The 72,089-nt window shown below is 42.7% G+C and overlaps 1 protein-coding gene and 1 long non-coding RNA gene across 2 annotated transcripts; both read left to right on the top strand.

Annotated features, from left to right (window-relative positions):
- The first annotated feature begins 18,999 nt into the window (after positions 1–18,999).
- LOC114109735 (uncharacterized) lies at positions 19,000–52,198 on the top strand. Its single transcript, XR_003586318.3, has 2 exons — positions 19,000–19,091; positions 19,275–52,198. It is a non-coding gene; the product is annotated as an uncharacterized LOC114109735 (long non-coding RNA).
- Positions 52,199–60,908: 8,710 nt separating this feature from the next.
- On the top strand, positions 60,909–65,947 carry SOX4 (SRY-box transcription factor 4). The gene has a single exon (XM_027959226.3). It carries the CDS (start codon positions 61,692–61,694, stop codon positions 63,147–63,149), a length of 1,458 nt encoding a protein of 485 aa, XP_027815027.1. The 5' UTR covers positions 60,909–61,691; the 3' UTR covers positions 63,150–65,947.
- Positions 65,948–72,089: the final 6,142 nt, after the last annotated feature.

Raw genomic sequence — 72,089 nt, 5'->3', positions numbered from 1 at the left:
TATTAATGCAGATAGATGGAATCTAGAAAAAATGGTATAGATAAACCTATTTTCAAAGCAGAAATACAGATACGGACATCAAGAACAAATACACCAAGCAGGGAGAGGTGGTGGGATGGACTGGGGGCTGGGATTGACGTATATATACTACTGTGTATGAAGTAGATGCCTGTGAAGGCCTACTGTATAGGACAGAGGAAAAAAAGAAGGTACAATCTGTTAATAGGACATATATTAAGTTAACCTTAGAAATGCATTCCAGTATATATTAGCTGCAGAAAAATACTGTTTGATTCCATTTATACAAGGTACCTAGAACAGTCAAATTCAGAGAGTCAGAAAATACATAGGCTGATGCCCCTCAGGGGCCAGGGGTTGGGAAGGGTAAATAACGATTAGTGTTTAATGGGGACCGAGTTTCAGTTTAGGAAGCTGAAAAATTCAGGAGACGAATGATGGTGAGAGTTGCATAACGATGGGAATGTACTTAGTGCCACTGAACTGTACAGTTAAACATGGTTAAAAGAGCATGTTTTATATTATGTGACTTTTACCACAATTAAAAACATTTGAAAAGTAAAGGAAGAGACACTCAATCCCTCTGTCATATGAAGACACAAAAGCCAGCTGTATGAGAGCCAGGAAGCACCCCCCCCGACCCCGCCCACAACACACCAGAACTGGACCATTCTAGCACACTGACCTCAAATGTTCAGCCTCAAACATTGTAAAAGAATAAAGTTCTGTTGTGTAAACCACTCAGCCCAAGGTATTTTCTTATGACAGCCTGAGCAGATGAATACACATGGTTTCCATTACTCTTAATACACTTACTCGATCAATCAACTTCATGCTGGGCTACCCCTTCCAGCATGGGAACACCTTCCTCACTGGGCTTGGCCTCTGACTTCCCATCCTGGGCCACCCTGTATCTCTTCCTCCCCTCACCATGAACCTCTACTTCCCTGTGCTTCATCTAATCGTTGTGGGGCTGAATCATTTAGAAAGAGCAGGAAATGGATTTTGTTTAGCTCCCTAAAAATATCACTTGATTATTTGTAGAGATGTGTTTTTAATCAAGCAAAAGTCTGAAAAGTTCATTAAATTTGAAGCTAGAAGAAAACATAAAGGTAATCTAACTCAACCATCTTATTTCATTTAGTAACTAATATCTGGGAATAATTTTTCTTATTCTGACTAATGAGAAATTGAGTCATAAATTAAAAAAAAGCTTTTGCATTGATGGAGCTGTAATTATAAAACTGCTTCTGGAGTCAGAACCACTTCTTTAAAGAATCTCCTTTTTATTTCTAGAAGCTCCATTGTTACTTGGAATAATGCTCTATCACATTTTCAAAGTAATCCACGGCTATTAATGCCATTTCTTCATCTCAACCAAAGTATTTATCCTGTACCTCTTTTGCATTTCCAGTGGACAGACTCAGAGAAGCAGGTGAACAATTGAGACTTCTCAGGAAACTCTAAGAAACACAGTGACCACACGCAAGTGTTTTCCCAGGGAACCGGGGAGGGCTTGGTCTATAGGAGAGACTACAGACAAGGATGTGCCTTTAAAGATGGAGCAGATTTAGGGATGAGGGCAGAGAGAGAAGTAAACCAAGAGTAAACAGAGAAAAGAAGAAAAGGAACTAATGCCTTCATGGGCCTGTTTTGACTGAGGAAGGGAGGAACTTACAAAAGTGCAGTGGGAGAACAGGATCTGCCTTGAGAAGTTGAATAGATTTGACTCTTGGGTCACATGAAATCTTTCAGATAATGCATTTCAGATAGAATTGAGGTCAACTGCAAATAAAAGAAAACCCAATAATAATGCCCTAAAGGAATAGGGGTGGATTTTTCTTATTAGAAATGTGGAGCTTAGTGGTTGCTGGCAGTGGTTCAACTGCTAAAAACTGAAGGACCAGTATCTGTGTGATTCTCTTGGCCTTTCCCTCATGGGTTCAAAATGGCTACTGTTGCTCCAGGCATCACATCTGCATTTAAGACCGGAAGAAAGAAAGATGTTGCAAGACAAATTTGTCATGTTTTATCAGGACAACAAAAGCTTATCCAGAGCCTTGCTCTATTGCCACCCCCAGCAAATATTCATCTGCCGAACATTAGCTTGAATTTTTGCATCATTCAGTTCAATTCAGTCTCTCAGTCGTGTCCGATTCTTTGCAACCCCATGGACTGTAGCACAGTAGGTTTCTTTGTCCATCACCAACTCCCTGAGTTTATTCAAACTCATGTCCATTGAGTCGGTGATGCCATCCAACCATCTCATCATCTGTTGTCCCCTTCTCCTCCAGCCCTCAATCTTTCCAAGCATCAGGGTCTTTGCAAATGAGAGAATTCTTCGCATCAGGTGGCCAAAGTATTGGAGTATCAGCTTCAGCATCAGTCTTTCCAATGAATATTCAGGACTGATTTCCTTTAGGATGGACTGGTTGGATCTCCTCGCTGTCCAAGGGACTCTCAAGAGTCTTCTCCAACACCACAGTTCAAAAGCATCAATGCTTCGGCTCTCAGCTTTCTTCACAGTCCAACTCTCACATCCAAACATGACTACTGGAAAAACCATAACTTCGACTAGATGGACCTTTGTTGGTAAAGTAATGTCTCTGCTTTTCAATATACTGTCTAGGTTGGTCATAACTTTTCTTCCAAGGAGTAAGGAAGCGTCTTTTAACTTCATGGCTGCAGTCACCATCTGCAGTGATTTTGGAGCCCCAAAAAATAAAGTCTGACACTGCTTCCCCATCTATTTGCCATGAAGTGAGGGGACCAGATGCCATGATCTTCGTTTTCTGAATGTTGAGTTTTAAGCCACCTTTTACACTCTCCTCTTTTACTTTCATCAAGAGGCTCTTTAGTTCTCTGCTTTCTGCCATAAGGTTGGTATCATCTGCATATCTGAGGTTATTGATATTTCTCCCAGCAGTCTTGATTCCAGCTTGTGCTTCATCCAGTCCAGCATTTCTCATGATGTACTCTGCATATAAGTTAAATAAGCAGGGTGACAATATACAGCCTTGACATCCTCCTTTCCTGATTTGGAACCAGTCTGTTGTTCCATGTCCTGTTCTAACTGTTGCTTCTTGACCTGCATACAGATTTCTCAGGAGGCAGATGAGTGGTCTGGTGTTCCCATCTCTTGAAGAATTGTCCACAGTTTGTTGTGATCCACACAGTTTGCATCATTATTTCTCTCTATAAAGAAGCTGAGAAAGGGACTGGCTAACTTTCCCAGATTTTAGTGAAGACAGGAAGGAAAATGTGCTAGGAATGGGTGTTGGGTCTATCAATCTATTTGTCTTTCACAAGAAGCCTAATTAGTTATCTTTCCATTTATTATTTAGATAACAAAAGCAGTTTCACTTGAATGTATTAATATGAGAAGTTTTTAACCGTTTAGTCACGTTACTAAGGCAGACAGCAGTGTCTCTATCCTTCACCTCTTAAAGTTGAGAAATATTCGTTATTATATGACTTAGATTTAGACATTCTGTTGCCTGTGACCTGGAGACTGGATCAAGTGATTCATTTGGTCTATGATATTTGATTAACTATATCATAGTTTGAAACACCAAAAAAAAAAAAAAGAAAGAAATATAAGAACACCCTTTTCCCCTCCATCTACTTCACTGGAAAACTTCCAACAGCACTTTGCTTTTAGAAGTTCTAATGTTAATGCCATTCCTCTTATTCAAAACTAGTTTTAGGTATGTCAAGAAAACTGGATAAATGAGGTGTAAGTAAAAATCAGGAAATCAAGATATGTTAAGTTTACTGAAACACATTCGGATAAAGCCAAAAATTGGTCTGAGATCCTATTAAGGAGATGTGAAGCCCCTACTTAAACATGGTGTGGGCATTTTATAGGAGAGTCACAAAACTTCCCTAGACATAGTATTATACAAGAGTATGTGTTATGCTTACTTTTTAAGTAAACACATCTGTAAATCACTTGGCAAACGTGTCGAGAGTCCATGGTTTATTTCTGCTTCAACACTGCACTGCGGTCTTGGCTATACCAAGTTCCGTAATGGCAACAACTAACCTTTTTCCCAGACAATCCTCATACCCTGGGGCAGAGAAAACAATGCCCCATTGTGAACTTGCACAAGATTTGCAAATGTGGTGCAATTTTGGCGTACCAGTGGCCTGAAGTTCACAAACCCAGTGAAGATTTCAACTAGCCTATACTTGTCAGTCAGAAAGCACAAGAAAGACTGGGGTAAAGACCCTTTTCTTAACTGTGTTTCAAGACGATCTAAAAGACACTTCTGCGCACTTCCCTGGTGGTCCAGTGGTTAAGTCTTCACCTTCCAATGCAGGGGGTGCAGGTTCGATCTCTGGTCAGGGAGCTAAGATCCTATGTGCCTCAAGGTCAAAAAACCAGAACATAAACAACAGAAACAATACTGTTATAAGTTGAATGAAGACTTAAAAAACAGTCCACATTAAAAAAAAAAAATCTTTAAAAAAGATAAAGAGAAAAGACACGTTCTTTCCTGCCAGCCTCTCAAATGACCAGAATAAGATTTGCAATTGATTTCACAATAACCAAACAAATCACCTCTTTCATATACATTTCTTTTTATTCCATTGCTGGACTAGTTTAGGCTTCTCTTGTAGCTCAGCTACCAGGTAAAGAATCCACCTGCAATGCAGGAGACCCCAGTTCAATTCCTGGGTGGGGAAGATCCCCCAGAGAAAGGATAGGCTACCCACTCCAGTATTCTTGGGCTTCCCTGGTGGCTCAGACGGTAAAGAATCCTCCTGTAATGCAGGAGACTTGGGTTCGATCCCTGGGTTGGTAAGATCCCCTGGAGGAGGGCATGGCAGCCCCCACCAGGATTCTTGCCTGGAGAATCCCCATGGACAGAGCAGCCTGGTGGGCGACAGTCCATGGGGTTGCAGAGTCGGACACGACTGAGTACCTAATCACAGCATAGCACAGACTAGTTTAAGGAAACTTACTCACTGCTAGTGCTTCTGTGGAGCTCTGCTAGCTGAAAGCCCTGGTTGTTTACACCAGGTTCCATGCCAGGTGCACCAAACATATCTCAAATTCATTTCTTCCATGCAACAGATTTTTATTCAGCATCTACTAATGAGCTGGTGTTCTAAGTAAGTGTTGGAGGCACATGATATTGGGAACCCTCACACCTTTACAAAGTAGTTGTTATTATCTACATTGTAAAAATTAAGAAACAAAGGCCCAGAGAGAGTAATTAACTTCTCAAGGTCACACAGCCAGTCATGGCAAAGTTGCCTTGGAAGACAGGTCCATTTCACTCCCTATTGCATGCTTTCCACCCAGTATCTTGCTGCCTTCCTGCCAGCAACTGGCCTTATTGTAAAGGCCCATCATGGGAAATGCATGGACTCTCTTTCGAGACGACAGTTCCTGAAACTTTACAGTTACTCTGCCAGAAAAGTAGAGGTTCATGTATGAAAATGGGAAGAGGGTCTCTACCTTTGAATTTGGTCGGCAAGTTTTCACTGAGTCCTTTCCTTCCCAGACGGCTCACCTTCAAGATCTGGTTTCAGAAGCCTTGAAGCTATAAGGAGCGCTAATCCATGTTTCCACAAATTGACCTGACAGGCTAGTCTTAGGTTGGGCATCCCATAGCTCTGGGTCAGAATATCCTCCGAGGGGTGAGGAGAGAGCCTAAATCTGCAGCCTGGAGCCGAGCCTCTGATCTGCTTGCTCACCGTCCGCCTGACTTTAAGTTGTTTAAATTCTCTGTGCTCCAAGGTCAGGGTCATAAGAAACAAATGAGATACCACAGATGAGAGTGGTTGGCAAATTGGAAAATAATATAGAAATAATGGCCATTATCCAAACTCACAAAGCAGAAGGGACTGAAAATTGAAGGCAGCATGGAGGAACACATCGGCTTAACTCTGCAACACTCCTAATAAAGCATCATTTAATTATAAGCCTCCAAGGAGGGATAATAAAATTAAACGTTGTCTGTCACAGCTCCCTTGTTACTGGTATCTGGGGCATGAAATTCTGAAGAGCATTCGTTCTTCTTGAGCATAAATGCAACTGTGGTCAAGAGGGGATCCCGCCTGCCTCGCCGATCTAAAAACCAAGAAAGATAACCAGTGGGTATCAATCAGAGCTTCTGAATGGAAAGTTCAGAGTACAGCAGAGGAAAGCAGGCAGCTGATTTCCATTTGGTTGATGGAGCCAAATCATCTCCACATGCCCATGGGCAAGAATCCCAGAGGCAGGTTTTCAAGTGTCCCGAGGCCTCAAGAGACAGGCATGAAGGAAAGAAAATCAAAATAATTTCTGTTGGCCTAAAGCCCCCCGGGAAAGGGATAGTAAGAATTCTGATCCACTTCTCAAACCCAGAGGTGGGTGCACAACCCTGGGACTCACCTTCCCACCTAAGAACCTGCACAAAACCTGCGTTCCTTTCCTTCATCAGCCACTCCAGTTTTCCAGCTAGCTCGCCTGTCCCCGGGTGTTACATTGCCCTTTCCCACTTTCTTTTAACCCTACTTGGAGAGATCAGCCCTTACTCAGAAACACACACAGTGTCTTACAGAGACTGCTGTGGAAACATGGAGCTGCGTAATGCAAAACAGAGAAAATGCAGCCCAGAGGGGAGAGGAAGGAGAGGAACTGGGCTTCAGTTACTGCATGCTACAACATCTTGGGTAAGAGCTCCAACTCCCCTGAGCCTTAGTCTCCACGTCTGGAAGAGTGGGAATTACCCCTGCTTGTTTGGTCCCCAGAAATCAAATGAGATATTTGCGGCAATGCTTGAAAGCACTGTGAATATTAATGGGCCCGTCCCTCCTTCAGTGACGTTATGACAAATGCAGTCGTTCAGCAAATGATTATTGAGGACTTCCCTGGTGGCTCAGACGGTAAAGCGTCTGTCTACAGCGCGGGAGACCTGGGTTTGATCCCTGGGTCGGGAAGTTCCCTGGAGAAGGAAAAGGCAACCCACTCCAGTACTCTTGCCTAGAAAATCCCATGGACAGAGGAGCCTGGTGTCCATGGGGCCGCAAAGAGTCAGACACGACGGAGCGATCATATCAATGATGGACCACACTGGGCTGGGCCCTGTAGATATGACAGAAAATTGGGCATGTTCCCTGATCTTGGGGAGGTTACCTGGGCATGGAGCACAGCAGCATAGACAAGCAATTAAAATACACTTGGCTACATCTCATCAACGCACTCCAGTATTCTTGCCTGGGAAATCTCATGGACAGAGGAGCCTGGAGAGCTACAGTCCAGGGGGTCGCAAAGAGTCGGGCATGACTGAGCATGCACGTCTCATAAATGTACATCAGGGGATGCCCAGCTCAGGTCAAAGGGCTTTGCAGGAAGAAGGATAACACAGAAGCTAAATCTTGAGCGGCGATAAGGGAATTTGCTGGGGAAAGAAGGGGGTCAAGGTCATTCCAGCTGGATGAGTGGCATGTACAATGGCGAGAAAAATGAGAGCGTGGAAAGGTTAGAGCTTGTGATTCCGAATAGCTGGTGCCTAATACGAGCAGCAGGAGAGGTGACACTGGGGAGTCAGGAAGGAGGCCTCCCTTGGAAGACAGGCTGCCTGCTCAGATGATCATATTTACAGGGTGCTCACCTGGTGTCAGGGCTTCCCAGGTGGTGCTAGTGGTAAAGAACCTGCCTACCAATGCAGGAGACATTAGAGACGTGGGTTCAACCCCTAGGTCGGGAAGATCCCTTGGAGGAGGGCATGACAACCCACTCCAGTATTCTCGCCTGGAGAATCCCATGGACAGAGGAGCCTGGTGGATGACAGTCCATTGGGTTGCAGAGAGTCAGACACAACTGAAGAGACTTTGCACACACACACCAGGTAACAGGTACTTTTCTAGTATAGCTCACATATCACCACTTCTAATTCTCCCAACCACTCCCAAGAAGTCAGTCCTAGTATATTATTACCCTACTTCTACTAATAGAACTGAAGCTCAGAGAAATTAAGTAACTTGCTCAAGGTCATACAACTGGCAAGTTTGCCAAGGAGTTGGGCTTTTTAAATAATTTATTGACAGTCTGCATTAACTGATAGAGTGCATGTCACTTGCTCATGTGGAAATTTCTGTTGTTTGCTTAAATACTTAATGATTAACGATCACTTGGGCTTATCAATAAAGTAATCCAGTCATTGAAGTCCTCTCAAATGGGGTAGATTATAAATGGAAATTTATGTTTAATGATCAATTAACTTGACTAATTTTGCTTTTCCATCTTTCCCTAACAATCCATTGTGAGAGATAAACAGAATTGGTGGACTTGAAAAATACAGAAACTTATAAGACATAGTATATACAGAACCCCTTAAGCTGGAGCCTCCTTTTTGTCCTTTTTTTTAAGTAATTTCATTTCTAGGAATTTATCCTAAGCAGATCATCAGGCATACTAAGTTATATTGGATTGGCCAAAAAGTTAATTTGGGCTTTTCAGTAAGATTGTACAAGAAAACCCACAAGAACTTTTTGGCCAACCCAAAATATACATGCAAAGTACCCCAAATACTTGGGTACCATCATCTTTCTAAACAACAACAAAAAAGTCTAGCTTATCACCGTAGGGTTGGTGGGATACTCTATCATTTTCCTAAGTTCTAGTTTTCCTCTTCCAGCCCTTGGGATTGTGGAGAATCCTTGGGCTTAGGCAGCAGAAGAATCTAGGCAAGGTAGTTTAGTCCCTAAAAGTTTTACTCTTCAGGCTTGCGTGCATATAGTCAAGGTCAACGCCTCTGTGGATGACATCACACCCTCTGGACCCAATTCAGCCACAGGAGTGTAGGGTGTTCCCAGGTCTCCACAGCCCCCCATTCACAGTTCTGCCACCTGCAGGATGCCACCATGAGCTTGCTGCCACCACGGTCTCCTGAGGATTCCTCTCTCCTGAGAAACCCACCACTCATTCCCAATCTTGGAATATTCTACCTTCTGCTTCCGGTCTGGCCCTTTCCCCTCCTAACTCTAGAAGTTCAAAGCCTCCAATGCTTTCCTATCTAGGACTCCTGGTTGACCCACCTCCCTGAACACATACTTTTGAAAACACAAGGGCCTATTGACTTGCCCCTGGGACCAAAGAAAGCACCATTAGCCATGACTCAAAGCCCCATGTAGGTCCTTGGGAAGAGGAGGAAAGACAGGCCTTGGTTGCTTTATAATGAACCCGTAGCCTGGAAACAAATCCAGCTGGTTCTGAATGCATTCTGCCACATTAAATTTTTAATGTTTCCAATTACATCTATAATAGTAGAAATCTGGAAGAATGTAAATGTTCCAAGGGATTGTATATTGGAATAACACACAGCAAATTAAAGGGTTCTGTTCTTGATATACTCACTTTTTAAAAGCAGGTTTCAAAGCAAGATATACAATTTAAGTGCCATCTTTATAATTTATATATACACACAATTGTATCAATCAGTGCTCATTTTATGAGTAGTGGGATTATTGTTGAGGCTTATTTTGCTTTTTAGCTTCTGTGCATTTCCCCAATGTCTCCCATATATTTGTATTGTTCTTGTATCAAGACTCGCTACAGAGTACAGTGGTTGGAGGTGTGTGTGTGTGTGTGGCAGTGGCCCTTTTCCTGGAGGAGACAATGCAGAGAGTGAGGCAGCAAGCTATCTTGTCTTGGCAGATTGTTGTAAGAGTATTATTATTGGCAGATTGTCATTATTATAACAGTTAACTTGAATATGGAATAACAGTGTGTAAAACAACATTTAAGTACAGAAAGGGTAAAACAAAAGCCTAAAAAATATATCAGGATAATGTAGTGCAGTTTTTTAAGAAGTTCTTCTTGTTTCCCCTTTAGACATCTAATAAGTAACACAAACAGATACTTTATTTTGGCTAACATCAGCTCTTGGGCAATGCTCCACTCTCAGAAACATGCCTGATATTTGTGTTGGATGGTGGATCTTTTATTAATTCACAGAGTGATTGGGAACAAGTTAATAACCTCTCGATTTGAGTTTCTTCACCTTCCATTTTTGCTCTGTTATTTAACAAATGCATCTACTCTGTGCCCACCTTGTTTTGCAAATATTAACTAAGTTAACCCTCGTCTCTACCTGACAAGGAGAGCACTATTACCCTTACTTTACACATGAGGAAACCAAGAAACGAAGAGGGGTTAAAAACTCACAAAGTTCACACAGACTGTAAAGCAACAAGATCAGGGTTCAAATCCGGACTGACCGGCTCCAGATGGTCAGCCCTGTGTCTTATGCTGGACTCAATGACATCAATACATCTATCACTTACTGTGTGTAAAACACGCACAGAGCCCTGAGCATCTTCCCTCTCCATGCTTCTCAAATCTCTTTTTGTCCCCTGAATTTTCATTTGGAAATCCAGTTTTAAAAATATCACTTATCTGGTGGGCCAGTGGCTAAGACTCCATGCTCCCAATGCAGGAGGCCTGGGTTCCATCCTTGGTTAGGGAACTAGATCCCGCTTGCAGCAACTATTAATAAAAGAACCCATATGCACACAACTAAACAACAAAAAATCCTGCATGCTGCAGCTAAGACCCAGTGAAGCCAAATAAATAAATAATAACTACATATATAGATATCTCGTATACACTCCAGGATTTATTTTATGAAACAAGTACTGTACTACCAGGTATTAATTTCTTAACTTCTCTGCTTTCAATTCATCCCTTCAGGACTAAATATTGAATTTAATACTTTTGAAAGCAAATTCACATCTTTAAGTAGCTCAATAAAATGCGGCCTTTGGGTTCACACAGTCCCTAACATACAAATACTACCCAGTGCCTGCCTAATTCAGTTAGCTGCTGGCTTTCTGGCTCAAATACAAAAAGACCAGTTTACTCCTCTTTAATATGCCCATAGAGAGACAGAATCATTTTCAGGTTTCCCACACACACAGAATGTTCTATATGTAAATACAAAATGGAATTTTCATATTTTCCGAATTTACTAACTTTAAAAAGCTCCCACATGCCACAACGAAGACCAAGAATCCCACATGCCTCCACTAAAACCCAGTGCAGCCAAATAAATAAATAAAAATAAACAAATGTTTAAAAGAAAACAATTTGGGGATTAAAAAAACCTCAATTCGAGAATGAGCTTCCTAGATTTGAGTTAGTAAACAGCCTTTTCCCCTCTGTACTAACTAGTAGAGCTTGAGTTGTCCACAAACACAATAGCCAACCAATCAGGTTATTGAGGGGCTGAGACCGCCAGAGCTCAGGTTCAGGCTTGAGCTCCTGTGTAGACCCAAGCACGAGCAGGGTCTGGGCAAGAGTGTAGATGGAGACCTCCACGCCATCTCTAAATATTTAAAAGGTACAATCTGAGCCAACAATGCTATTAAATAAAACCAATCCCACTCCCTTACCTTGACAAATCCTCCTTCCTGGGACCAGTATGGAACATGAGGTTCTTCTCTGCTCCGGGGTTCCGAGCCGGAACCTGGCGGGGGAACGGACAGCAGCCTCTGGACTGACCAGCCTCTTGGCCGACTCCAGCAGGTGCACCGAAGGACACCTGGCTGTGATGAAGGACACAACAGCATTTACTGCAGGGCGCCAAGCAAGAAAACCAGGACAGCTAGTGCTCAAAATCCTCAGCTCCTCTGTGGGTCTCAGCAAAGCACGTTTACAGGCCAGGTGAGTGGGGTTGGGGGGGGCGTCCCAGGGTATGTGAGCAGCTCGTGCACAGCTCTGATTGGTTGATGGTGAGGTAACAGGTGTCACACCTGTTAACGTGATCCATCAGTAAAACCCCCAGTAGGCATGGGGCCATGATCATCAAGTCATTAACATCTTCCATCTGGTGGGGGTTCTCTCCTCTGTAAAACAACTTCGGCAGCAGGCATCAGACACTGTGATCTGGGTACGTGAGGAGGAGTTAAATCAGAGGATACGGGGGAGGGGTCTGTTCCCAGGAAGCCTCTACGGGGTCCTGCTTGGCTACAACCTGAGGCAGCCCCATCAGCAGCCACCTCCACCCTCCTCTTGGGTCTAGGAGTGAACACACTGGCAGCATCCTTTATCCTCAGCCAGGCAGGCCGAGGATGCTGATGCAGGAATTCAGGGTTCCAGGGAGCATGCTCTCTGAGCGAGAGAAGCACAGGTTCTGCAAGGGGGAGTCCCCTTGACCCACTGACTCTGCCCTGTGGGGAAAGCTGTGACAGGGAATGACAGCAGAGGGGCCACAGCAGGACCCTCTAAAGGATAACTCTCGAATGCATGGTGCCCAGGGCAGAGGCCCCCCTTGCTGGGTCTTAAGGCTGTTATTTTCTCTGGTATATCCTTGGTCGTCTGCTATGTTTTGTGGGATGGGAAGGGTCAGGGATGACGTGGTAGGAAATTAATCTTCCACAACTCTACGTTTGACCCTCCTGGAAGGAAAAACCCTGTGCCTCCCCCTTTTGTCAAAATTAAACTAAACCTGTGCTTGTATGTATTTCATACTTTGTAAAGTAGAATTCTTGGACTGCAAGGAGATCCAACCAGTCCATTCTGAAGGAGATCGGCCCTGGGATTTCTTTGGAAGGAATGATGCTAAAGCTGAAACTCCAGTACTTTGGCCACCTCATACGAAGAGTTGACTCACTGGAAAAGACTCTGATGCTGGGAGGGATTGGGGGCAGGAGGAGAAGGGGACAACAGAGGATGAGATGGCTGGATGGCATCACCGACTCGATGGACGTGAGTTTGAGTGAACTCTGGGAGATGGTGATGGACAGGGAGACCTGGTGTGCTGCAATTCATGGGGTCTCAAAGAGTCGGACACGACTGAGGGACTGAACTGAACTGAAAGTAGAATTCTGAAAGACAGAGGGCAGTCTCATAGGGGAAACACCTGGGGAAATCTTGGAGACCTCTCAGATGGAAGAGCTTGGTCGTTCAGTGAGTTTATTGGTTGTTTCTGCTTCACTGAAAGCTGGGGAGAGGGGTATTTTTAGGACTTAAAAGGGGGACAGGAAGGACTTTAATGGGAGGTCCATTAAGATAAGCAAACTTGGGCATGACAAGAGAGGGCAGTGTGCTAGGATCTATTAGAAAGCACTGAGTGATGGAGGGTCAGTTGAGCTCTAGGACGACGGCACCTTCAGTTGACACGATGATGATGGTAAGGACACTAAAATATACTGACTAGCAAGTGGGGGCCAAGCATTGTGCTAAATACATCATATACACCTAATAAAATATCTTAATGATATTATATAGTTATACATTTCATTTATATAAATACATAATTATAAATAAAAGGTTTAAAATATAAATTATAATCTATTTATATATAAATATGTCTATATTATATATGCTGCTGTTGTGCTGTGCTCAGTTATATCCAACTCTTTTCAACCCCATGGACTGTAGCCCAGCAGGCTCCTCTGTCCATGGGATTTCCCAGGCAAGAATACCAGAGCAGGCTGCCATTTCCTGCTCCAGAGGATCTTTCCAACCCAGGAATCAAACCCACGTCTCTTTTGTCTCCTACACTGACAGACAGATTCTTTACTACTGTGCCACCTGGGAAGCACAGATATATATATATATATATATATATGTAATTTATGTATATAAATTACGTGTATATGTAATTTAATACAGCAACCTCTGAAGAAGTGAAGGTTAAAATGGTTGAGTAACTTGGCTTAGAGTAATGTTGCTAGTTAAGTGACAATACAGATTACAATCCAGGTCTGTCTAATTACGGAACCTAAACTTTTAACTGGCCTGTTAAAACCAACAAGCACTTTATAAAAATAGGCAAACTGGTGGCAGTCTAGTCAAAGACAGACCCAGTCACAATGCTGTAATGATCTCTTTATCTAATATCTAATGAAAGCAATGAATGAAGAAAGATGGCCCAAGGGAGAATTCACCTAGAAAGTGACCGCCATGTGAAAACGGACCAAAGATTTGAGGATTTTCTCATCCTGAGGGGTCAGGGCGAAGCATAATTTAAGAAGCAGGGCTTTGTGCTGCTACTGATAGGAGTGTTATGGACCAGAAGTGGTGACCAGAAGCTGAGTCTCTGAAACTTAGAAGATTTGGAAAGCAGAGAGAATGTGCTCATTCTTAGGAGCTGCACCAGTGAAGACCTTAGAGGAGCTTGGTGTAGCAACCAGCTAAGAAAGGACCAGATAAATCTCACCCACAAGACTGGATTCAAGAGATGAATTCATGAAGACGTCTTGAGAGGGCAATCCTTAACTCATGTATGTATTTACAACATAAATGACCAAGAGAAATTAATCCCTGTAAGTGTTCTTGTGATTCTTTATCACCCGACCTCTGCTTCCCATAATCATTTCCCTGAAATTGCATGCAGAAGAATGACTTGAAAAATAAAGAGGTTTATTTCTTTGTTCTGAAAAAAAAAAATTAGGAGTCAGAACAAAGTGGAAAAGAGAAAAGCCAACTGGGAAAAATAGGGCAGGAAATGGAAAAGGCAGAGAAGAACCCAAGTGAAAGAACAGCTGGTGATGATGAAAGAGACAAAGGCGTAACTTTATAAGTATCTGCAGATAAAATAAGGAATAACTGGTCCAAGTATGGGCATAGACCTTCGAAATTAACTATGTATACCTGAAACCTCCTGCATCCAAGTACTGATGCTGCATTCCTAGTGGTCCCCAGGCTTAGTGGGTGAAGACTCTCCTGGGAGATGGGCATTCATACTGGGAAGGGCCTTGTTCCCTCCACCAGAGATGTGGGATTTGTACCTTTACATGGAGAAGGAAATGGCAACCCACTCCAGTATTCTTGCCTGGGAAATCCCATGGACAGAGCCTGGCGGGCTACAGTCCACGGGGTCGCAAGAGTCAGACATGACTTAGCAACTAAACGAAAAGAGCAGTACCTTTAAAACACAAGATCGTAAGGCTTTGCAGGCAGCCATTCATCATGTTAAAGAAATACTGCCGCATAAGAAAAAAACAGTATGTTCTCAAAATTCTACCTTCGTCATATATAAATTTGACTTAAAGGAAAACACTATAAACAAAGGCTGAATCTAGTTTTAAACACTTCAGCAGGCATCTCCTTCTAAATCTCCTTAGAGGTAAACTGTACTGATGCCTGAAACTTACTTTGAAATGCCACAAAACAATAAGCTGGAACTGGTGAATGAACAGAGGGGTACATAGCTGGATGTAGATGTGATAAAGTCGCTATAGGAAAATGATGTTTATAGAGTCTAAGTGGTTAGTATGTGGGTGTTCAAATGTACTTTTCAGCTTTTCTGTATGCTTGTAATTTTTCCTAGTAAAATGTTGGAAAGATGTTCTTACTAGAGAGAAGTTTCTCTTTAAAAGACAGTACATAGACCCAGGACACAGACACAAGATTCTCAATCTTTTTGATTATGCTATTTTTAAAAAGCCTCACTGTGAGGGCTTGTCTTTTATATTCTTCACCTGTTTCTTTTGTCTCACCTGCCTTTTTCTCTCTGGCAGTCTAGGACAGCAGAAATATTGGCACTTGGGAAAGACATGTTTCATAACTACACCCCTAAACCTTAGGAAAAACTACACTATGCCATTGTTCTCGTAGCATATGCTAATTAGAGAAATCCCATGTCAACTAGGAATATTCTATTTGACTACATGTGAAATGCATCCTTCACCACAGTATTTGTGTTGTAGAAAACACTGTTGGTATTATGTGATAAAGTTTGTACACCCTATCTTAAAGCACATTAAAGGCATTCTTCTAGATTCTGTGAGTATGGTTCCAGATAGTAATACTTAAAATCACTCCTAACTGTAGCTTACTCTCTGCAGTGACTGGGGGTTAGGAATTAGGAGGCAAGTGATAACTTTTTACCTATCTTTCTCATGCTCATCAAAAAAAAAAAAAAAGTTGCAAAGTAGTGTTAAGCTATGACTATCTGAGATTCACCAAAACTAACCCCTGCCAATCTACTTTCACGGTTGATTCTTTAATTTTTCAGATTATTTGCAGTTGTAAAGTTATCCTGGTAGTCTTTTTCAGCTATGTTATACTTATCTAGAACATTGTAAGACACATCCATAGTGAAAAACTTGTCAATAATGAATTAGAATTTATCTAAAGAACTTATTTAAAAATACTATTATCATGTACATTCGATGACTTAAATAGAGTGTAAAGAGAAAATTTAATTTTAGAGAAATACTAAAGTTCAAGGTTTTTAAGTTAGCAGCTCTAAATACTGCATCTTATTTGGTGGCAAAACAAGGGAATGTCAATATCATTGAGCTCTTATACAAGACAGTACTAGGGGCACTCGCATCCTAACAAAATAAAACAAACCCTTTATTTTCCAAGAATATGAAGTACAAATACTTGAATCATAAAACTATGTTTAAAATTTTCTATTTTATCAAGTGACTAAAATTAGTTTCTGATTGCCAAAAAAGTAACAAAAATCTGATCTCCAATCATTCTTAGAGAATTTGGGGATACCTGTTATTACTTATAACAGACTTGTATACCAGTTTGCTCAATCAATGATTAATTACTCTGCTCCAGTTTTGACTATTGGAAAGCTTTAAAATGCCAGGAGGTTAAAACCTTGTGCAAAATATCAAGGCTATTTTTTTTTTTTTAACTACAAAAGAAAACACTTTAGCATCTAGGCAGTGTAGATTTGTGAAAAGTCCTTTTTCAGTAAGAGCTAAGCTTCTTTTCCAAAAGATAAGCATAATAGGTTCAGTATTTAAAATGTGAGCTATCTCACAAAACAGTATGGTAACACAATTGATCTCCAGTGAATTGTTGCTATTTTTAAATAAATTATGTCGTATGTAAAATTGTTTCCCCTTTTCCTTTGAAAAGCCTTAAAACCTTGAATGTATTCAGAGAAAAGAAACAAAAACTATATTTAAATCACTTTTTAAAAACACCATGTTTTCTTTGTATTTAGAAAGAAACACAGGAAAAAAGTTGTTTGTTATCCCATGGTTAATTAGAATAACAATGAGTGGGGAAAAAAGCACAACATAAAAAAACATATACCTATTGAAACCAGACAACAAGGAACATCATCAACTAAAGAAACAATTAGAAACAGAACTTACCTCTTTCTGACAATTCTATTTGCAGGGGTGCAGGGAGGGGTAAAGCTGGGGTAATGGATTAAGAAATACACCAGAGCTCAGAGTCTTCAGCCAAAAACTCACAATATTGGACAGGTACCTTTCAACCCTACCTTCCCCCAACCACCAGAGACTGTCATCCCAGAAACTCTATCTAGATAGTCAAACTGAACTCACTTGACAAGCGGGAGCCCACATACTATCTGCTAGTGAGAGTAAAATGCCACAAGTCCCTGCGCCTATTAAATGACTACAGTCTGTTCTCCACGGAGGCTTGAAGAGCCACGCCATGGTCCTGGGGTGGCACAATGACCCTAGAGATGGAACCTGAAGCACTTGTTTAGGTGAAACTTCTGCTTGGAGAGAGAGCAGGCACAAACAGCAACCAAAGTCAAGGACCGAAGCTTCACTGACTCACTCAGACTCACATGCTCTTTAAAAGGGGCTGCATCCAGTTGTTACTGGATGTCTCTTGAGCTGCTTTCAACCTGCGAAGTTTTTAACGTTATCACCCCGGATTCTAATCCTGGGCTCTCTAACCTGAAAGCAGACAGCATTTGTTTCAAAATAGAGACAAAGATGAAAACTTCATCTTGGCTGCATTTTTTAAACTCCTCTCCCAGAATAGAATCTTCCCTCCCTTCTGGTAAACACATGCTTGTATACATTAAAATTTAAAGGGTGTAAAAACAAGTCCATACTCTCCGATACCGAAGAATCAACCCCCAATCCACAACAGGCTCACCATCTCCCCAAATGGCCATTTGGGCTATAGGCACTGGAAACACACACACACACACACATACAAATGCAAACCCAACAAAAGAGACATTGAAACCTAGGAGAATGTGGAGGTATCGCACACACTGCCTCATTTTTGTTCTGTAGGGAGAGCGATCAGGGTTCCAGGCAGGGTGACATACCATGGGCATTAAAAGCATATAGTCAGTCTCAGCAAATTAGCTAAATTAGCGGTCATTTGATGGTATTCTATTGTTGCTATTGTAATCACAGTCATTTTCCCTGGTAGTGGTGCTTCGTGATGAAGTATAGTTCTCACAGGATAATTGTGAAAGATACTGAAAGATTCAGGCTCAGGGATGCCGCATCTGCTTTCAAAAGCTCTTCAGATTCAAACTGGCATTTTCCTTTATCTTGGAAATTGATTAGAGATTCAGATCATGCCGGTTTAAATGGAAAGGTGAAAGCATGGTAATTTCAATCTATGAATTATTCAATCTCAGCCTGGTGCAATTGCCATCCAGGAGTGGATGCTCTGACGATCCTTCCGCAGAGCCTCCATTATGCTTGTCATTTTTATTTCTTTATCTACGATCTCTTTCTCAGTTACCCAGCTTGTCCCTTAGGGCTCGGCTTCACAAACCCAAAGTATTTCAAATTGGCAGTAACCTAAAAGTGTGGCTGTCTCAAATCGCTGTCTCCACAGGCTGCCTTTTTTTTCCCCAAAAATCATTTTAAACACACATATACACACATTCATGATGATATCAGTGAGGCTCTTTGATTCTATGAATTAAAACATACACATACACACACATACCCCCACACACACACAAAGATGAGGGAATCGCTGCAAAGAAGAGTTATGTTCCACTAACATCACAAGAGGAGATAAAGTGACGCTTTCTGCTTCCTTCTTTGTTGTCGGAATGACCCATCCCAGTTGAATAACATCACGCAGGAAGGAGCCAGCACTAAACAGGCTTGCCTGGCACCCTGATTTCCAACCAGCACAGATGAAGACTGCATGGAAGGCAGACTAATCCAGGCAAGCGTACAACTTAGTGAGCACGATTATTTAGGAAAAATAACAAGAAGCCATCGGAGGACCGCAATTAAACTGTCAATCTCCCAGGCTCCACCTGCTCCCAGATTGCAGTCACAAAGATTCTCCACTTGATGGCTGGCTGTGTCACTGCTGGTCGACAGCTTGTCCCCGAATCCAGAGAGGACTGGGATGGATTTAGGTCAGTGAGTCTGGTTTCTCCTTTAAATCGTGTTCTAACTGAGGAGCCGGGGATCTGGGCCAGTCCCGTGAGCTGCCCGAACGGGGAGCTTGGAACATCAGTGCGGTGGAGGAATCTGCCTGCCCAGGCCCTAACCGGGCACACAGCATCAGCACCTCCTTTGTCCTACCCTTTATCCCGCAGGTAGGGCGCCGCGCTTCGTGAGAAGCCCACAAACTATTCCCACAAGTGCTGGGGAGCCAGCCGTGCTCCAACCGGGGAGGTCTGGCCACCGGGCTCCGGGCAGTACCTGGTCTGCTGCAAACGCACGCTGCCAAGTGTGAAGCCATCGTGTGCATTCAGACTGCTTCTCTGCTCCTGGCTAAACACAGGTAAATGCTCCTCAAGGAAGAAATGCTAGGTAGCAGCAGGAACAGACCACTTTCAAACTGTCGCTTTTTTTTTTGCCTAGTTGTACGCCTTGTGACGAGGAACCGGCAGGAGCCAGGGCTGGGGCAGAGCGGTGATGCAGAAAGCAATAGCGATGACACAGCAGTCAGCTGACTTGCAGGGTGTGATTGCTCAATGTCCTCTACAGAAGCGGGTCCGTTTCTAGGGTGGCACCGGTCAGACGACCTTGACTGTGAAGCGGACTTGCAGGAGGGCAGCACCTGGCAGGGCTACTCGCCCCCCCAAACCCGCATCTGGCAGGGACACCTCCTATTGCGTGCCTCTCAGGCAGTTTTTAACTCACAGCCTTCGGGACTTAACTGTTTCTGTCCTGCTCGCTGAGAAGGCAGGTGATTCTTGGGGTGACAGTCCTAGTGCAAACACAGGTGAAAGCCTTCACGGTTCCTATTGTTCAGGTTCATTTCAGCACCGAAAGGAGAATGATGAGAGAGTTCTCACCTGTGTTTTGGTTTTAAAAGCACACTGCTTTTTTTTTTGTTTAGCAGGTAGAAATTGCCTTCAGCTACTGGTATGCCGTAATGAACTAGTAAATTGTACCTAACGGAATGGCATGAGCAATAGGCGAAAGCTCGCAGGTAAATTCATCCAGCGGTTAGCCTTAAATCATGGTCCAGCTGCTATAAAGCAGTGTGCAGGGGCTCTATTGCAAAAAGCAGGTTGTGCATCCCAATTAATGGACAATAGAGCAAACAGCCTTATATGGTATCACCCCAGTGATTTGAGGAATGCTAAAATAAGAAAGCCGTCATTACCAGGCATTTGTTTAATGACTGTAATCATACTGAATTAATTTAACTTGCTGCAGTGTGTAACAGAAAGTCAATTATAAATGTGCACTGAAAGAGTAACAATACTAGTATCTGCATGGCACCTTCTTCTGACAGGACATGCCCTTAAGGAGATCTCACATCCCCGACATTCAGAGATGTGCTAAGCACTCTACAGAACAATCTGCGACCGGCCCCTCAGAGGACAGGCACTTCGGGTTCTACGCCAGAAGGACACATATTGTACGGATTGCATACAGACGATCACCACCTTGACCCATGCCAGTTGTTCTGCAAGGACTGAGCCATTTTCCCCCTATTTGTGCCTTATGAATTTTATTTTTCTATTTGCTTCTTTTTTTACTGAATGCTTATAAAAATTTTGGGGGGGCTGTGTCCCATAGCATGTGGAATCTTAGTTCTCTAGCCAGGGATTGGACCTGCACCCTCAACAGAGGAAGCACAGAATCTTAACCACTAGACCATCAGGGAAGACCTTCTGTTTGCTTTTTATTTGGTCCTTTTTTTTTTTTTTCTTTTCTTTATTTGGTTCTCTTGACACAAATCCTGATTGAATGAGGAAGTTTTCCAATAGCACACAGAGAGATCAAAACTGGAAGGAGTGGTCTTCCCTGGTGTGTGTGTGTGTCCTGTGGCTCAGTCGTGTCTGACTCTTTTGTGACCCCGTGGACTGTAGCCTGCCAGGCTCCCCTGTCCATGGGATTCTGCAGGCAAGAATAGGAGCAGGATGCCATTTCCTTCTCTAGGGGATCTTTCCAACCCAGAGATCGAACCCATGTCTCTTGTGTCTCCTGCCTTGGCAGGTGAATTCTTTACAACTGCACCACCTGGGAAGTTCGGGGGTGGGGCAGAACCCACCTACTAACGCAGGAGACAAGGGTTTAATTCCTGGTCCTGGAAGACCCCACGTGTCAAAGGGCAACTAAGCCCATGTACCACAACTACTGAGTCTGTGCTCTAGAGCGTGGGAGCCGCAACTTCTGAGTCCACACGCTGCAACCTCAACTGAAGCCCACCCGCTCTAGAGCCTGTGCTCTGCAGCAAGAGAAGCCACTGCAATGAGAAGCCCAGGCACCTCACACCCAGAGAGCAGTCCCCGCTCGCCACAGCCAGAGAAAGCCCTCGCGTAACGAAGACCCAGCACAGTCAAAAACAGTGAAAATGAAAGTTGCTCAGTCATGTCTGACTTTTTGCGACCCCTCTAGGCCAGAATACTGGAGACGGTAGCTTTTCCCTTCTCCAGGGGATCTTCCCAACCCATGGATTGAACCCAGGTCACCTGCATTGCAAGCGGATTCTTTTCCAGCTGAGCCACAATGGAAGCCCAAGAATGCTGGAGTGGGTAGCCTATCCCTTCTCCAGGGGATCTTCCCAACCCAGGAATCGAACTGGGGACTCCTGCATTGCAGGCTGATTCTTTACCAACTGAGCTATCAGGGAAGCTCTAAAAATAAATAAATAAATATTTTTTAAAAATTGGATGGAAAAGCGCCTTCCATGTAATTAGGTGACTGCTATGAGTAGTAAGTGACATTTAAATAAAGCAGGGATTCTACTTTGAGGCAGTGGGTGGGTGTAGGCCACCCTTGCGGAGGGGGTCCTACCTGGAGAGAACCAAACAGAGGCCATCTCTCCTGTACCCTTTTTTGAGCTCCCATTCAAGAGTCCAAATCTCAGAAATTCACTGTGCCACCTTCTTTCAAAACTTGCTATCAGGGAATGAGCCCCTAGATGGTACAAATAATCCATAAGGTTTCATTTATTTCCTCAGAGGCACTCATACTTTTGAAGAACCTAGGGCTTCCGGAAAAGGCATGGCTACCTACTGGGGGTAGATTTCAAGCACCAAAGCTCTAGGTGGGAAATCATTTCTATGGGGCAAGGAGGCCTTCCAGGCGGGGCACGTTTCCTTCCTCGGATGGCAGGTCTGTGCCACGGTGCTGACTGCCCAGTTATGTGCAAGAATTTTAAAAGCTGGGTACTTGAAATCTGGGAATATACTGGAAATATTTACACCATGGAAGTGGACAAATACTAAAACTTTAGTGCTGTTGATTTTTCTAGAAAGCTGATTTACATGCTGTAATATATTTAATTATGCCAAGTTATACTACGTTCCTTTATTTTAACTCTAGAATCCAAAACGCTTAAGAACAAAAAGTAGAATGGTTAAGCAAAAGGCTTGGCTTAGAACCCACCAGAGACACTACACGCCCTGAATGTGTATGGTCAGTGTGGGTCATAGGGGCCAGAGAGATTCTGACAGCGCCTCTCCCCCTCTTCTTGGGCACCCTATCTTTCCTTGTGACTTCTCTCAAATCCTCACTCACCAAGCAAAAATGGCCCACGCATTGGTATTTATAAAAATCTCCTTCCCCACCCTATGGCATATTTAATCAGTGATGTGTAGGGATTGGAGAAGGCAATGGCACCCCACTCCAGTACTCCTGCCTGGAAAATCCCATGGATGGAGGAGCCTGGTGGGCTGCCATCCATGGGGTCGCTGAGGGTTGGACACGACTGAGCGACTTCACTTTCACTTTTCACTTTCATGCATTGGAGAAGGAAATGGCAACCCACTCCAGTATTCTTGCCTGGAGAATCCCAGGGACGGGGGAGCCCGGTGGGCTGCCGTCTATGGGGTCACACAGAGTCAGACACGACTGAAGTGACTTAACAGTAGCAGCAGTGTAGGGATTATAAAAGCTAGGCAGTTGAAATCAACCATACTGGGAATATTTATACCATGGAAATAGACAAATACTAAAACTTTAGTGGTGTCGTTTTTCCTGGAGAGTGGATTTACATGTTGTGATATATTTAATTATGCCAACTTGTAATATGTTGCTTTATTTCAAACTCAGAATCCAAAATGCTTAAAAATAGAAAGTACAATGGTTAAGCGACAGGCTCATAGCTTAGAGGGCTTATCCTTGATTCCTGTACCAATGATTATCTTTACTTTTTGGGTAAGTTCATTACCGCAAGACTCAGCTTCCTCTTCTACAAAAAAGGGTTCATAATACTGTGCACCTCACAAGTTATGTATATTCATGAATATACATATATTTATATTCATGCATAAAACCACTTACATGGATTCTCACTCAGGCAAAGCTCCCAGTGGCACAATTATTTCCCCCTTCTTCCTCCTGCTCTTCCTCCATCTCATTTAATTGATCAGCATGACAGAGTGACCTTTTTTGGACTGAGATAAGTGAAGATATTTTAAAGAGATTATAGGCAGAAAACAAACACACACATACACAACCGACTTAAGATTCTGGAGAACAGAAGGTTTCCCTGTGGTTCCTGACTCTTGTGGATAATAGAGATTTGAAGGGCTGGTACTATTTTTGCATACAGTGTAGAATCTAAGAAAGCATCACGATCCAACTGAAAAATTACTGATGGACATCAGTTTCAGCACAATTTAGAGGTTAAAGAGAAGCCAAAATAAAACCTCACAATGTACTAGGAATCGCTGTATACAAAATGTGCAATCAGCCCTCGTGAATGTGTTTTCACCTATAGAGTGAAATGCCAGTTCTGAATAATGACAGAACTGCAGAAAGCATGATAAAAGACGTTCCCATTTAGTGAGTGTCTACAGTGTGCCTATGCCCATGATCATCTTCCCAGGGAAATACAGTCACAGAGACACACATAGGGCCTCCTGTGGCCAGAGTTCCAAATGCACTACACATGAGAACCCATTTAACACAGGGAGCCCAGCTTGGTGCTCCGTGATGACCTCGAGGTGTGGGGTAGGAGGAGAGCAGGGAGGCTCAAGGGGGAGGCGAGATATAGATATGTATAATTATGACTGATTCCCGTTGTTGTACAGCAGAAAGCAAAACAACATTGTAAAGCAATTTCCCTCCAATTAGAAAATAAGTTTAAAAAGAAAAAAACTTATTTAATACCTACAGCAGCACTATGAGGAAGATATTATTCCTGCAATGATTCCATTACATTGGGGAGCTATTATGATGCTTTCACAACCCAAAACTTGAAGAGGTGAAAAAAAATGAAAATATTAATTGCTCAGTCATGTCTGATATTTTGTGATGCTCCTAGACTGTAGCCCGCCAGGCCCCTCCATCCATGGAATTCTCCAGGCAAGGATACAAGAGTGGGTAGCCATTCCCTTCTCCAGGGGATCTTCTGGACTCTGGACTCAGAAATCGAACCCAGGTCTCCCACATTGCAGGCAGATTCTTTACCATCTGAGCCACCAGCAGGTGAGCATTATTTAAATCACGCATCTGGTGTATACAGGTTTGTGGATTCAAACCCAGGTTGTCTGATCTGGGTTCAAATTCAAATCTATGCTCTTGAGTATTAATATGCAAATACAGGCTTCCCTGGTGGCTCAGGTGGTAAAGAATATGCCTGCAATGCAGGAGATGGAAGAGACACGAGTTTGATCCCTGGGTCAGGAAGATCCCCTGGAGAAGGAAATGGCAACCCATTCCAATATTCTCGCCTGGAGAATCCCATGGACAGAGGAGACTGGTGGGCTACAGTTGATGGGGTCGCAAAGAGTCGGACACAACTGAGAGACTAAGCATGCACAGTCTTCTTACAAGTTAGTTTTCAGTTGTAATAGTCTCTTGAGAGGGCTGGAAGAGCTGCAGAATGAAGGAAAAAATGGAACAGAGATTTGAAGTCACAGATTTTATTTTCCTGGGCTCCAAAATCACTGTGGACAGTGACTGCAGCCATGAAATTAAAAGACACTTTCTCCTTGGAAGAAAAGCTATGACAAACCTAGACAGCACATTAAAAGGAGAGACATTACTTTGCCAACAAAGATCAGTATAGTCAAAGCTATGGTTTTTCCAGCAGTCATATAAGGATGTGAGAGTTGGGCCATTAAGAAGGCTTGGCACCAAAGAATTGATATTTTCAAATTGTGGTGCTGGAGAAGACTCTTGAGAGTCCCTTGGACAGCAAAGAGATCAAATCAGTCAATCCTAAAGGAAATCTAACCTGAATATTCATTGGAAGGATTGATGCTGAAGCTGAAGCTTTTGCCACTTGAGGTCAGTAACTGACTCATTGGAAAAGACCCTACTGCTGGGAAAGATTGAGGGCAAGAGAAGAAGAGGATGACAGAGAATGAGATGGTTGGATGGCATCACCGACTCAATGGACATGAGTTTAAGCAAACTCCAGGAGATAGTGAAGGACAGGGAAGCCTGGTGTGCTGCAGTTCATGGGGTTACAAAAGACTCTGACACAACTTAGCAACTAAACAACAACAGCAGAAGGGTTAAAGTCTAAAAGTTAGTGAGTAGGGAGACCCTATCCCATAAGAATTATTAGAAAACTGAGTTTTCATTATAGTGTTCCTTTAATGATATTTTAACTCAGAGATATCCTGGTAAATTGGCATGGGTGGGGACTGGAAGCCCTGGCTTGTAGCGTTTGCCAGTTTTCATGGTATAAATACTCCGACCATGGCTGATTTCAAGACTCCAACAGTAACGACCTGTTCCCAAGATTCCCGAATATTTAACAATTGGTTCTTGCAAGCTCGTAGGAGAAGCCCTTAGCAGATCAATGCCTCTCCTTCCAGGTCAGCCTTCACCTCTCTGATTAAACCCCAGCTCTCTGATGCTTCAAGGTCTTCCATAGTCTTCTGTATCTTTCTTGTTCCCCTCCCAAACTGTACTTGTACCTCTTATATTTAATGAAAGACGTTTTTACTTTTGTTGTTCTTGATTTTAAAGGAAGGTGAGACATTTATATTTCTCTTCCATTGACTATCTAGTTAAACCTGACAAAGGTGTATAGCTTTCTAAGTGGGAGTGACCCTTGCCTAACGGGGTAAAAGGTTGTTTACTCTGAGAATTGGTCAGCTTCCAAGAGAACTGAGGAGCCTGCAGGTGAAAGTTTGCATGTGCCCCCAATACTCACACACATGTAATAATCTTTATTGCAAGCCTTGTACCGCCAGGTGCTTGTACAAACATACCACACTCACCACTTTGGATCTGCACCTGTTCTCAAGTACTCCCCTGTACTTTAGCCAGTACACAGTATTCTGAGGTCCCCATACCCATGCAAAGTCACTCTGTAAGTACATGATTACCATGAGGTCATGATAGGAATTCAGACCTAGCAAATTAAACTGCAATTACCCTTTGAGAACCCAAGTAACTTTAAGGATAATCACCATGTTCTCTGTAATATCGTTTTCAGATCTTTGGGGAAGCTCATACATAAAGCACATATAACCAAATGAATAATTACAGCAAGGGACTGAAAGGTAGTTATAAAACAATATGTTAGTCACTCAGTCATGTCTGACTCTGTAACCCCATGGATTGTAGCCGGCCAGGCTCATCTGTCCATGGAATTCTCCAGGCAAGAATACTATAGTGGGTAGCCACTCCCTTCTCCAGGGGATCTTCCTGACCCAGACATCGAACTGGGATCTCTTGCATTGCAGGTAGATTCTTTACCATCTGAGCCACCAGGAAAGCCCAGTTACAAAATAACTGCATGCTATTTGATTCATACAGCTTTAACAGAGGATTCCCAACACCATTTCTTGTACCTTGGGACACTTTGAAGTTATTCTTTTTTTTTTTTTTTTCCCTCCCCCTTGGTTCTGTTTAATGCTAAGCCATAACTCTTTTGAATAATGTTGTTTGGTACAATATACTAAAGTGCAGGCTCTTCACTTCACTTCACAATATACTAAAGTGCAGGCTCTAAGTGGAGGTTAGAGTTCAGTACAAAATTTGGGGTTTTTTTCCTGCGTTATGTAGAGTAAGGGTTTTCCGCCTTTAAAAGTTGATTAGAAATGCAGCCTACTTTGGGAAAACACGTAGCCATGCAAGTTTCTTGCTCATTAATGGAGGGCTCTATTCTAGCACCTAGATGTGCTTGGAGAATTCTCCCCAAGTATCACTGGCTTCTTATTCCATTTATTCTAATAACAAGTCTAGCTGTATTTCTCTCTCCCTCTGCCTCCTTTCTCATTTCAGAAATGGAAGCTAAAAGAGATGAAAGTGAAAGTATTAGTCAGTCATGTCTGACTCTTTGTGATCCTATGGACTGCCGCCCACCAGGCTCCTCTGTCCACAGAATCTTCCAGGCAAGGATACTGGAGTGGGTAGCCATGCCCTTCTCCAGGGCATCTTCCTGACCCAGGGATCAAATCTGGGTCTCCCGCATTGCAGACAGATTCTCTACCATCTGAGACACGAGCTAAAAGTAAATAAGCGCATGCCTGTGGCATTGGGGAGAAGTCTTTGAGCTAGGAAACAGAAGACAGGGCAAATCATTCACCTTCTCCATCTCCGGCTAATTAATTTTAAGCTGAGAATGAGTACATTTTGTGAGCAACGCCTACAAATGCATAGTGCATGTGAATATGTTTCAAAAAATTGGAAGTACTATTTTAAAATACAGCCACTAATATAACAGTATTCTTTAAATTTTTGAGTAAATCCTAGTAATGGAACTTGATCTAGTTATATACCACTGCTCACTCTCCACCCCCTCACTGTTCCTAGACCCTGCCTCTCATTCTATCCTATCTTTGGCAATTTCTTGTTCTAATCACGCTTTGGTCAAGCACAGGAAACTGAAAAAAAAAAATAGCCAAACCTTGTAGGAAACTTGTTCTTTGTATCTTAACAGGAAATTAATTATTGTTGCACTTCTACCTTTAGGAAATTTTAGGAATTTTTCCTTGAAGGATATTGCTTGCTACAATCGACTGGATGCAGAAATAGTCTAAGAATTGAAACTGCTAAGAATTAGAACTTTTGAACACCACCAGTATTGCTAATATAGTCTAGATGGTGAAGCTTAGCAAGATATTATACTTGCAGTTGAAACCTAAGGTTTGCCATGCCTTTTGGAAATTATTTGCAAAGCATTTTGCCAAAGGGATTTATGTCTCTTCTATTCTCAGAGGCTGGGGTGCTCGACAATGCTGGTCCCAGGGTAGATGCAGCCAATATGGTTTCTTTTCTCAGACCCTTCATGTCACAAACACTTATTCCACTGGTAATTCAAAATGAATCTAGCCAGTTTTCATTTACTGTATCACTCAACATACCACTGTTTCCACAGTAAAATAATATTATAACCATCAAAATTATTTCCTAAGTATAAAACAGCTGAAGTAGTTAGCCTTATTATGTTAAAAATAATATAATAAGAAAACCAATAATGAGTCAATAAATCATGCAGAGTTTAGGTTCACAGTTTCAAAGTGAATTAAAAGTCATCCTGATTTAGTAGGAGAACACATTTGTGAAAACTAGACTTCATAACAGACTTATGAATGCTTTCTGGATGCAAATCAGATAAATAAGCAGCCCTTAACATACAAGCACCCAATAAGCACCCTGGACTTCTAAAGCCAATTGTATTTGCAAAGGCTGATGATATTCAACATAGTTGGAAAATGAGGAAGGTGTGACTGGGAGGCAAAAAGTGGAGACAGCATATGACATTAAATATTCTTTTAAGAATGATGGTTAACAAGGACTCATTAGAAGCAGTAGTTTAAAAGGTACATATTTCTACACATGAGGTTCGGAGGGTATTTATTTAGGATAGAAACTTTTAAAATAAAGTTATTGGCTGAGGAAATGTTATTAGTAAAAGTGATCCATTGAGATATGGAAGATAGTAGGGTTGATCGATGGGAGTTCCAGAAAAACACACGATGGGGCCAAGAGCATCCTTGGAGAAGCCGGAGCACTGCAACCAAGGGTAGCCCCAGCTCGCCACAACTAGAGAGAGCCCATGCTCAGCAACAAAGACCAAGTGCAGCAAAAAAGAAAAATGAACTTTACAGAAACACTGAAAACATGTTCTGATCAGAAAAGACAGACTATTATCTCCCTAGACATAAATACTGTGATACTATTAACGTAGTCCATGATTGAGTAACTTCTTTAGATAGTAGATCACTTTTCCTTAGGAAATAGTATAATACAGAAGTAATTAACAGGGTTTCCCAGGTGGTGCTAGTGGTAAAGAATCTGCCTGCGATGCAGGAGACATGGGTTGGATCCCTGGGTCGGGAAGATACCCTGGAGGAGGGCATTGCAACCCACTCCAATATTCTTGTCTGGAGAATCCCACAGACAGAGGAGCCTGGTGGGCTACAGTCCATAGGGTCACAAAAGAGTTGGACACAACTGAATCAACTTAGCATGCAGGCATACACACACACACACACACACACACACACACACACATATAAATACACATATAAAGATTGTTCTTACATTAATATCTTACTTTGTAAAAAATGTCATGTCAATAGGTAATTGTTTCACCTGTGCTAGTCTTATCTCCATTATAAGAACACATGGATTATGTCTTATTTCCTTTATATTTGACACAGTGTCTACCCCTCTCCTGGATCAGTAATATGCATTCAGTATAGATTTGTAAAACTAAAGGGGTCTTGCAAAGATCAACTCCTCATGGGCTCAGATGCCTTGTTCCACCACAGGCTCTCAGCAAGTCCGGGAGCCCATGCTCACTCTCAGATTCTTAGCCAACGTTCACTCCAATGTACCACCCCTCCTGAATAATTCATACAAAACTTCCTTTGGTCTTATACTATCTTTCTTCAAGATCTCATTTTACTGTACCCAGAATTATATTATTAACCTTTAAAATATCCTTGAGCATTCAGGAGGCATTAAAGAAAACTTTTGTTTTCCAGGTGAACATATTTTAAGCTCTGAGACATGAGGATCCTGTCCACAGTCACAGCGAACCAGTGGCAGTAAGAAAAGAACATTTAAACGCTTTTGTACCTGTAGGGGCCATGGTGCCAAAAAGGAAACAAACTGATAAAGAGTCTCCATTTGGACTTGATCACTTTTTCCTCACCCCCATTGTTGGGATCTCTATAAAAATAGCTTTTCCCCAGTGATGACTGTCACTCTTTCTAAATGGAAAACAACTTGTAAACTTCTTTTACCTCCCTGAAGTGGGACAATATTGGCACAAACATTTCCTTGATATTTAATAACTCCCTCCAACTGCTGCAGCTGCTCCAAGACAGACATAGGCAGAGATTAGATAGGGTGTTTGCACCTGGCCGGCCATAAACTGTTTCTTAGTTGCAGATGAAGGTTACCAGGCCTCATTCCCTTCTGTCCTCAGACCCAGGAGGTGGAAACATGAAAGGGAGCTGCAGTTATTTATAAACAGTAAAAACTTTGGGGGAGTGTATCAAATGAATGGACTGATTTGCCTACTCAGAGTAGAAGCGGAGGTTTTTCCAGGCAGTTGACAACTCTGGTGCTTAGAAATGCCTCCTCCTGGCCTAGTCATTTCTATCCCAGTGTTAGACTATCGGTTTTGTTTCTAGCAGAGGGCAGGTGTGAACTCAACATGGACTATGTGCTCCATCTGTGAGTTCTCAGTTCTGTCCTTCGACAAGTAGGATGTTTTGTCTTTTCAACTTGGCCTTGGTACATCTGCCTCCCACTGGCCTCTGCACCCACCACTCTGGTTTTCTAGACCCAGCATCTTGACCAAGGGTTGGGAGAAATGGAGCTCAGCTTGGAGAAGGGGGCGGAGCTGGGTACCTTTTGTGGAGTGTTCTCCTTAATTTGATTCAATGGATCCTGGCTGGCAGGAGGCACAATAAAAATGAGTTTATAGACCTCTGAGGCCAGCTGTCATCTACTTAGCCACAGTTTGCTAATTTGAAAGCATTATGGGGAAAAAAAAAGTTCATATTAGCAGATCATTTGAACGGGCTCCTTTTCTCCCCCACAAATCCTAAATAACCTACACTTCTGTTACCAGTGTGTTCTGTAAGCATGATTCATTCTTAGACTGGAATAACTCTTTTTGACTATCTCCAATTCAGAGGCATGGGCTCCCCTGGTCGCTTAGTGCTAAAAGAATCCACTTGCTTATGCAGGAGACGCAGGGTCTATCCCTGGGTCAGGAAGATCCCTTGGAGAAGGAAGTGTCAACCCCCTCCAGTATTCTTGCCTAGAAAATCCCATGGACAGAGGAACCTGGGGGGCTATAGTCCATGGGGTCCCAAAGAGTCAGACATGACTTAGTGACTAAACAACAAATTCAGAAGTATACACAAGGAACTTCAGTTCAAATGGAAATATGCCGTATTTGCGGCATTTTGCACTCCTTTTTTCTAGTAGTTTCCAAGTTTTTCAAGTATGAGAGCCCCTGTTCTACCTAATAATAGTTTTGTTTTAGTCTGTGTTGATTGAGACTACCAAAAGCTACTGTGAAAGCAGCATATTTTGTATTTATTAATCATGACAACAGCAACCTACACACGAAAAATGTGCATATATTCCAATGCACTATTTATTCTGTCCTTGATAGTACTTGGTATAAATATAGATTCCAGGACCCCTTAAAGGAACTCCAAGGATTTCCAGGGGTGCAAAGCCAAAATTATAAAGACAGTCACTGTTCAAAAAACAGCAATGACTCTTACAGAAAGAATTTAGAGGGAGAGCTGTTGAAATAATCTTGCAAAAACTTGCAGAATAAGATCTTTGGTACATCATGTTCCACAGGATAAAGAGAGGAGAAAGCTAGAGAGATAGCATTTGAATTTCCAGCAATAAGTTTAGGTATTATGATTTTGCCATTTAGCCAAGACTTTTTTTAATGGATCAGTGTAATTAGATAAAACTCCTAATAAGCCCAAATATTTTTATCTTCTTATAGTATGTAACCTTTAACCAGTATACTTACTGTGATTAGTAATACTGAACTATACTCAAAGTCCCTATATTAAAACTATATTAGTTAAAATGTAGAGTACATGATGCACAATCTGATTAATTTTTATGAGATCATTAACAAATATTAAACTATAATATATAATCTAAAATCATGTTCTCTCTCTTTATTCAGACTGGTAAAATAATATTCAGGTAACTGGATATGTATTAAAAGTTACTTCTAACTTCATTTTCCCCTTTGCTTTGTTAGGAACAAGCAATGGTTTCTAAAAGATTCTCTGATTCACATCTTAAAACACAGAGCAGAACTCCAACATAAATCATAGGCCCTTCTCCAAAAAGTATAGAGAAAAACATATTGTATCCCAATTTTCAGTAATCCTTGACTTTTCCTATTTTCTCCTGGGAGTCCACTCTTCCTGAAGGAATTAGGTTTGGTTTGTAATCTAAAGCCCTGATGTTTTCACAGGGAGAAAAGACATGAAAAAGATCAGCCTCACACCTAAGCCAAATGATTCCCTGGATAATCCTCTCCAGATAGCAAACATTAGAACAAGCAAAGATAAACTTCACATGGGCAGCTCCAAGGCTACGCATCCCTAGGAGGGAAACTTCCAGACTTCCCTGGGTGCCTAGTTACAGAAAGGATATGATCCGTGGTGAGGAAAGATACACATTCCCACGCGGAGTTTACACAAGTAAAATAGTGATCTCCAACAGCAGGCAGGGAACCTGATAACCTCTCCTAGTTGGGCTGCCCAGAATTATCTTTGAAAGCCAAAGGGCAGGATATTGACATAAACTCAACTGCCCTGACAACATGTAGTTAACCTGCCAACATCTTCTGGATACAAACCTTTGCAGAACTTCCAAAAGGGCAAAAATCAAAGGCTTCACTCTCAGTCCTGTTCTCTCACGAGGTTGCATTCCTCACGTAGCATAACACCTCCCTTCACCCCAAAAGTTTTCAGCTCCCTCTCCCCAAGCCCAACACTGAGCCCCCTCTCCTTGGATTTACATCCAGGTGTGAATTCATACATGTGGTGGGAATCCTTCATCCAAATGCAAATCATTCTTGCAAGATCAAAATTCTTTTGCTAGGGACAGTCGGGGCAGGCCTCTAAGGAAATTTGCATTTTGACTGGTAGTATAGGCACAGTAGAGGGTTATGAAGTAAAGGGACAAAGAGATCATTGCAAAATCAAATTAACAAACAAATGAGATACAAATATACTTTATTAACTGTCTACATTTTTTTGAAACAGGAAGAGGCTAGAATTTAGAATGCTGATATGCACCCCATTGAAAAGGGGCAAAAAGAATTTTAATGAATCACAACACAACTTGAGATGCAGCCCAGATCACTAGAGTCTCCATGATTGTAACTCAATGGAGAGCTGGCTTGATTTAACCTTCTGCTGATGATTTCTTATACTATAATTCAAAGTAAGAGTTCCACACTGCTTGTAGTTTAAGATAGCTGATATAAAAGAATATTCAAGGTAGCATTAGAAAAATTTTAAAACATTTCCAACCCAATATTTCAAATAGCTTGATACAACATTTGCAGACAATACTTTTATGTTATAAAAAAATGAAAATTTCTCCAAATTTAGCTCCAAAAAGTCCAGTCTTAGTCTATTCTTTATATCATTCTCCTTCACCCAAATATATTGACACTGAGAAACCAAAATACCTAGAGTCAGTGATGTGGATAAGTGTGAAGCCAATAAAAATGACTGATGGGAAAAGTATCACCAACACGCACAATTTGTGAGATGGAGTCGTAAGTACTTTGACTATTACGGAGATCCACCATGAGGACAGAAACTTGGATGATGACCAGTGTCAAACATCCTTGATCTCTGGGATCGATCTGGGGTGTGCCTCCCCACCAAACACACAGATGCATATCCTCGAGAGCTTTACAGGTAGACATGGGTCCTGTGTACAACGGAGCCACCTTCACAAACAGGCACCACCTGGAGATGGATCTCCTGACTCAGATATGCAGAACACAGTAAGACTGGCCTTTGCAACCATGGGGGATGAATGACGCCAAATGCATTTTCTCAAGTGTGGTTAAAACTGCTCACAGACGAGGATTAGAATCATTAGTGTAATATTCTCCTATGCTTCTGAAGAAGTTAAGGGGAGGGAGGTGGGAGGGGGTTCATGTTTGGGAATGCATGTAAGAATTAAAGATTTTAAAATTTAAAAAATTAAAAAAAAAAATTACCAGAAACAAAAAAAATAAATAAATAAAAAAAAAAAAAAAAAGAAGAAGACTACAAGCTTCTCTGAGCACAGAAAGTTTCCCTGTTGCTGCTCCTCCTGCCAGATCCCCACTGCAGCCAAGTAGTACCAGACATCCGACCATCAAACCATTGGCCATCGTAGCAACTAGAAGCTAGATCAGCTGAGAGTGTCTGTTTGCAATCATTTAATGTAATTACTGGCACATGATAATAAGATATTTGTCTCTTTTCCTCCGTCTTTCACACCTGCCTGTCTCACCTTTCTGAAACCAGAGAAGTAGTGTGTATGTGTGTGTGTGTGCTCACGCATGCATGCACACGCACGCACATGCTATTGAGTAAAAGTCCTATTCACATCTAACTGTAATTGTGTAACTCTTTCTTATCACAAAAGGCTTAAAAGTCGTATTTTCATTAAAGGGAAGAAAAAACTGACCCTACCCTCCCTCCTTAACTGTTCTCCATTCTAGCAGTAATACCTCCATTCTTTAAATGCCATTGGGAGTCAATAGATAGGCTTTCATAAACTGCTTTCTAAATGCCTGCTTTAAACAACATGGCATTTTACATATTCCCATTCAGTCCTTCCCCAGAGTCAACAGCGGACTCAAAATGCAACTATATCTCCAGGTCTGTTACCACTGTTATATAATATAGTCTGTTCATGAACTATAAATTCTATGTCATGCATGTATTAAGTGTTCAGTGCAAGTTCTATGCCATTCTACCTCTTATCCTTAAAGCTAACTGAAGGTTGTGCATGCATGCTAAGTCGCTTCAGTCATTCCAACTCTGTGCAATCCTATGGACTGTAGCCCACCAGGCTCCTCTGTCCATGGGCTTCTCCAGGCAAGAATACTGGAGTGTGTTGCCATGCCCTCCTGCAGGGGATCTTCCTGACCCAGGGATCGAACCCACATCTCTTACATCTCCTGCACTGGCAGGCAGGTTCTTAACCACTAATGTAGCTTACCTCCTATGCTATTTATTCCACTGAAAGACCATTTGAATGGGAAGCCTCTTCATTTTCTGCATGATTTTAACCTTATTCATAACACTATTACTTTCCTTTCTTTTATGGTTCATTCAATAGACATTTGTGCAGTACCTTTTATGAACAGGATCACAACGAGAGATGATGGAGTGCCGTGGATAACAGAGCAGGCTGCTTAAGAGAAGACAGGATCAGCCTCGGCCAAGTCACTTCTGTGCCATTCCTCAGTTTCCTCATCTGTAGATTGGGGATAATTATAGTATCTCTCTCATAATGTTGTTGCAAGGAATTAATGGGGCAGATCTGTTAAGTGCTTAGAACAATGGCAAGCATCTGTTAAGTGATAACTATTTAGATGTATCCAGGAGCTAGTACAGCAGTTCTTAGTCAGCGGTCCATGAACTGTTAGGGTCCACAGATGGACTTAGGGTGTCCCAGAACTCCTTAAAATCATTTGTAAAAGTTAAGACTACTTTGTCTAGAGGGGAAGTTTATAGTTTTCATCAGATTCTCAAAGGAGTGTGTGAAGACAAAAAGGTTACAAACCACTGAACTAGAGCTGCAGGGACACGAGACAAATTTTCCTCTAACAGAGGAGATGGACATTTAGTGACAATAGATATGATAGCAGTTATGTCGAAATGGTCCAGTGTGCCATGCGACACATAGAAGAGCCACCTGGGGGAGTGATGCAACCAACAAAGCTTCCTAGAGTGGGGAGCCTGTCAAAGAAGTCCTCAGTATGAAGAGACAGCCAGATGACAAGGGGGAGGAAGAGTGTTCCAGGGACAGTGAGAGTGCAAAGGGTCACATATGAGTGGGCCAAGAAGAAATTATACCACAAGTAAGGAAATTAGGAGGCTAATGCATCAGTCACAAAGTGAAGCACTTAGTGGGTCAACTAAGGCAGTGGTCTCAGGTAGAGGATAGCAGGTAAGCTAGGGTCCTTTCTTACACATCGGGGGCTCATGAGTCTCCCACTTAATTATTGCAGATATGTACTGAGATAAATTTTCAAGCATATACCTAAAGTATATTATTTCTACCAACCAAAACTACCAGATGATGTTACTGATTTTCATGTCAGAATTAAAAATCTACTGAGGAAAAGAAAAGTGCAAATTTGAAAGCTAACTTATTTATGAAAAGGCATTTCCAATTCCATTTTAATTTGTTTCTGAAATCCAGCTGGAATGACCTAAGTATTCCTTGCATGCACAACATTTCAACATCAAGGGTATCTCTGATCATTTCAGTGGTGGTAACTAGCTTCACATAGTCTGTAGCTAAACATAATCGATTCTGTAGCTTCCTAATGATCTGCCCTGAGGAGTTATTATTCCTGATGGCAATTAATCAAAATTAAAACAGACTGCATAGAATGAAGCAAATTCAAACCTCCGGCCTCAGTTAGGAACACCTGCGTGTTTAGATTAATCATGGGTCCCGCTCGAATGTGACAGGTATATCAATATTATAGAGAAAAGAGAAGGGTAACATTTTCCAGTAGAGTTCCACGTGTAATTCCAAGGAGCAAAGATTCTAAACCTGAGTCTATGTCAAACAAAACCAAAATCCATAGTTATCCAAGGGGGGAGGGGTAGAAGGAACTGGGAGATTGGAATTGACACATACACACTATTGATACTATGCACAAAATAGATGACTAATGAGAACACTCTATAGCACAGGTGTCTCTACTTAATGCAATGGTGATGTGAATGGGAAGGAAGTTCAAAAGGGAGGGATTATATGTATATCTATATGTATGAATGGTTAATTTTGCTGTACAGTAAAAACTGACACGATGTTAATGCAACAGTACTTCAATGAAAAAATAATTTTAAAGAAATGGAGACATAAAGACTTTCCCAGAGAATCAAAAGCTGTTGGAGTTCATTGCCACTAGACTTGTCTTATAAGAAATGATAAAAGGAATTCTTCAAGCTTAAATGAAAGGATACTAATTAGTCACATAAAAAGATATAAAAATATAAGATATACTGGTAAAGGTAACTATACAGTCAAATTCAGAATACTCTAATACAGTGGTATAGTGTTGTGTTAACTCCAGTATAAAGGATAAAGAACAAAGGTATTATGAATAACTATAGCTACAATAATTTGTTAATGGATATACAATATAATAAGACATAAACTGTGACGTCATAAACATGAAATGAGGGAAATAAAAGAGTAGAATTTTTATGATCAAAGTTATCAGATTGAAATAGACTATTATAGCTATCAGATGTTTTGTGTAAATTTCATAGTAATCACAAAGCAAAAATTTACAGTAGACACACAAAGATAAAGAGAAATTAATAAAAGCAAACCATTATGGAAAAATCTGGAGAAGGAAAAGGCAACTCACTCCAGAATTCTTGCCCAAAGCATCCTGTGGACAGAGAAGCCTGGTGGGCTGCTGTCTGTAGGGCTGCACAGAGTCAGACACGACTGAAGCAACTTAGCATGCATGCATGCACTGGAGAAGGAAATGGCAACCCACTCCAGTATTCTTGCCTGGAGAATCCCAGGGACAGAAGAGCCTGGCGGGCTGCCGCCTATGGGGTCACAGAGAGTCAGACACGACTGAAGTGACTTAGCAGCAGCAGCAGAATGGAAAACACATCAATTCACAAAGCAAATCTGCAAGCAAGAAAGAAAGGAACCAAAGAACTAGAGAACAGTTAAAAAACAATTAATAAGATAGACAGTAAGTGCTTGGGGCTTCCCTGGCGACTCTGTGGTAAAGCATCCGACTGCAATGCAAGAGATGTGGGTTTGATCCCTGGGTCAGGCTGATCCCCTGGAGAAAGGAAATGACAATCTACTCCAGTATTCCTGCCTGGGAAATCCATGGACAGAGAAGCCTGACAGGGTACAGTCCATGGGATCACAAAAGAATCAGCCATGACCGAGCGACTAAACAACAACAACCACACCAGTAAGTCCTTACCTATCGATGATGACTTTAAATGTAAATGGATTAAACTCTCCATACAAAAGATGTAGCTGAATGGAGAAAACCAGAAGACCCAACTGTCTACCGCCTACAAGAGACTCACTTCCACTTTAAGGACACACATATGTTTAACATAAAGGAATGGAAAAAGACATTCCATGTAATGGCATCCTAAAGAGAAAAGGGTAGCTATGTTTGCATCAGACAAGATAGACTTGAAGTCAAAAACTGTACAAAAAGCAAAGAAAGTCATTATATTATGATAAAGGAATCAATTCATCAAAAATACATAACAAATGAAATATATATGCACCCAACATCAGAGTACCTAAATATATAAAACAAATACTAAACAATCTGAAGAGAAAAATAAACAAAAGAATAATATTAGGGGAATTCAGTATCCCATTTTCAATGCTGAATAATCATCCAAGCAGAAAATCAATATGAAACATTAGAGTTGAACCATATTTTAACCCAGGTCTTCCCAGGTGGCACTAGTCATAAAGAACCTGCCTGCCAATGCAGGAGACATAAGAGATGTGGGTTCGATCTGTGAGTCTGGAAGATCCCCTGGAGAAGGAAATGGCAACCCATTCTAGTATTCTTAGCTGGAGAATCCCATGGACAGAAGAGCCTGGCACCTCTCAGTCCATGGGGTTGCAAAAGTCAGACACGACTGATGCAACTTAGCATACTTTAGCCCAAAGGATCTAACAGACATTTATAGAACATGCTATGTAAGAGCAGCAGAATACACATTCCTTTCAAGCACACAAGGAACACTGTCCAGGCCACAAAACATGTCTCAGAAAACTTAAGAAGATTGAAATCATATGAAGTACCTTTTTTGACCACAATGGTATGAAAACAGAAATCAGTTACAGAAGAAAAAATTGAAAATTCACACATATGCGGAAATTAAACAACAAACTCCTGAACAACTAATAGATCAAAGAAGAAATCAAAAGAAAAATAAAAAATACCTTGAAACAAACAAAAACGGAAATCAGTTCAGTTCAGTTCAGTCACTCAATCATGTCCGACTCTTTGGGACCCCATGAATCGAAGCATGCCAGGCCTCCCTGTCCATCACCAACTCCTGGAGTTCACTCAAACTCACATCCATTGAGTGGGTGATGCCATCCAGCCATCTCATCCTCTGTTGTCCCCTTCTCTGCCTGCCCCCAATCCCTCCCTTTTCCAATGAGTCAACTCTTCACATGAAGTGGCCAAAGTACTGGAGTTTCAGCTTTAGCATCATTCTTTCCAAAGAACATGCATGACTGATCTCCTTTAGAATGGGCTGGTTCAAAACTAATGAAATGCAGCAACACAGTTCAAAGAGGGATGTTTATAGCAAAACGCCTACATTAAGAAAAAAGAAAGATCTCAAATAAACAATCTAACATCACACCTCCAGGAACTAGAAAAAGAAGAACAAATGAACCCCAAAAGTTAGCAGAAGGAAGGAAATACAAAAATCAGAGCAAAAAAAAAAAAAAAAGAAATAAAGACCAGAAAAATAACAGAAAAGATCAATAAAACTGAGTTGGTTTTTTAAAAAAGATTAAAAAAAAAAACTGACAAACTGTTAAGTAAACTAACTATAAAAAACAGAAGACTTACATAAAATAAAAAATGAAAGAGGAGACATTAAAGCTGATACTACAGAAATACAAACGATCATAAGAGATAACTATGAACAACTGTATGCCAATAAACTGGACAACCTAGAAGAAATGGATAAATTTCTAGAAATGTACATTTTTTTTGCCCTGAACTAAACTGGAAAGTAGGTAGGAATTTACCAATTGTGAAGTGAAACTCACTCAGTTGTGTCCAACTCTTTGTGACCCCATGGAGTATACAGTCCATGGAATTCTTTGAGCCAGAATACTGGAGTGGGTAGCTGTTCCCTTCTCCAGGGGATCTTCCCAACTCAGGAATCGAACCCAGGTCTCCAGCATTGCAGGTGGATTCTTTACCAGCTGAGCCACAAGGGAAGTTGCATGCATGCTAAGTCGCTTCAGTGGTGTCCAACTGTTTCGACCCTAAAAACCATAGCCGCCAGGTTCTCTGTCCATGGGATTCTCCAGGCAAGAACACTGGAGTGGGTTGCCATGTCCTTCCCCAATTTACCTATTAGTTGTTCCTAAATTTTAAACCAAAATATGCTTTTGTGTTTTTCTCAAACTTCCAATTTTTTCTTTCTCTTTTTTTGGCCATGTTGGCCAACTTGTATGACCTTAGTTTCCCAACCAGGGATCAAATCCACTCACTGATGCTCTGTGACAACCTAGAGGAGTGGGGTGAGGTAGGAGGTGGGAGCAAGGCTCAAGAGGGAGGGAACATATGTATATCTATGGTGATTCATGTTGATGTATGGCAGAAACCAACAACATTGTAAAGCAGCACTTACCCTTCAATTAAAAGAAAAACAAAAAACCCACACCCTCAGCAGTGAAAGTGTGGAGTCCTAACCACTAAACCACCAGGGAATTTCCCCCGATTCTGAATTCATTAATTGTTTTATCAAACCACCGCATCCCAGAGTAGCAGGAGAGAGACGTATACATAATGGTTAAGCACACATTCTCTGAAACCAGATTTCCCAGATTTGAATCCTGGTTTTACCATTTAAGAGCTCTGCAACCTTGAACAATTTACTTCATAGCTCTGGGTCTCAGTCTCCTTTTGCAAACTGGGGACGACCTATTGGGATTAACGAAATGAATTCATATGCAAAGTTTAGAATGGAGCCTTGTGCATGGTGAATACCTCAGTTTTTTCTATTATTATTTTTATTATAATCATTAGGCAAGTTTCCTTAAGTTCTCTGAGCCTGTTTCTTTATTTGTAAGAGAGGGATGATAGCATTGGTCACATCATAGTATTGTTACGAGGACTACATAAGATAATAAAAGCACGTACTCTCCAACTAACAGCTAATAAATAACAATGATGATGACGACATCATCTATTGAGTGCTTATTACGTGATAATTCCTTTACACCTGTTGTTTTGCTTGTTTCATAGCAAGTCTAAGAAGTACATATCAGTTTATTCTTTTAAAAGATGAGGAAACTGAGGCCTGGAAATATGAAGTAAAACTACCTCTGCTCATCCAGCTTAATAATCGGCAGAATAAAGTCTCTAGCCTGCCCACTGCATCTGAAAACTTGCTCTTTTGACAGGTACCTTATACTAACAAAAAAAGGAGAGAAGAAAATAAAATGGTTGATGTCCTGTAGCTGAAATTCCATTTTATAAATAATATGATTTAGAGTCCAGGCCACCCATTTTCATCAATGTAATCAGAATAAATAATGCAATATTAGAATACTTTTCAATGAGAGAAGCAAGCTCTAAATTAGAGGCATGGATAAGAATCAAAAGTTTTGAAGTTTTAATTTTATAGAACTGGGTAGGAATTATAATGGTAGCTTTTTTTTCTTTTTAAATACAAACAAGTCAATCTTAGTGGAAATTCAAAAATAATCATTAATGAATTGGCATGAATTTATTAACATGAAATAATTTATTCTTTTAGAGCATACATTTGAGATGCATTCTTATGAAATAAATTCTTATCAAAGGATAAATGTAAAGAATTAAGAAAAGTGGCTCAGACGGTAAAGAACCTTCAATGCAGGAGACTTGGGTTTGATCCCTGGTTTGGGAATATTTCTTGGAGAAGGGAATGACTACCAACTCCAGCATTCTTGCCTGGAAAATTCCATGACAGAAGAGCCTGGTGGGCTACAGTCCATGGGGTTGCAAAGAGTCAGACTCGACTGAGCAACTTACACTTTCACTTTCACAAAGAAAGTCCTTAAATGAAAGAATTTGGAAGTTCCAAGCTACCATCTTATCCATACCAATTTTTATACCAAATAACAGGAATGGTCACCTATTAAGGTTTAAACAAAATCACTCCTATGTCTGACTCACCATCATCAGATGAACACATTCCCTAATGAGATCACTAGTCGCTACTTATAAAAATTTCTTAAAATAGAACACAAGAGTAAACACAGGTACAAACTAAAAATGCATTCCTTAGCTTTCTGATTCTGGCCCTCCGAAAACAGGCCAAGATGGGCAAGGCAGAAATGACTGACTAAGCATTCATTTATTTGGCAAATATTCCCTGAGTTTCTACTTGGTACCCTTATATTGACTTACAATCTAGGAGTCCAGAAAAAAACAGGAAAAGAAAAAGAAAAAAAAACAGGAAAGAAAAGGAAAAGAAAAAGAAAAAAAACAGGAAAGAAAAGGAAAAGAAAGAAAAAAACAATGTTCTGTCCTTGAAGTTACAGTCTAGTGAGGAATATAGCTGAGTGAACAGGCAATTCGTTCGTGTACAGTGTAAGAAGCGCTTTAAAAGGGAAATGACATTAAATGCTCTATTAAAATGCTCTTTTTAATAGGTCCCTAGAAATGAAAGATCAAGAAAGGCTTTTCAAGTCTGAATTGAGACCTGAAAAGTTTACAGTGGAGGTGATACTGTCAAAGTTGCATATTTGAAAGATCACTGCCCACTGGGAAGAGAAAAGACAGAAAGGGCACAACACCACAGGCCAGTCGGAGACTGCCACGGTGACCCCGGCAAGAGAGGATGACACTGGGTACCAGGGAAATGGCTGCAGGGCTGGAGGGAAGTGGCTAGATTCTCAAGATGATGATGATGAATTGGAATTATTAGAACTTGGTAATTAACCGGAAGAAGAAAGGAAAGGATTGGAAAGAAGGATGAGATCCTATTTTGGTTTTCCCCAGAAACAGATCTCCAGGAAAAGGTTCAAGTACAAGCAGTTCATTGGAGAATAGGGAATAAGGGTGGGAAAATGAGGAAGTGATAACAAGGAGGAAATGTAGCCAAGAAAGAGTGCTTTATCATGCCAACTATGCAATTAATGTCATGGAGAAATCCTGGGAAATGGTATCAAACAAATGTCTCAGAGTTCTCTCATCCAAGAGGTTGAGAAGATGGGGAATTTATAAGCCAATTGCCATGAGTCACTGGCAGCTGGGTTTAATTCTCCAGCATTTCCAGCCTGTTCTGCACAGGCAGGGCAGATTTCTGTTGCTTCTTTAAAGACCCTTCGGCAAAAAAGACATAGTTTCAGGTTTTAGGAAATGGGCAGGAGCACATGGAATGGTAAGACCCAAAGAATATTTACTACAGGTAACATTCAGTTTCTGGTGTGGTTCAGAGGGATAAGGAGATGAGGACCTGAGATGAGGAGCCCAAGGGTTGAAGCAAGACAGAAGGGACTGGGGAGCAGAGGTTATGACTTTGATGTTTGGTATAATTCATTTGAGGTGCTCAGGAAACATCGTAAGTAAAGGTGTTTAGCAGACTGTTGGGTATGCAATATGAGTCTTTGGAGAGCAATCTGTTCAGTTCAGGAGCTCAGTCGCGTCCAACTCTTTGCGACCCTATGGACTGTGGCACACCAGGCTTCCCTGTCCATCACCACCTCCTGGAGTTTACTCAAACTTATGTCCATAGAGTCAGTGATACCATCCAACCATCTCATCCTGTGTCGTCCCCTTCTCCTCCTGCCTTCAATCTTTCCCAGCATCAGGATCTTTTCCAATGAGTCAGGTCTTCACATCAGATGGCCAAAGTATTGGAGTTTCAACTTCAGCGTCACTCCTTCCAATGAATATTCAGGAATGATTTCATTTAGAATAGACTGGTTGGATCTCCTTGAAGTCCAAGGGGCTCTCAAGAGTCTTTTCCAACACCACAGTTCAAAAGCATCAATTTTTCAGCACTCAGCCTTCTTTATAGTCCAGCTCTCACATCCATACATGACTATAGGAAAAACCATAGCTTTGACTAGACCTTTGTTGGCAAAGTAATGTCTCTGCTTTTTAATATGTTGTCTAGGTTGGTCATAGCTTTTCTTCCAAGGAGCAAGCATCTTTTAATTTCATGACTGCAGTCATCATCTGCAGTGATTTTGGAGCCCCCCACAATAAAGTCTCTCACTGTTTCCATTGTTTCCCCATCTATTTGCCATGAAGTGATGGGACCAGATGCCATGATCTTAGTTTTCTGTATGCTGAGTTTTAAGCCAACTTTTTCACTCATGAAAGTGAAAGAGAAGAGCAATCTGATCTACGGTTAAAGATTTGGAAACTGTCAACATAGAAAGTCATGAAATCCCATGGGAAACTGTATAGTGGGAGGAACAATGATGGGCAAGGGCAGGAACCAAAGATCGCCTGAATGTAAGGAACAAGGAGAAGAAATCTGCAAAGAAGAACAAGACGATGAATCAGGGAGTTACAAGGAAAACCAGAAGAGGGGGTGTCTAGAAGCCAAGAAGAGAAACCTAAGAAGCAGAGAATGAAAATGTATTACTTGCTGCTGAAAAATCGAGAATAATAAAAGACAAAACAATATTATTAAATTCAGCAGCAAGCAAGTCTTCAGTGATCTTGGAGTCGTTGGTTAAGAGATTCTATTGCACCTAAGGATGCATATGAGTGACTCATTATAGACAGCAAAGATAGATAACTCAAGAAGTTTAACTGAGAATAGGAGGAACTGGAGAAAATAGACATTGAAGGCTTAGTACCTGCAACATACTGTAAAATAAAGCATATCGTAATGGTTTAAAAAACTGAAGGTGACTGTCAGGTTAAGGGAAAAGTTTTTGGTTACAAGAAGGCTTGTTTGTTTATAGAAAATGGAAGAGATTTAAAATCTTGATAAGAAAGGGCCTTCTGAGGGCACGGAGAGACTGAAGGTACGGAAGAAACGATAAGAAGGCAGGAGATCTCTAAAGACAGAAAGGGCACTGAGTCCAGAGTCAGGGGAAATAAGATGTTACATGGACTTCGTTTCCTTTGTTGCAAGTGGGAAGGAGAAAAGTGATGGCTGTAGATCAGGACTAAATCGTAGATTTGGTGGCATGAAGTTAAGAAGACACCTGTGGATTTTCTCTGTGAACCAAGAGTTGAAGAGAAAGGTGTGAATGAGGAGGGATCCGTGATGTCAAAGGCTTAAGGAGCTTATGGCTGGAATGAAATGCCTCTGCAGAGAAAGCTGAGGAGGAAAACAGCTGTGTGATTTCCTCTCAGTGCTCAGCTGTCCAGGTGTGAGCCCAGAGACCAAATAGTTGGGCTTTTTCGAGACTGGGTCTCAACAAGTGGTAGGAAGAAAGGATGACAGGGCGAGAGAGTTGCAAGGTGGCTGAAGTGGTAACAACAGAAATCAAACAGGGAAGAATTTAGGATCACAGGAAAATAATGGACAGAAGCAGTTCATGGGAATGGCATCCTAGGGTTCGATCAAGGGATTCTATTTCCAAGGTTTGGGGTAAGGAGAAAGCATGCTAAGAGGGAGAAAAGTCACAAACAGGCACCTGTGTAAATTGATGAAATTTCCCTGACATTGACTAGTTGGTCATGGTAGAGGGATAAAGCAGGAGAAGGCTACGAAGAAAGTGGGGAAGAAAACAAGGCTTCCATGGTGGAGATGAGAAATGGTTGGGCCAGCATCCAACTGAGGAGCTAAGTCAATGGTCATGGTACGGCCATTGCTCTCCCCTCTATTGTGAGTTGAATTGTGTCCTCTCAAAAGATATGCTGGAATTCTAACTCCTAATTTCCTGTGAATGGGACCTTCTTTAGAAATAGGGTCTTTGACGATGTAGTCAAGATTGGGTGGCCAATCTTGACCACCCAAGAATAAGAATAGGAGGAGACACACAGAGAAAGACACAGAAAGAAAACACCATGTAGCAACGAAAGCAGAAACTGAAGTGATGTGTTTATAAGCCAAGGGATGAAAAGGATTGCCTTCAGAGAGAGCATGGCCCTGCTGACACCCAGGTATCAGGCTTCTAGCATCCAGAACTATTGAGAGAATGTCCTTTTGCTTGGATTGTGGCACACCGTGATCGTATACTACTTTTGTTTAAGGCTACGCTAACTCTTGATATTTTGTTTCAGAACAAATATGGCCCCGGGAAACTAATTACACCCTCAATGCTTATATGACTTAGCCAGGGTCATGGGTCTATTTCCCAATGTCACAGAGCGCCAACAAAAGTCGACAGATACTGGGACAATTCTCCGTTTCTAAGTAGAAACTGGAGCTTTTTGTTCTTATTCAGTGTCATTTTCAACTCTTATCCAGTGATATGATAATTCAGAGCACTTCATTCCCAAGTAAAGATCTCCAAAGGTAAAGTTCATCCAGTAGGAAGAGAAAGACAAAATATCCTCTCTGTAAATTTAGAAATGTAGGGATATTTTAGATCAGAGTCAATCATAGTGCTAAAATATCTGGTGTTTATTATATTTTTTACTTTCAAAAGGAAGTCAGTGCACTTTTTCTGGTGACAGTATGTGCCCATTTTGTGTACTAGAGCCTTTTTTTACAGCAATATTGACACATGATTTAATGTCCCCATTTCTCCTGATTGGTTTGGCACCAACAATGCATTTATATGCCAGTGAATAAGACAGATGTACTTGACTTCCTTCTTTCTCTCACTAACATGTACACATATACATATGAAACAGAAAATACATCATTATTTTTCTTATGAACAGATGCTGAGAATAACAGACTAACCCATGAGTTCATGAATTAATATCCCAAGGATTGTTTCCCCAAGGCAGGGAATACTTTTATTAGCCAAAGACTGATGAAAATTCAAGATTTTCTATGGCATTCGAATTTTGTTAGGTTTTTAGCTTTACACGAATTATTTAAACCTTAAAGTTATAAACAGTCTCTATAAATCGGAGAGGTAACCACAGCCACCATCAGGAGTTGGGTAGGTAATAAAAATAACTGAAGTTGACCCGATTGTATTCTCCGGATGTACTCTGTTTACACATTAAACATGCAGCTTCACATCCACCCAGAAATGTTTTCTCCTATTTTTCTTGAAACACAAGGCCCTGCTCAATCTACCTTTCATTTTTCCATCTTTGCAATTCACCATCCAATGAATTCTGTAAAGAGAACCAACAGGGCAAGTATCAGGCTGACTGGCTGGAGGACTGAGGCCTCAGTGGTAAAAAGAAGACAGTGGGGAAACTCAGGCTGAATGTGACGGGAGCAAGTCTCCCTGGGCTCTAGCTGGTCCGACCCAAGTAGGAATTTTATACAAAATACCAGATTGCTAAATGTCAGATATTAATTTCTTTTCTCTTCTTTCTTTTTTTTCACCCACAATGATGTCCAGAACAGTTTGAAGCCAAACCAAACATGTCTGGGTGAAGGTTTAGCCAATGGGATGCTAGTTCACAACCTTTGCTAAATACTGTTTTCTTGTGTGGCAAAATATATATAACATAAATTTTACCATTCTAACTATTTTTCAGTGTATAATTCTGTGGCATGAAGTCTATCCACAATCTTGTGCAACCATCACCACCATTCATTTCCAGAATATTTTCATCACCCCAAGTAGAAACTCTAATTAATCTGTTGTACCTTTTTATTATCAACTTTAAAATGAAAATAGAACTTGAAAAGGTCCCCCAAAGTCACCATACTTGATGCTAAAACAAAACCCTTCAATGTTAGGCTAGACATTTACCTGTTAGGCTAGGCATTTACCTTCTTCTTCCAGAAACTATCCAGGAGTTAAATCCTCTGCCAGATGTAAAAGTCTCCCCAGAAATCCTTTATTTCATCACCTCTCAGCTCCATCCTGCTTACCACACCATCATTCCATTTGACCAAACTGTGGCCCTTATTATGGCCTTGAAAATGTCTGCTCTGCACTCATCCAATTTTCCTATCCTCTCCACCCTGCTCTTCCCACTCTTTCCACCTCTGCCTCAGGAAAACCTAAGGCCTGTCCAAGAGCATCACAATTTTGAAAGGTCATACTTCATTTTATAGTTATTATAAACTATTGGTTATAGCCCTAGTGCTGTACAATATACTCTTACAGCTTATTATATACATAATAGTTTGTACCTTTTATTATACTACCCCTATATTGCCCCCTTCTTTTCTTTCCTCGCTGGTAACCACTAGTTTGTTCTCTATATCCATGCGTGCGCTTCACTAATTTGTAGTATTTTTTAGATTCCACATACAAATTAGTTCAGTTCAGTCGCTCAGTTATGTCCGACTCTTTGCGACCCCATGGACTGCAGCACGCCAGGCCTCCCAGTCCATCACCAACTCCTGGAGTTTACTCAAACTCATGTCCATTGAGTCGGTGATGCCATCCAACCATCTCATCCTCTGTTGTCCCCTTCTCCTCCTGCCTTCAAACCTTCCCAGCATCAGGGTCTTTACTAAGTCAGTTCTTCGCATCAGGTGGCCAAAGTATTGGGAGTTTCAGCTTCAGCATCAGTCCTTCCAATGAATATACAGGACTGATTTCCTTTAGAATGGACTGGTTGGATCTCCTTGCAGTCCAAGGGACTCTCAAGAGTCTTCTCCAACACCATAGTTCAAAAGCATCAATATAAGTGATAACATACAGTATTTGTCTTCCTCTGATTCTTTGCGACCCCATGGACTGTGGTCCACCAAGCTCTTCTGTTCCCGAATTCTGCAGGCAAGAATATTGAAGTCGGTTGCCATTTTCTACTCTAGGAGACCTTCCCAACCCAGGGATTGAGCCTGCATTTCCAGCACTGGCAGGTATATTCTTTACCACTGCATCACCTGGGAAGCCCCCCTACACTGCCCTAGCTCTCAGCAAATATTCTCTAGGAGAAAATCTCTATTTGACAATCCTGTATATTCTAATTTGTCCATGCTAATCAACATGAATATAAAAAGTTTTGTTTTTCACCTTTACTATGACAGCTTATGAACAGACTCAGAAGATGCTCCCAGGCAAGAAAATGACCAGCAGTTTTAGCCTTTTCTCTCTCTAAAATTTACTTTTGCTAATTTTATATTCTTGACTTCTATACTCTTTTTTAAATAGCTGTGATTGCTTTCTACTACTACCACATCATACTCAGAAGCAGACATGTTCATGCTTTTAATGACTTCTTTCATCTTAATGTGGCTTTAAAAAATGAAGAACAATAAAAACATTAGTCCAGACAAAAAAATTTTTTCCTGGTAGAGTGTAATTTTGATTTGAAATGCAATTGAAAGGAGAATAGGATTTACTTAAAGTAAATCCACTTTATAGCAAATTTAGATGAGACATATCAATTCCAAAAATAACATGGAACAGATTTCTAGTACTCACTCATACACATTTTTCCTCTTTCCTGGAACAGAGAGGACTGCCATTATTTCCAAGCCTTCAGGAAGGGCCATGTGCCCAGTTATGTCCAATGGACTATGAGCATAAATGATGTGTGTTCCTTTCAAGAAAAGGTGCTTAAAGATGAGTAAGAATTCTCTACATTCTCCCTTTCATGGAGACCAGGAAAGTCACATGTTTTAAGATATGGAGCCACTCAGTCTGGTCCCCCAAGACGTTGCTAGGAAAAGAAGCCACTTTGGAGAGTTGCTGGGCTCATGGTGGACTTTGCATCAGTAGGAAAGAACTTTGTGTTGAGTCACTGAGTTTTCAGAACACATCTACATCTGTGCTGTGCTTAGTCACTCAGTTGTGTCCAACTCTTTGTGACCCCATGGACTGTAGCCTGCCAGGCTTGTTTGTCCACAGGGATTTTCCAGGCAAGTATACTGGAGTGGGTTGCCATGCCCTCCTCCAGGGGATCTTCCCAACCCAGGAATTAAACCCAGGTCTCCCATATTGCAGGCAGATTCTTTACTGTCTGAGCATAGTACATCCTATAAAGGCAAATAAAGTAAGGAATACCTAACCTAAAGATGCAGCATTTTCTCAGATTTTTTAGAAAAAAATCTTTTTTTTAGAAATGTTTTTCAGATCTTTAAATCTTTGTTTTAATGTTTTTTAGAAAAATCTTTCAAATTATAATATTCTAGAAACTGCTATTTGGAATACTAGGTATTATAGACAATGATTATAATAAAATTATTTCTCAAGGAAGATTAGTGAAGAATATCCTTTAGTTACATGGTGTGAAGTTTCCTTTGGAGCTTTTTTTTCCTTTCGTTCTTTCTTTTTCATTTTACCCTTGAGGCATAAACATGAAAGGGAAGGTTATATCTATTCTGAGCTAAACTACATCATACCTTAAACTTGAAGTAATTCTAGTGATGCTATTGTGCATATTAACATCAGGGACTTTCCAGTCTCAGGAAATTAAAGCTGTATGTTTAAAGGGAGCAGCAAAATTTAACCTTTAGTTCTTTATTTTTTTCATCCAGTCATACCATACCCTCCAGCCAAGAGCATTGCATTTAAGTCTTCCCTTCTCAAAGTGATCTCCTTTCCCCTTTCCTCAGCCCCTCCTGCCTATGCTTAAACCTATTTGAACTTATGAGAAAAGCTATTACAAAGAACTATACTATTTTTTCTAATAGTAGTTCAGTTCAACAGCTTCTTGGGTAATCTGTGTAATAAAAAAAATCTAATGTTTTTCATTAGAAAAACACATATTATAACCTCAAGGGATGAATTTTGCTGTTATTTACCAGTTGGTTGTGGGGAGGGGGGGCGGTTATCAGACGGGAAGTTTAAATATCTTCCCATTTTCCTATCAGAACATCTTCTTGGTTGGCTACTTATCTAACCTATCTTTGAATGCCATCCTTGAGTAAAGTTAAGGATGAGGCAAGACTGTTGGTAACTGTCTGTGATGGTTAATTTTATGTGTTAACTTTACTAGGCCATGAGGTACTCAGATATTTGGTCAAACATTGCTCTGAGTGTTTTTGTGAAGGAGTTTTTGTGAAGGTTTCCATGAGGGTTTTCCCTAACGTGAGAGGGCCTCAACCAATCAGCCAGAGACCTGAACAGAACAAAAAGGCTGACTCTCCCCTAAGTAAACAAGAATTCTCCTTGCCTGACTGCCTGCACAGAAGGACACTGGCATTTTTTCCTGCCTTAAAACTCCAACTGAAACATCAATTTCTCCTGAGGTCTTGGGTCTCCTGGCCTTCGGATTAATACCACACCAGGCTTTTAAATCTTGGGAGTTGCCAGCCATACAGACTATGTATACGGTGTGTGTGCGCTCAGTCTCGTCCAGCTCTTTGCGATCCCTTGGACTATTGCCCACCAGGATCCTCTGTCCATGGAACTCTCTATGGCAAGAATGCTGGAGTGGGTTGCCATTTCCCATTCCAGGAGATCTTCCCGACCCAGGGATCAAACCCACGTTACCTGTGTCTCCTGCACTGAAGGCAGACTTTACTCATTGAGCCACCTGGGAAGCTACTATGTATATATGACTATAGATAAGTAATATACATGCGTAATATGTGTATACACATTAGTTCTATACATGTGTTTACATGTTTCTCTGAAGAACCCTGACTAGTACACATTCTATGGCTTTAGAACCACATCCTGTTTGTGACCACTACACTTTTTCAGAATCTAGAGAGGTGATACTCATCCCACCTCTAGCAATCGACTGAAAGAAATTTACAAGCAGAAGCAATGACTAAAAAGCCAAGATAAGCTAAAGAATCAAATAATTGAAGGCTTAGTATGGTTGGTCTGTTTACTGATCCTAAGTAAACACACGTTAAAGCAACAGCAGAAAATGAAAAGACCAGGAAGAAGGAAAAAGGAAAAAAAAAAAAAATGGAGAGAAATGAGCTAGCCAGAAAAGCCACCGACAGAAGGAATGACCGACATGACAGATAAATAGCAGTGCTGGTGGCAGCAGGTCTCCTGAGAAGGGAAAGGATTTCAGGAAAGTTCAGAAGATGGCAAGGGAGTACAACTTGCAATGAGAAAAGATTACTCTCTGGGTTATTCAAGCCCAGCTAACACCTGTATTCACCATGGGCATTAATGGACATATGGATTGTACTCATAAGGAAGGTCTGGAGTCATTAAAGAGAGATCATCTTCACGAGCAGATTTGTATTTTAGCATCTGTCACATGGTATTGTAGTTAATACGACTCTGTCCTTTCCTACTGTATAACAAGTCACCCCAACATAGTGATTTAAAACAGCGACGTATTGTTCTCACAGATCTGTGCATTGTCAATCTAGGGATTCTTCTGCCAGACTCATCTGGGATCACTCATGTGGCTGTAGTCATCTGACAATCCTGCTGTGGTCCCAGATAGCCTCAGTCACATGCCTGGGACATTAGCACTGGCAGGGCATCACTTTCTCCCCGTAAGTCAGACTAGCTTCTTCACAACACAATGCTCTTTAATATTTTTTGCATATGGACTAAAAAAATTTAATTGGAGTATAATTGTTTTACCATGTTGTGTAAATTTCTGCTATACAACAGCATATGCATACATATATCCCCTCCCTCTACAGCCTGCCTCCCACGCCCCATCCCACCCACCTAGGTCATCACGGAGCTGAGCTCCCTGTGCCCTACAGCAGGTTCCCACTAGCTATCTATTTCACACATGTTAGTGTAGGTATCAACGCTACTCTCTCAATTCCTCCCATCCTCTCCTTCCCCTGCTACGTCCAGAAGTCCATTCTCTATGTCTGGGCCTCTATTCCCACAGTGGTCTTTAGATTTCAAATGGACAAACCCCAATATGCAGGCACTCATCAAACGTTCTGCTCGGCTCATGTCTGCTAATGCCCCATTAGCCAAAGCAAGTCGTGTGACCCGATCTAGAGTTGATGGGGTAGGATCCACAAAGGGCATAAATAGGACAAGGTTGATATATCATAAGAATCTACCACGTCTGCCATGAATTTCAGACTTTGAATTACATTCCCATCCCTGAGTACATTCCCATTCCTCAGTACTTGCCTGCCATCCTTAGTTCGTAATTAACACCTTGGCAGTACTCCCTTTAGACAACATTTTGGGTGTTCTAGTGAAATATAACCTGGGCACACATGGTGGAAATATAGTATTGTATTATGGATTTTGTGCCTATTTCTCCTTCGTATTGTAGTTTGAGCATTACATTGACTTTAAGAATACATTAAAACATAGTAGGTTATACTATCTAAGAATTTTCTCAAAGGATAAAGTTACACTATTATTGTTGCTTTTTAGTCACTAAATCGCGTCCAACTCTTATGACTTCATGGACTGTGGCCCGCCAGGCTCCTCTGTCCATGGGATTTCCCAGGCAAGAATACTGGAGTGGGTTGCCATTTTCTTCTCCAGGGCATCAAACCAGCATCTCCTGCATTGGCAGTCCAGTTCTTTACCACTAAGCCACACCTGGGAAGCCCAAAAGTTATATTACAAAACAGTTTTTCCAGTAAAGCAGTGTCTGGGGTCTGACATTTGTGAAATGAATGAGTTAAGTTTGAGTGTTTATGGACTAGGCTTCAATTACTTACAAATGCTTCTAGCTCAGAGTTCAGTTCAGTTCAGTCGCTCAGTCCTGTCCAACTTTTTGCGACATGGACTGCAGAGCCAGGCCTCCCTGTCCATCACCAACTCCTGGAGCTTACTCAAACTCATGTCCATCGAGTTGGTGATGCCATCCAAACATCTCATCCTCTGTCGGCCCCTTCTCCCGCCCTCAATCTTTCCCAGCATCAGGGTCTTTTCCAGTGAGTTGGTTCTTTGCATCAGGGGGCCAAAGTATTGGAGTTTCAGCTTCCAGCATCAGTCCTTTCAATGAATATTCAGGACTGATTTCCTTTAGCATCGAGAGGTTGGATCTCTTTGTAGTCCAAGGGACTCTCAAGAGTGTTCTCCAGCACGACAGTTCAAAAGCATCAATTCTTCGGCGCTCAGTGTCACTAAATTATTAGTTTAAAACTGTGATCATTAATTTTGATCTCTGTTTTCTGAGAATGCCGCACAGGAAGCACGGGGTAGGGAGTGGGGAGTGAGGGGTCACTTATACATAAGAAAGCAGAGGAAAATCATAAAACTTTCACACCTTAGTCTACCAGACTCATCACCTCTCCAGACCTCCAAACTGCCTCAACCGCGCTCCTTGGCAGGGCCAATTTGCTTAGATTACCGTTCGGCTTGTGCATTTATTACACAATGTACAACATACTGAACAGATGGTGCAGCTCCTGAGCTCAGCAGCTGGAGGGGACGCTCTGCACACAGTAGGAGCACCATAAACATTGATTGACTGAGTTCATTGCCTCGGTTGACTCGAAGCCATCTTGCCCCCGGGCAATATCCTTACATCTCTCCAGGCCCACACCCTGGCCCGAAAGGCGGTGAGCTCGCAGCAGATGGCGAGTCCCGGGTGCCAGGTGTGCAGCACGCTCAGCGCGGTCTGGGGCACCAGGTTCTTTGGTCCCTGCTCCTCCCCACCCCTCCCACTCCCACGAGTCGCCGTCGGCGCCACACGTGATGTCGGGCCAAGGGGGACGCGGGGAGGGGCGGGGAGGGCTGGGAACACGGAGCTCCGGTGCCTGGCGGAGCCCGCGCGTGCTGCGCCCGCCCCCTTTCCCCTCTGAACCGTGTCACCTGGCAGCCCGCGCGGCCTCCGCGCCTCCCCATCTTCCCTCTCTGCGATCGAGCGCCTTTCTCCCTCCCCCGCCCTCTTCCTCTCTTTCTCTTATCTTGACATTTCGCCTCGCTTCCCTCTGCCCACTCCCCGGCGGGTTTCCCTCGCAGGCAGGCGCGCCTGCTCCAGCCTGCCCGCCCCCGCACCACCTCCAATTGTAGGTCAACTGGCTGGCTAACGTTGGCTTAGGTGTGCTCTTGTTTAAGCGTTTTTCCATAAGTGGGATCAGACGCTTTCCCCACGGGGCTCCAACTGGAATTGCTGCTTCTTGGCTGTGGAGTTGGGGGGCGGGGACGGGAATCCCGCGGGATGTGCTGCCATCCACGCCGCGCGCTGGGGTCACTGGGATGGTTTCGGGGCGCCCCGCGGGGGTTGGCAGCCCCACCCGGGCGCCTGCTCCCGGGGCCTGGCTGCCGCGGCGGCCTGCCGAAAGGTAGAAGCATGCGAATCCAAGGGGGACAAAGCGGCGAATCCCTCCGGAGCGCTCCGATTCTCAGTAACTGCGCCCGGGGCGCAGCCTCTATTGGTGATTTACTTGCCAGAAACTCCCTCCTCCCAGACCTGAGACCCGGGGCCGATTCCCGGGGGGCGTCGGTGCGCCCCTGCCAGGGGGCCCTGGCACCTCGACTCCCGCCCCGCTCCCCGCCTTTCCCGCAAGAGGGAGGGCACCGAGGCACGCTGAAGCCCCCTCCCAAGCCCCGGGGGAGGGGATGCTTGAAGAGTGGAGTGCAACCAATTGTCAACCTCCCTTCGCCCTACAGCTTTTCCTCTGTAGCCCCCCCTCTCCCCGCCCACCGCGCATACACCCTGCTCTGCCCTCCCGCACGAGAGCGGGCAACTGCACGCTCCACGGGACCAGGGAGGGGGTTGCCCAGCCCGGGTACGAATGTCGCCTGCCAGCCGGAACGTGGGTTCCAGACGCAGAGCGCGCACGGGGCGGGTGGGCGTCCCGGGTCAAGGCGGTGGGCTCGCTGGAGACCAGGGGGCCCAGGGACTGTCAGTTCCGGTCATGGACGGAATTGGGCCCGGTGGCGGGGGGTGGGGGGTTGGTGGAGGGGATGGAGGAGCCGAGCGCCAGAGGAAACCACCTCCCCCCAACGCGGGCCAGCGCGGCCAATCGCAATTTCGAAGAAGGCTAGGGTGCGGGGGCGCGTGTGTGCCTGTGTCTTCAGCTTCTTCCCCGGTCGTAAACCTAAACGGAAGATGGGTGTTAAAGTGTTGCTGAAAGCATCGCCCGAAACCTGTTTACAGTAGGAAAGACTTTTCCCCGAAAAAGCACAGCCGGAGTCGATTCCAGTGTATTTCCTCCCTGTACCAGTAACCGAAAGACGAGACTCAGCCGCCGCGGCGGAGCACCGCTGACCCCCGCCTACCCCTCGGCGCGCCCAGGGCAGGGAGAGCGCGGTGCCCGCGCCACCGAGTCGCGGCGCCCGGCAGAGGGAAACCATCTTTTGAGGAGGGCTGCCTCTGCTAGTCCTCGAGTCGGGCGCGCCTCCTCTGCAGCGGCTCTCCGAGAGAGCCTTCTAATTCGTTCCGGCTTCGGCAAGATACGGACACGGCCATTGATGAGCTCCCGGTTCAGTGACTAGGTCCAAACGGGAGTCCTGGCGTCCCCAAGTTTCTGGGAGCTTCTGACAAGTGAACAGGAGGTGGCGGTTCGTTGCCCTAAACTCTTGATTTATGATTTAAAAAAAAAATCACCAGAATTCATCGACACACCCTATTAACCGCTGATCGTTTAAACTGCTACCGAAAGAAGGTAGTGGAGGATGCTACCGGTTCAGGAGAGGAGGAAGCGGGGAGAAAGAAGTCCGACCATCCCCACGTTTTCCCACATCTCCTCGTGGGCGCAGGGAGGCTCAGCGCTGCCACCTGGCGGCCACCTCTCCCTGGGCTGGGAGTCGGCTGATGGACGTAAACCCGGGTTCGCGGTGGGTGTGACTTGCTTCGGCTTAGCGAAATGGAGCAGAAGCTCGTGTTCCTGCTTCAAATCTACGTGGCCTGGTGCAAACACTCATTTCCTGCTTGTTCTCACGAGAAAATTGAAAGGAGAGGAAAAATGAGTTGGCGCTGGTATGAAATGCATACAGAAACCTACCAGGTGCCAGCCACTGGTTAGGAGGGTAGAGAAAATGGCAAAAATTTAATTAGAAATGCAGGATTCTTATCTCTTAATTTTTCCTAAGAGTAAACATAATAATAATAATAAACATGGACTTCATTTTACCTTAGATCCTATTTTAGTATTTTGCAAATAAGGATTACTTCCATACATTGTGTTTCCATACAACCCCCACCCCTTCGGGGAAGTCCAGTTCCAATGCAATTTCATCAGCCCCCCAAAAATGAAGTGCAAGTTATATTTGTCTACTTGACTGAGAAGTAAATCAGCTTCTGATGGAAGGTTATTTTCCATAAAATGTGGAACCAAAAAGCCTGGGGCCTTTCAGTTGGCAAAGGCCAATGACATCAAATTTCTCAGGCTTCTTCCCTGTCTGCTAAAGTAACAAAGACAGGATTTTTCCCCCTCTTTATTTTCTTTGAACTGAATAGTTGTCAGGTCAGACCAGCTCTTACAATCACAGTTTCTATAACCAAGACAAGGAAAAATCTTGCAAATCAGTGTGAATCCAAGATATTTGTTAAACTAATTTCCCCTCAGGTTTTTTTTTTTTTCCCCTCCCTCTATGCTATAGGAATATATTAAGCAGTGGGACAGAATGCTATGTCCATCTATATACCCCATACCATTTTATGGATGTAGGATTTTTATGTTGTGCAGGTGTGTGAGAGCAGAAGAAATGAATTAGCAAATATTACATCTCAAATTGAGTTCCATTATTTAATGGAAAATAAACAAAATAAGAGGAAATATTTACCTTAATTCAAAATTTGGAATGTCTATCATCTGCTAATAAAGAAATTTCATCTATTATTTTGAAACAGGATTTTTTTTTTTTTTTTTTTGCAAAATTATCTTGGCTTACTGTTAATATGGCTTAGAGAGTAGCATTAAGAATCACTTCATGTACTACAAAGCCAGCAGAGGGAACACTGAGTACTGATTTAGTAGGGGCCACCAAATATCTGGTATTTCGGAAAAAAATGTTAGTAATGGAAAAACTGGTTACAAAGCATGTGAAGTTAGGTAATGAGAACACAGAAATTTTTTCTCATTATTTGCTATTGAGACCTCATACATTTCAATGTGCACATATCCAGTTGGTGAGAAAGATGTCTTTAATAAAAGGCCACTTGTCACACGTTTTCTTACATTTTAAGAGGGCTACTAACACATAAGAACAAATCTACTTCAGAAGTCTAAGCATTCATATATACTATAATAATCTTTTATGTCAATGGAAATTACTAATACAATATTTCTTCAATTCTAAGAGGAACTTTTTTCTTTTCAGATGTCTTACATCCATGCAGATCTCAGATTCACTGGCAGTTGTTCTCCCTTAATAGCATGTGACCATGGTATGTCTGCAAGACATCAGTTAGATTTGTTGAAATATAGAAAATATACCTAACAATAGAAATAGGCCAGTGGCTATGTTTTAGTACACACATAAAAAAAAAAAAAATCTGCGTGCTTTAAACATAAAATCATTCTGACTGCTTTAACTTCCACTTTTTTCTTCAGTGGAAGACTCGCAAATGGCTTTGGAAATATAATTAATGATACTGATTATATTATTCACTCACTTTGACTGAAACATCACAAATTTAGTCACACCCTCAGATTATTAGTTGCTACAAATCTCAAACATAGTATTTATTCTTTTTTTATTCTGGTAAAACTATGGATTTTAAAAATAAATAATAGACCTCTTATAGTAATTTTTATGTCAGATTGAGAACATATAGGGCTATGTTATAATATGAATACCAGATAAAATGATGACACACCCAGCTTTGTTAGATGCAAAAGAGGTGCCTGTGGGATTTTTGTTTTCAAGATTTGTTTCCCCTTCTAAAAGAAAAAAATATATAACTTGGGTAGCTACTGGTCAAAAATTATTTGCTTCTACCCCACAAAAACATTCTTGTGTGTTGTTGATCCTTAGAGATCCAGTCAGATGTCGCCAAAGGGTGTTCTTTCCAGTAAAATTCTACATCTGACAACCTGGGCCTCTCCCCAGCCTACATACTCTAAAAGTTTGACAAGATAAGTAGAAATCTGCTGCCCAGCACTAGTTTGATCAGAACTGAAAGCTTAATTATGTTAGGTTAGCCCTACCTAACCACTTATCACTGGCTTATAGAAAAACAGTCTTATGGTTTTAAGGCCAATCTTTATTATAATTTTAATTTTCATACCTTAGAACAAGAGATGTCTGTGGCCAAATTAACATGTATTTTGACTACGTGGGAACTTTTTTTTGCCACATTCTTCACAATGCTCTTCATGAGGCTTCTTTTCAAATCATCAGGATGACTGGGTTGCCAGTGTGGTCCTTGGACGGTTCACATCCATGATCTGTGATGATTTTTTCACATCAGTGACCTCCCTCAATTTTAGTCTCTTGAACAACATGCTGCTTTTACTAGAGGGAATGTCTCTGGAATCTGAATTATCATGAAGGATAATACAGTATTCACTGAGGGCTTACTATACATCAAGCTCACTTAACTCCCACAAAACACTACATAGAGTAGTTCCTAGTGTTCCCATATCACTGATGAGGTAAACTGAGACTTGGTCACATCCCCAGGGTCACAAGACTAGTAAGAAGGACTAGCAGCCAGGTCTAATATAAATTCAGAAGGTCCATTCTTTTATGCTACTAGTTATCACTGCCTTCTACAGTGTCTCTTTGCTTTGGCCTTTTAATTCCATATGATTGAAGTGACGAACATATAGGAGAAAATAAAAAGGAAAGGAGGAGGAAGGTTTGGGGAAGAGAGGATGAAGTGTGAAGCTATCTTTAATTTTGAAAATGTGGAAAACTAATACTTAAAAAGTAAAACTGATTCCCATCCTTTACTCACCATTATCATCTTACACAAAACTATGGAAATTCTCCTCTTAACTCTGGAACACTGCCTATTGTGTTCCAGTGGAAAGCTCCTCTGTTTGGGCAACCCAGGATTTATGACTGTGTGTGCTGTGCTGTGTGCTCAGTCATGTCCAGCTCTTTGCAACCCTGTGCATTGTAACCCATGAGGCTCCTCGGTCCATGGGATTTTTCCAGGCAAGAATACTGGAGTGGATTGCCATTTTCTCCTCCAAGGGGATCTTCCTGGCCCAGGGATGGAACCCAGTCTCCCTTGCCTCCTACATTATCAGGCAAATTCTTTACCACACTGCACCACTAGGGAAGCCCATCCAGGATTCAAAGGGGAGTTTAAATCATTCAATAACTATAGTTAACCCGTTTGGTTAAGAGAGCAAGTAACTATTGCCCCCCCAAAATGCTCTTTTCTGCCTTTCACAAACAGCACCAAAATAGCTCTGAAGGGATTAGCATAATACATCAACATCTGTGCTGTACCTGGAATTGTTAAAATAATAGTGATGACAGGTGTCTAGGTACCACTTTCTTAATGGTTTTCAATGTCTATTGATTTATTTTCATAGCTTTCCCTCCCTCTTTTACATCCTTGGCTTTATGAAGGAGCCGAGGAACAGATTTTGCAATAAAGGCTGATTCTCTATTCCAATACTGAAAAGAACTAATAAAAATAATCACTTGGCTTTTAAGCAGAAAGCTTCCATTTACAGTATTTCACCCTTCCCCCCCTTCTAAGCCCCTTGTTATCTAACATAATGGTTAGAATACATTTCCGTCTCTCCCCTTAATAATTTCATGCATTAACATCCTCTTCACACACCACACACACACACACACACACACACACACACACACACACACACGCAAGCACGCACAGCAAAAGGAAAAAAGAGGCAGCAGAAATCTCAGCTGTACTTCTAGCCCTTTTAAAAAGTTTGCTCTGTAAATTGGAATGAGGTCAGATTTGGAGCTTCTCATTGCACGCGGAGATTATTATTGCATCGGGTTCCAAGCCAATGGGAAGCTCGGGGGAGGGGCTTGGCACGAGGAAGCGTTGGTTACAGCGGCTGATTGGCCGCGGCCAAGACTGGGAAAGGATAAAGAGGCGCGAGGCGGAATTGGGGTCCGCTCTAAGCTGCAGCAAGGGAAACCGTGTGTGAGAGGAAGAGGCCTGTTTCGCTCCGGGTCTCTAGTTCTTGCACGCTCTTTAAGAGTCTGCACTGGAGGAACTCTGCCATTACCAGCTCCCTTCTTGCAGGAGGGAGGGGGAAACATACATTTATTCATGCCAGTCTGTTGCATGAAGGCTTTCTGGCGTCCTACCTTGCAACAAAATAATTGCACAAACTCCTTAGTGCCGATTCCGCCCACAGAGAGTCCTGGAGCCAGAGCCTTTTCTGCTCTGCATTGTAAGAGAGGGACTAACTGATAGAGACTATGTCGCTTTCCTGAGCTTCTGAGAGCGCTCGCGAACTGGAATCAACTGCTTCAGGGGAAGGAAAAAAAAAAAAAGACTTGCCTGGGAGGCGGCGAGAAACTTGCATTGGAAGCTTCAGCAACCAGCATTCGAGAAACTCCTCTCCACTTTAGCACCGTCTCCAGGACGCAGAGCCGAAAGACAGCGCAAACTGCGGCGCGGTGAGAGAGAAGAGCGAGAGAGAGGGAGATTCTCCAGCCTGGGAACTATAACTCCTCTGCAGGAGGCGGAGTGCTCCCGCCTCGCATCTTTTTAGAGACTTTTCTCTCTTCGCCCACCTCCGCCCCGACCAGGAGTTGAGCCGCCCGCTCGACCGCCGCGCACGTACCCCCGCTCGGCGTGCGCTTGGTCCCGGGAGCCAGGAGGGCCCGGCGATCGCGCCGCGGCCGCCGCGAGGGTGTGAGCGCGCGTGGGCGCCCGCCGAGCCGGGGCCATGGTGCAGCAAACCAACAACGCCGAGAACACGGAAGCGCTGCTCGCCGGCGAGAGCTCGGACTCGGGCGCCGGCCTCGAGCTGGGCATCGCCTCCTCCCCCACGCCCGGCTCCACCGCCTCCACGGGCGGCAAGGCCGACGACCCGAGCTGGTGCAAGACGCCGAGTGGGCACATCAAGCGGCCCATGAACGCCTTTATGGTGTGGTCGCAGATCGAGCGGCGCAAGATCATGGAGCAGTCACCCGACATGCACAACGCCGAGATCTCCAAGCGGCTGGGCAAACGCTGGAAGCTGCTCAAAGACAGCGACAAGATCCCTTTCATTCGGGAGGCGGAGCGGCTGCGCCTCAAGCACATGGCTGACTACCCCGACTACAAATACCGGCCCAGGAAGAAGGTGAAGTCCGGCAACGCCAACTCGGGCTCCGCGGCCGCCGCCGCCTCCAAGCCCGGGGAGAAGGGCGACAAGGTCGGTGGCAGCGGCCACGGGGGCGGCGGCGGCGGGGGCAGCCACGCAGGGGGAGGAGGCGGCGGCGGCGCGAGCGGCGGCGGCGCCAACTCCAAACCCGCTCAGAAAAAGAGCTGCGGCTCCAAAGTAGCGGGCGGCGGGGTCGGCAAGCCCCATGCCAAGCTCATCCTGGCGGGCGGCGGCGGGAAGGCGGCGGCGGCGGCCGCCGCCGCCTCCTCCTCCTCGTCGTCGTCGTCGTCCTCGTTCGCCGCTGAGCAGGCGGGGGCCGCCGCCCTGTTGCCCCTGGGCGCCGCGGCCGCGGCCGCCGACCACCACTCGCTGTACAAGGCGCGGACTCCCAGCGCCTCGGCCTCGGCCTCCGCGGCGGCCTCGGCCTCGGCCGGCCTGGCGGCCCCGGGCAAACACCTGGCGGAGAAGAAGGTGAAGCGCGTCTACCTGTTCGGCGGCCTGGGCGCGTCGTCCTCGCCCGTCGGCGGCGTGGGCGCGGGCGCCGACCCCAGCGACCCCCTGGGCCTGTACGAGGAAGGGGGCGCCGGTTGCTCGCCCGACGGGCCGAGCCTGAGCGGCCGCAGCAGCGCCGCCTCGTCGCCGGCCGCCGGCCGCTCGCCCGCCGACCACCGTAGCTACGCCAGCCTGCGCGCCGCCTCGCCCGCCCCGTCCAGCGCGCCCTCGCACGCGTCCTCGTCGGCCTCATCCTCCTCCTCGTCGTCGTCGTCCTCCTCCTCGTCCTCGTCCTCGGGCTCGTCGTCCTCCGACGACGAGTTCGAAGACGACCTGCTCGACCTGAACCCCAGCTCAAACTTTGAGAGCATGTCCCTGGGCAGCTTCAGCTCGTCGTCGGCGCTGGACCGGGATCTGGATTTTAACTTCGAACCCGGCTCCGGCTCGCACTTCGAGTTCCCGGACTACTGCACGCCCGAGGTGAGCGAGATGATCTCGGGAGACTGGCTGGAGTCCAGCATCTCCAACCTGGTCTTCACCTACTGAAGGGCGCGCGGCTGGGAGAGAGAGGGACGGGGCGGGTGGTGGGGTGGGGGGAGAACCAGAGAGGAAAATGAAAAAGGAAAAAAAAAAAAAAAGCGAACAGAGTAAAGAGTTGCAAGAGAAAAGGGAAAACAAGAGGGGGTTAAAAAAAAAAAAAAAAGGAAAAGGAGAAAAAAAAAAAGTGAGCAGGGCCGGCCTCGGCCGCGTCCGGGTGGTCGGAGAGCAACGCCACGGCGTCTGGGGACCCGCGCTCCCAACCCCCATCTCGCCGGCCGGAGGGACGCGGCGGAGGCGGAGGTAGACAGGGGCGACCTTTTATTGTTGTTCTTGGTGGTGTTGTTGATGGCGAAAAAAGCGACTTCGAGTTTCCTCCCCTTTGCTGGAAGAGACCCCCCCACCACCACCACCAGCCCTTCCAGCGAGCTTCCGGACTTGTCTGCACCCCCGGCCAGAAGCCGAGTTGGTAGTTTTCTAGCGACTGAAGGAATCGTCTATTCCTCTCTCATCGCTCCCTCGGTGTTTTGGGGCTACTTTACTTGGTTTTTTGTTTTTTTGATCCGGAGGGGAGGGGGACTCCGGCATGCCCCCGGAGGGGTTTTGTTCTCAGCATCCCCGTCCTCAGTCTCCCCCCCCCCCACCCCCCCCAAGAAGACCGAAGGCTCCGGGGCGTCGAATTTGACCGACTGCAGGTATTGCGGGGAGAGGGGAGTCGCAAGGGCCTCAGCGCCGGGACTGAGAGACTCCACGCTGGCGAATTCCCGTTTTGTTTTTGGAGGGCTTTTTTTTCCTCCCCCCCCCCCTCTTTTTTTTTCTTTTCTTTTCTTTTCTTTTTTTCTGCCCCTGCAGCCAGAGGAGGAGACGTTGAGTGACCGGCGCTCGGAAATGACCGGAGAACCTAGTTGGAAAGCCACACCAGCCAGGACGAGGGGCGGGGAGGAGAAGGCCACGAACTGGAAGGGGGGCGAGTAATAAAACTGAAATGGATTTGCACGTTCGGGAGAAGGTGGCGGCGTCTCCTGGGCCTCCGCCTCCTGCATCTCTGAAACCAGTGAGGTGAGACTTCACGGCCCTGCAGGCGCGGAGGAGAGGAGACTGTTTGATGTGGTACCCGGGGCAGTGGAGGGCGAGTGGTGTCGGGGGGGAAAAAAAGGTTTTTTGCTTCTCTTAATCGGAATCGTGATGGTGTTGGATTATTTCACTGGTGGGGTTAATATAGCATGTTATCCTGTCTATCTTTTAAAGATTTCTGTATTAAGACTGTTGAGCAGTTTTTAAAATAGTGTAGGATAATATAAAAAGCAGATAGATGGCGCTATGTTTGATTCCTACGACAGAAATTATCACCAGCTTTTTTTCATTCTTAACTCTTTAAAGGATTCAAACGCAACTCAAATCTGTGCTGGACTTTAAGAAAAACCAATTCAGGACCAAATTTTTTCTCAGTGTGTATGTGTTTATTCCTTATAGGTGTAAATGAGAAGTGTTTTTTTCCCTCACCGATGCTCCATCCTCGTTTTTTTTTTTTTCCTTGTAAATGTAATCAGATGCCATTTTATATGTGGACGTATTTATACTGGCCAAACGTTTTTTTTCTTATTTTGTCCCTTTTTTTTTTTTTTGCTTTCTTTTGCTTTGCTTTCTTTCTATTTACTTCCTTATTTCTTTCTTCCTGACTTTCTTTTTTCTTTCGTTTCTTTTTTCTTTTTTTTTTTTTGGTAGTTGTTGTTACCCACGCCATTTTACGTCTCCTTCACTGAAGGGCTAGAGTTTTAACTTTTAATTTTTTATATTTAAATGTAGACTTTTGACACTTTTAAAAAACAAAAAAAGACAAGAGAGATGAAAACGTTTGATTATTTTCTCAGTGTATTTTTGTAAAAAATATATAAAGGGGGTGTTAATCGGTGTAAATCGCTGTTTGGATTTCCTGATTTTATAATAAGGCGGCTGGTTAATATCTCACACAGTTTTTGAAAATCAGCCCCTAATTTCTCCATGTTTACACTTCAATCTGCAGGCTTCTTAAAGTGACAGTATCCCTTAACCTGCCACCAGTGTCCATCGTTCGACCTCAGCCCTATAAAAAGGGGAGGAGAATTAGCCAAACACTGTATGCTTTTAAGAAAAACGAGTTTTTTAAACAAAATACTGTTTTATGTAGAGGCTTTAAAACTGGTGCATTTACAGCAAAAAGGGATCCTGTAGCTTTAACTTGTAAACCACATCTTTTTTGCACTTTTTTTATAAACAAAAACGTGCCGTTTAAACCACTGGATCTATCTAAATGCCGATTTGAGTTCGCGACACTATGTACTGCGTTTTTCATTCTTGTATTTGACTATTTAATCCTTTCTACTTGTCGCTAAATATAATTGTTTTAGTCTTATGGCATGATGATAGCATATGTGTTCAGGTTTATAGCTGTTGTGTTTAAAGATTGAAAAAAGTGGAAAACATCTTTGTACATTTAAGTCTGTATTATAATAAAGCAAAAAGATTGTGTGTATGTATGTTTAATATAACATGACAGGCACTAGGACGTCTGCCTTTTAAGGCAGTTCCGTTAAGGGTTTTTGTTTTTAAACTTTTTTTTGCCATCCATCCTGTGCAATATGCCGTGTAGAATATTTGTCTGAAAATTCAAGGCCACAAAAAAACAATGTTTGGGGGAAAAAAGAAAAAGAAAAAAATCATGCCAGCTAATCATGTCAAGTTCACTGCCTGTCAGATTGTTGATATATACCTTCTGTAAATAACTTTTTTTGAGAAGGAAATAAAATCAGCTGGAACTGAACCCTAAATCTTGACTTTTGTCATTATTATGCCCAAAGCCTAAGATTGGAAGGGCCCTATGGCTTGTAGAAACTACACCATCTGCCCTAGCTTTGAAACAAGTGAGTTCTCAGGCCTGTTACTTGCCATCTAATTGAGGAATAAATCCTCCTAAATTCCTCTTACTCTGATTGGGCAGGCACTAACCCTGAAACCATGTGTCAACTCTACACGCTTTCTAGGAATTTTCTGAGTTTACCTCCATTTAAATCAACGCCCTTTGTCTTGAAATTTTAAAAAGAAGGGGAGGGGTAATGTAGACAGAATTCTTTACAGATAAAACCAGCTCCTAAAACTGCTTTCTCCTTTATTTGCCTTGATTTACCATTCAGCAGCAGCTAGAATTGTTTCTCACAGATTAGGAACAAAAAGGTTGTTAAATTATCAATATATTGTAGTGAAAGGCATTACCTGTTACGAGATAAAAAGTTGTATCCATTTTTTTTCCTCAAAAGCGAGAAGCTTCACGTTGTGCCAAAATCTTTGTGTGCCATGACCAATGTGGTTATTCCTGTCAGTGAAGGAGAAAAAGTACCTTGAATTTCCTAAGGCCTGTTAGTATTTGGTTTGGACCCTGCAGTTTGCTAAGAGGCACTATTTCCTGTTTACTTTGAGGGTTAACAATTGCTATTAACTAACAAAGCTCATCCTCTCTTCCAAGTGTTTGTTTAAAATGTCTGCTTTATATGTCTTCTGGTTTTTCAGCACTGGAGAGGAAGGGTTAATAAGACCTATGTGGAAATAACTCTCTTAATCATCAAGATTGCTTGTAGATAAGGAAATCTCCATTCTAGAATGTACAGGTGGATGAAGAGAATTTTGGAGACCAAAACAAGCAATGTGTTCTGGTCAGTGAAAATAATTCTACCCTCCAAAATAATGTAACTATTGCATTTCAGTGTAATTTCATCGTTCAAAGATCATTTTAGCTACTAGAGTCCAAATTTTTATTACATGTATTCACTAATATATTTAGTTTTAATTGCACTTGTGTTCTGTAATTATGTTTTTTTAAATTAAAAAAACAACTTGGTATCTTATATTAGTCTCTTCAAATACACTTGTCTCTTCAAAGACTCTTCTAATTGCTTTTTGTTCATGGTAGTGATAACAATTGTTTAATTTTTTCAGATCCAAAATATGAAAACCTTGCCATAAATGACTATGTGATATAATTTTTAAGTATATTTTATCTCCTAGGGTTCTCCTGCTGGAACTGCATTTATTGCCCCTTGACAGCAGACAATTTAGCTGTTTAAGAATTTTGATAACATTGCTTTAAAAAGAAAAGCTTAAAACGTGTGATCTTCCTAGGAGGTGATAGAGTAAATGTAGGAAACATTTTTGTACTTCCTTTCCTCTGAATCAGTCTTTATTCATAAGGAACACTTACGTAGTAGGTGGTAGAAAGGCATAATAAATCTGAGAAACCAACCAGTTTAGGATGACTTTTAACTTTCAGATAATTGAGATCAATAGAAGAGGATAAATTTCAGATTTTAAGAATAAAAGCCATTTTTATTTAAAAATACTGTTCTGACTCTGGGCTTGATTGGAAATACGAATTAGTAATAATTGATAAGTAGGTTTTGTCAGTTCTAGTTGATTGACCTGTAAGTGCCAAGAAAAAAAAAGTAAGCTGGTAGGGTGGACTGAGTGCCTGAATTTTGTGCTCATATTTGGAGGGGGTAGAGGGGCGGGCAGGGATATTGGAGGTATTAAGGATTTCCAAGGAAAATGGGAAAGCAAAGGGCTGGCAAGTGGACATATACATTTACCAAGTCTTCCCTGTGTTTATGGGGTGTCCATGAGTCAGAACACGTTTGGATAGTGAATGCTAGGGTTCCAGAATATTTAATCATAATTTAAAATAATTTATTTTAAAGGAGCATTGAGATAGATCCAATGTCAAGAAAACACTTAAGAATTTTGATAGAAATACAAATCCATCTTACCCGTTTGGATTTCTCAGGGTGGAAGGTTGGTACACTTTATTTTTCTTTGTGGTTATTTTTTTTTATGCCTTTTTTTTCCCCCCTCCTTTGAGTCCTGTACTACAGTATCTCTCTAACCCATATTTACTAATGTTTACCCTACCCCTCCGGGCTTCCCTGGTTGCTCAGCTGGTAAAGAATCCACCAGCAATGCAGGAGACCTGGGTTTGATTCCTGGGTTGGGAAGATCCCCTGGAGAAGAATAGCTACCCAATCCAGTTTTTTCGCCTGGAAAATTGCATGGACTGCATAGTCCATGGGGTCGCAAAGAGTCCAATTCTGGAAAATTATCTCCCTATCCATTTTCAGATCTTCACTGGGTATCATTTGAAAACCAAAGGAGGTGGGGAGAAGCCATTCCAGGCATCAGGGTGGTGGTCAGACTCTGCTGAAAAAAAAACTGCTAGAGATAAAGCATAGAATTCACAGGCTCCATCCAAAGCCCTGCACAGAATGATTTTAGCCCACCTTTCCAGTTCAAAAGAATTCACAGGCAGTCATCTCTCCCTTAAATTGTTGGAGGACAGGAAGCATGCCTTAAACACTTAGTTTCCCCAACTTTGCTGTCTCTGTTTCACTGCATATAATACATATTTGATTGTTAATTTCACATATACATTGTTTCAGTGGGGCTTTAAGAGCTTTCAAAATGTCTTTGCATGTCAGGCTGTATTATAGCAGCTGTGGTAAGGAGGAATCTTGGATTTACTGAAAGCCTGGGTAACAATGCTGTCTCTTAGACCATCCAGCTATGAAGGCCATTGGTCATATCTCTTAGCCTTCTTAAGCCTCAGTGCTCTGAACTGCTAAATAGAATACTATGTGGACATAAAAAGCCGTTGTGAGAATCTAGTGGAGTGACACATGGAACATACCTGGAATCAGGCCTAGCCTCTTGGATGGGCTCATTAAGTGCTAGTTCCTTACCTCATGGGTTGTTCTAAAAAGATAATTCGTGTCTAAGGCTAGCACAGTGCAAGCAAATACAGAAGGTACCAAGTTCTTAAAATGAAATCCCTGGAATTGGTATCTTCCGATCTGGTACATGAGCCCTCACATCATAGAATCACCCCAGGATTCTAGCTAAGGGCAGAGATTATGAAGATTATCAGATTCTGGGGGTGGGACCCTAATAAGCCGCCAGATAGCAGGCTTACTCTCTGGAGTGTGGTATGTGTTCTCCAAGGATGCAAAGCAATTTTGTGTACCAATGCACAAATGAGTTACAACTTGGACCTTAAAAGAACAAATCTGCAGGGTAAAGGACAGCTTTCATATGAAGCTGGAGGATCTCTGCCTCCGTGGTCGTTTAGCATATTTTCCTAATAAATATGCAACGAGGACTTATTAGCACCTTTTGCTCAGTGGAGAAAGGGAATTGAGAGTGACTCAATGGGGTCACAAGGTGAGAAGTGAGAGAAACCAGCCCTGGAACCCCCTTTCTTGAGCCCTGCTTCGGATTTCCAGAAATAGGTGTCTGCTCTACTTCAGCCAGAGAGACTTAACAGGCCTGGGCCATAGAGGAGGACTGGGAGCCTTCTGGCTTCCGGTGCATGTCCCAAGGATGCTCTCCAACCTCCCTAATTGAGAGGGTAAGTGTAAGTGATTAGCTGTGCATATGTATCTATTTAATATATTCCATTTCAGTGAATGTTAACTAAGGTCAAAGGTCAACTCGGACTGAGTTTTGGAAGAAGTACCTGAGGCAGAATAGAATCAACCGTATAAACACGGTGAGTGGAACTTCTGCTTTGTTATCGAAAAGGGAGATCACTGGAAATTATTCAGGGGAGTGTACTCACACTTTATAGAGAGGGCCGCAGCCTACCCATTATACCCTAATGAGATTGACCGTTGACTACAGTTAACTTGAAGGGTTTTATGGTTTCCTGCATGTGTTGTTTTCCTTCTCGATGTTAAAAAGAAGAAGAAGATTAAAAAGGAAACACACCTCCCATCACCAAACAGTATTTCCCAGAGGGCTGTTGGACCAGGCTGCTGCGTTTGGGTCTCTTAGTTAACAATGCACCTTCATGTGTGTGTGTCTGTGGATCCAGGTGATAATAAATTTAGCCCATGTTATTTTCTTCTGACAGGTTCAACTCAGGGCAGTTGGTTTATGGAGTTCTGCCAAACAGTCCAGGCCCAAGTCAAGTCAGGGCAGGAAGCTTCAAGTGAAAGCCTTCCTTTACCCTGCAGATTTGTTCTTTTAAGGTCCAAGTTGTAACTCATTTGTGCCATTGGTACACAAAATTGCTTTGCATCCTCGGAGAACACATACTGCATTCAAATGATATTCCATTTGAAATTGTTTTAAGTGTAGGACAAACGAGAAAAACAAATACCATATTTATCATCATTTAGCCTGCTTGGTACTTTAGATATTTTCCCCAATATCTGATTCTTTGGGCGAGTTATAAGACAACTAATGAATGTGCTATTTCCTTTCACAACATACAGCTGAAAGACAGGAGGCAAATGAAAATACTGAACATTATCTTTAGTAGGCTCTCAGCATAAGTGAATGCCCAGCAGCGCGGCAAGATGATTGGCTCGAGTGTATGGTGCATGTAACTGCTTTTATAAAAGCTGAGCAGCCAGGCCCTGTTTAACGATCAATTAGCTCCCGCTGTATGTATGGTTAATTGCCACTTTCTTACCAGGGCTTGTCCTAACTTCCCTGGCTCCAGCACCTAAAACCTGTGAAAATAGTCTCTTCTAGAACTCCTGACCTTCAGTCTTGGCCTCTGCTTTCTCCCTCCCCTTTCCCACACTCCCCGTGCTGGCCTTTTATCTCTCTTGTTTGCCAATCCCCTGAGACTCTGAATAATTTATTTGAAGTTCCTGGGAAGTTGTGGGGGCTGCAGTCTCAAAACACATTGCACTTTGTTCCTCCTCCGGCAGAAGTAGGTCCTGAAGCCTTTGTTTGAAAGAGGTGGTGCTAAGGATGTTTGGGAATTTGCTAACAGTTTTAATTTGATTTTGGAGTGTGCACCCAGTGAATCCAAAAGCTGGAGAGGGGGGGATACTGGGGGGGGGCGGGCAGGGAGGTGTTGCCAAGGGCAAAAATTACTTTACTTTTTCCCAGACTATTTAAAAATAGTGTCTCAAGATTTTAATAGGTGTTCTGTAGTCAAGTAAATTAAAGAAATGCTGGTTAAGAAGATTCCCATTTTTTTAAATTGTTCTATCAACGTATGTTTATTCATATCTATGCAAACATATTAGAACTTTTCTTGAGTAGCTCCTAGAAATAGAATTGCTAAATCTTAGTGTTACAGACATTGGCTTGTGACAGTTTTTCCACCCTGGAGTTGGTTAGGTGTAAAGTGGGGTGGGTGTTGAGAAAACTCAGTGATAGGTCTAGTGAACTAAGATTAAAAATTAAGTTAGACTTTGAAACAATCACTTTACAGTCCCCTCCTCCCACCCAGAGGGTGAATAGATTGTTTTCACGTGTAAAAAGGGACATCTGCAAATTGTTTTGAGGTGATTTTTCTAACCCTAGTGTCTGATAACAGTACACGATTCAAAAAACAGAACAATTACAGAAATACCCTTGACCCCTGCATGGTGACCAAGTATAGGGATTTTAAATGAAACATAAGGACAGGGATCAACTCCCTCTGGTCTTTTTCTTCTGCTATTAGAATTCACCAGGCTCATTCTCATTTCTGTGTTATTGGCTCTAATTTTTTTAGGCTCTGTGATTTCAAGAAACAGACTCACTCAAGTAACTTGACCTCATGGGGCTTTACTACAAAAAAAAGCATGACTGTCAGAGAATTAGAAATTTCATGAGACTTCTGAGAGAAATATTCAGAATACATGGCTCAAGGGAGCAGGTTAATCACCTGCCTAATTCAACATCAAAACTGCAAAAATATTAATACTGACCAGATAGTCTCTTGGATTTCCTGTATGTCTTGACTGTCTCCCAACACCAAATTCTTGATTCTCCATATTTGATTCTTCAAATTCCCTTTTAAGTCAGAACTTCATGTGATCAGTTACTTTCTCCTCCACTTGCCAGGCAGTAAATTGGCTGCTTGGGGGTTATATGGACCAATCACTGAGTATCTACTCACTGATTGTTGTTGTTGTTCAGTCCCTAAGT

This window comes from Ovis aries, chromosome 20, assembly GCF_016772045.2.
Source record: "Ovis aries strain OAR_USU_Benz2616 breed Rambouillet chromosome 20, ARS-UI_Ramb_v3.0, whole genome shotgun sequence".
In the NCBI taxonomy this organism is placed as follows: Eukaryota; Metazoa; Chordata; class Mammalia; order Artiodactyla; family Bovidae; genus Ovis; species Ovis aries.
Note: the sequence above shows the minus strand (reverse complement) of the source record. Positions and strands in the feature narration are given on the sequence as shown.

Coding starts and splice junctions, on each gene's coding strand:
- SOX4 (XM_027959226.3), top strand. CDS start 61,692: ATGGTGCAGCAAACCAACAACGCCGAGAACACGGAAGCGCTGCTCGCC.